Below are 72,089 nucleotides of genomic sequence, written 5' to 3'. Positions count from 1 at the left end.
TCGATAAGACGCTCTATCCAGTAGACCGAGGTCTTATAAATGTGAAAGGTTTATAAAGTAGCCCCTGAAACGCTTCGTGACTGTAATCCTATTACCCGTTTTTACAGCTCCAACTCTTAAATTACAACTCATTTCACCAAATGTCGTGACATTAAACTTTCTTCACAAACCCAAGCCATTCATTTACGTCAATTACGTGCACCCTGATGACATTCCACGGAAACCAAGGCGTGTTTCATTTCCAGTATAACGTGGACTTTACCGTAGGAATATGAAGTAGCTGTAAGGACCACGTACATGTCTCAGCACTTTGCACCTAGTGTTCTTCAGTAGACATACTTATACAAATCAAGGCGATGAGAAAGTTCCCCTCAGAAGAATCAATTCATCTTATCGAAGACTGAACCAACTGTATACAAAATATGCACAACACATACTGAGGGCGAACAGCTATGTCCCCAGTGCTATCATTTGAATGTGAAGTTAATACTTTAAACTGAAATTGCAAATACTCTATCGATTTCTTCTTTCGAAATGTGAAGGCAGGATGAAACATTTAAGTTGTTTTCAGGTTTTGAAACCGGAGAATCGCAGACAAATTACCTTCTGAGACTCTATCATGTATAGGTAAGACGAGATCAATGACAGTCATTTACCAATCGTGTTAACATTGAACAAAGTAGGTTTCAATAAGACGTCTTGCTGAGGAGAACCATTTTGATTAAAGCACAGAACAGATAGAGAGTAAACACTAAGTATGATGATGGTAATTACAATTGTTAGATCAATGAATTTATTTGGATGAAGAGTTGCATTGCTGTCTAAGCTGAAAAAATCACTGTGAAATACAAGTAGGCGAATGACTTTAGATACATTTCAAGATAGTTATTGATAGGTGCCTGAAAGGTAAATGCTTTGAAACAGAAAGACGATTACGTTTAGACACAATCCACGACGAAAATGATATGGATAATAGAAGTTCTGTACCAATATACGAAAGGCTATAAATGGGTAGATTATGAAACATATTATATGTATGTATGCTTGTATGTATATAAGAACGTATGTTTGTTGTTAACGCCGCACTCAGCAATAGTCCAGCTTTATGACGGCGGTTAGTAAATAATTGTGTCTTAACCAAACAATCAAGTGATTAAACTCTTGAGTATCGATCCATGCATTTGGTTAGTTGGTTGGTTTGTTGTTTAACGCCGCACTCAGCAAAATTCAAGCTATATGACGGCGATCTGTAAATAATTGAGTCTGGACCAGACAATCCAGTGATTAATATCATGAGCATCGATCCACGCCATTGGGATCGATGACATGCATCAAGCAAGTCAGCGAGCCTGACTACCCGATCACCTTAGTCGCCTTTTACGACAAGCAAATTAAAGTTGCCTTTTACGGTAAGCATGGGTTGCTGAAGATCTATTCTACCCCGGATCTTCCCATGCGTTTGGAAAGCCTGACCACCCGATCCTGTTTGTCGCCTTACGACACCTGTGTATTGTATTTAAATTGAGCTGTATTTTGCAAATAAAGCCTAAATGACTGGAGAACAAGTAAATACAAACATTAACGATATATTGCGACACATGCCTGCCCACACAGAGGTTCAGTGCAGCGTGCTCATGTAATGTTGTAAACATCTTCGACTTTGGGTCGATTGGAGTGCTCTTCCCACAATATGCGGTCACACAATGATCACATGCACGGAGCTGAAGTGAAGTACAAAGTTCTGAATTGATGGCATTTTACTGAGATAGGAGTAATTAACATCCAACTGATTCAATGTATTTGTCCAAATGATAAAAGTAGGTGTCGCTGTGCATTCTTACTGTCCTTGACGCACCGTTTTGCATAAAAGCATGATTAGTAGTATTCAATTTTCATCTATTAATGAACATCATAATGATTTACCTGTTGATTTGTTTAAAAAAAGCTAAAACATACAAGTAGAAATCCTCAAATGGTAAATGGCTTAAGAATACACTGAGGATGAAATTGATATTGGTGACACTTTAAAATACAAAGATTCTGATACATACATATACATAATATATTGTTTATTATTTCGTATCCTCCAGATACTGATCTGTCTCTCATCTGGATGGCGGTATTGATAGTGTATATCTAATTAATGCATGTCTATGTATTTGTCAGTTTTACAGTGATATGCCTTTAAGGTGTCACATATTCCAGACTGTCTGGCTTTCAAACCTTAAAGCAATAGGCAAAATCCATGATAGAAACTAAAAATTATAAACCACTGTAGGGCGTGTTTGTTCTCATGTTTTCTCAAAGAGAGAATCAAAGGTTTACGTGGGTTTCTTATATTTCAAACAAAATACGTAAAGCAAATTGTTATGAAATATGTCTTTTGGAAGAACAATATGACATTGATATAATTAGAATAATCATTTTAATCAACTGTATCAAACAAGGTAGTGGTTCGAGGTGACAAATTGAAACGCAAAGGTTTACCTAGAAATTGGTACGTAGAGAACTAAATCGTGAAATCAAAAAAAGACCACACAAGATCAATGAATAATCAATCTATTATGTGGAAACACACAATGTTAGATTTACAGTCACTTAAGGCAACACAGTGTGTCCAAAAAGTGGCAGCAGCAATAAGTAGCAGGCCGTGTAAGTAATGTGAGTGCACTCACGAATGTTCAGATGTTTTTGTCACGTCTCCGTTCTCGAATCTGAGATAGTGTTGGAAGCTGGCAGGAATTCGGCTTTTACAACGAGGTATGCAAACCGCACCTGGCCTGAAACCGCCCTCTTATCACTCTTGTACAAGTACTGCGAACCTTCCAGAAACTCTCTCCTTCCTAACTTCTCGAAAAATCACTGCCTCCAGTCACTCCTCACTGCTTTCATTGGCGGGCACAATCAGCGATGACTGTCTTGACGCCGAACACTCTTCCATCAGCTAAATTATTTTGTTTTTCGACATTCTATTGCTTCTTAACTAACACGTAATTTATACCGTAAGAATATAAGTAGGAAGTTTAGTGCTTTTCCGGTAATCAAGAATCTTGAACCATCGTAAAGTCTGTCGTAAACCTTTCTTTAAAATTCTCTACAATAACTTTTGGCATTTCCAAAGAGACACACAAATTGTATATGTCACTACATTCGGAGACAGAGGGCAAACTACAAGATACTTGCAATAGCTATCCGTGTCCACACTGGCGGCAGCGTTTTATCAGGTGTGTAACGAAGGTGTTACGCACAGAGAAATAGCGTGCTGTGTTCATAAACAAGGACGGAAACTTTAATTTCCACTCTCTAACGCCGACAACGCTCGACGTTTTACTAGCTCTTCAATCTTTTGCTGCCTCTAGCAACACAATTTACAACAGTCTCCACTGACATATAGCATAAGTCAGAACATTGCTATGAAGTCTAACATGTAACAAGACCGAACTAGGTAATAACTGTGTGTTCTCCTTATCACCATCACAACCATGTATGTCATTGTACCACATTGAACTCTTTTTATTCAAAGGAGACCATTGCCAATCCTAGCATGTTTGATTTGTTTCCCTAAAGCCTGATTTGTCCGCCAGCTCAAAAGAGAAGAAATAATATCCCACAAAATATATTCTGAAAAAAATGACTATGGAAATGTTAAAATAACTGACATTGCTTTAATATACTCCTTTCTTAACCTCGAACAACCACAAGTACATAGTTATGGTTCAATTACACCAAAAATGGGCATATTTGTTCTATGAATTCAATGGCCAAATCTGTAACCGAAGATGAATTTTTCAACAGATATGACATCATGTTACCACAATCACTTTGTAGCTGTTGATGATTTCCCTCACTAGACATACAATGTCTCAGTTTCACACTTGACACGTATTACAATGTCAAGACATAAGTTGGAGATGGGCATCAGCGTGGATCTGGTCAACCACAAAGTAGGCTTCAGGTATAGTCATAGCAATATCAACTACCTTAAATCATTGCCACGGTAACCGGATCATCTTTTGGTGGCAAGATCAGCTACTTTTATTACAATGATGCTTAATCTCGGAACTTAGGCGACAATATGAACATTTGTATATTAAAACTTTACAAATAACATGTTAGATATAGCACTACTTCGAAAAAAAACAATTTTGGGAGAATGTCAATATTAGTGCTATTATCAAAACATTTTACCTTTGTACATGGAAGATTCGTCAGGGAGACGACCCGGTATGGATGTCCCTCATGGGTACAATGCTCGAAGCCCATTTCTGACGTCTTGCTGCCGTAATACTGGCTTAAGACAAAACCCAGTCACTAATACGACAATATGAAAACTGGAAAATAAACTTGTGCTGAAGGGGAGTCTCCCTTTAAACAGCATGCAACCGTTCATCAATATTTTTTGTTGACTTTCGTGCAAAAACATTGATCACTGCACTATACACAGTGTTGTTCTACTGCTGAGAATTCGTACCGTTTACCCGTTAAATGATATGAATGTGCACATTGTCCGTGTCCAATGGATGGAAGAAAATTGAGAGATTATGGCCTCCCCCGAGTACAGGCCGAGTGGTCGACTTTAATTAATTATTACCTCAGTTTCATGATTGGTGAATTGATGGTAATTTGCTGCTCCATACTTCTGTCTTTTGGTCGATAGTCTGCAAGGCGTCTCCATGAATGAAACCATCTTAGCGTGGTTATCACATCATCAACACAGCAGATGACACGCGCTTGTCATAAGAGGCGACTGACTGGATCGGATGATCAGAGTCGCGGACTTGCAAGTGGTTGATGGATGTCATCGTATACCAATTGCGTACATCGATGCCCATACTGTCAATCACTGGCTTGTTCAGACAAACAACGACTGTAGCTGACATGTGGTCGTGAATACTACAGCTTACAGTAGTTATAGTTTTCCCAGTTGAATTCGATCAGTCTATAATGTCGCCACCTGCAAAAGGTGAAGCACCGCCTTCTGTGTATTTTCAAAAATGAAAAATCATTAATAAAATCCTCCCCAGAATAACATTATCAGAAAGTGATATCCTCATATTGAAACGTATTCTGGTGAGTCAGTTTGGTTTAACGCCGCTTTTAAGAGTATTTCAGTTAGACTGAGTGATGTAGCTCATACAACTTTACCACTTAAATGAACCCCAAGAGTACGGTATAATGCACGACAAACTTAGTAAGATCATTATCAGGGACGGGCATAGGTTTCTGGCACGCCTAAGGGACGCAACACCGGACAACGAACTGTTGTGCATCAGACGACTGGACCACCGATGCTATGATTGGTTTGTTGGTTTGTTGTTTTACGCCGCACTAAGTATGAAACAAAAAGTTCGGTGTATATGAAGATAAGAGAGTGATGCTTAACGTTTTCTAAGGTTTCTTTTGGTTGGTTTGTTGTTTAAAGCCGCACTCAGCAATATTCCAGCTATATGACGGCGGTCTGTAAAATAATCGAGTCTGGACCAGACAATCCAGTGATTAATATCATGAGCATCGAATCACGCAATTGGGATCGATGACATGCATCAACCAAGTCAGCGAGCCTGACCACCCGATCCCGTTAGTTGCCTTTTACGACAAGCATAGTCATCTTTACGGCAAGCATGGGTTGCTGAAGACCTCTTCTACCCCGAAAGTTTTCTAAGGTGTGTATAGGATGGTTAATATAAAGGCATAGATGTTTGATCCTTAAATTAAAAAAATTAAATTGAGTCTATGTATGCCGGATTGACATGTTCACAAATACTTCACCATCGGGATACTGGGTTCGTTTAGATCCTCAGCAACATCTGCTGGCCGTAAGTGGCGACCAAATGGATCGGGTGGTCAGATTCCATGACGTGTTTCATAACTTGTCATCGTACACCTACGGCGTGGATAGGTGTTCACAATATCGATCACTGGATTGTCTGGTCCCATTGAAATCCCATACCTCTGCTTAACAAGAACACCCCACATTACACTGATTCCGCGCCTACAAGTCTTTGTGTTATCCCTTTAATGCTGAATGACAGGCAGGGTAACAACAAGTACCATCTCTTAAAGTATTCTGGTTTGGCGCGGCCAGGGGATCGCACCAGCGACTTCCCGCTCTTCGATAAGACGCTCTATCCACTAGACCGAGGTCTTATAAATGTGAAAGGTTTATAAAGTAGCCCCTGAAACGCTTCGTGACTGTAATCCTATTACCCGTTTTTACAGCTCCAACTCTTAAATTACAACTCATTTCACCAAATGCCGTGACATTAAACTTTCTACACAAACCCAAGCCATTCATTTACGTCAATTACGTGCACCCTGATGACATTCCACGGAAACCAAGGCGTGTTTCATTTCCAGTATAACGTGGACTTTACCGTAGGAATATGAAGTAGCATTGGTGTAAGGACTACGTACATGTCTCAGCACTTTGCACTGAGTGTTCTTCAGTAGACATACTTATGCAAATCAAGGCGATGAGAAAGTTCCACTCAGAAAATCAATTCATCTTATCGAAGACTAAACCAACTGTATAGAAAATATGCACAACACATACTGAGGGCGAACAGCTATGTCCCCAGTGCTATCATTTGAATATGAAGTTAATACTTTAAACTGAAATTGCAAATCAAGGCGATGAGAAAGTTCCACTCAGAAAATCAATTCATCTTATCGAAGACTAAACCAACTGTATAGAAAATATGCACAACACATACTGAGGGCGAACAGCTATGTCCCCAGTGCTATCATTTGAATATGAAGTTAATACTTTAAACTGAAATTGCAAATCAAGGCGATGAGAAAGTTCCACTCAGAAAATCAATTCATCTTATCGAAGACTAAACCAACTGTATACAAAATATGCACAACACATACTGAGGGCGAACAGCTATGTCCCCAGTGCTATCATTTGAATGTGAAGTTAATACTTTAAACTGAAGTTGCAAATACTCTATCGATTTGTTCCTTCGAAATGTGAAGGCAGGATGTAACATTTTAGTTGTTTTCAGGTTTTGAAACAGGAAAATCGCAGACAAATTACCTTCTGAGACTCTATCATGTATATGTAAGACGAGATCAATGACAGTCATTTAGAAATCGTGTTAACATTGGACAAGGTTGGTTTCAATAAGACGTCTTGCTGAGGAGAACCAGTTTGATTAAAGCACAGAACAGATAGAGAGTAGACACTAAGTATGGTGATGGTAATTACAATTGTTAGATCAATGAATTGATTTGGATGATGAGTTGCATTGCTGTCTAAGCTGAAATAATCACTGTGAAATACAAGTAGGCGAATGACTTGAGATACATTTCAAGATAGTTATTGATAGGTGCCTGAAAGGTAAATGCTTTGAAACAGTAAGACGATAACGTTTAGACACAATCCACGACGAAAATGATATGGATAATATAAGTTATGTACAAATATACGAAAGTCCATCAATGGGTAGATTATTAAACATATTGTATGTATGTTTGCTTGTATGTATATGTGAACGTATGTTTGTTGTTGACGATTCTGATACATGAGTATACATAATATATTGTTTATTGTTTATCATTTCGTATCCTCCATAAACTGATCTGTCTCTCGTCTGGATGGCGGTATTGATTGCGTATTTATAATAATGCATGTCTATGTATTTGTCTGCTTTACAGTGATATGCCTTTAAGGTGTGACATATTCCAAATTGAAATCCTACAAAGATTCCTCATTATTAAAGACCAGTCAGAACTTTTTAATTAGAATATATAATCACTGTCTGGCTTTCAAACCTCAAAGCAAGAGACAAAATCCATGATAGAAACTAAAAATTATAAACTACTGTAGGGCGTGTTTGTTCTCATGTTTTCTCAAAGAGTGAATCAAAGATTTACGTGGGTTTCTTATATTTCAAACAAAATACGTAAAGCAAATTGTTATGAAATATGCCTATTGGAAGAACAATATGACATTGATATTATTAGAATAATCATATTGATAAACCGTATCAAACAAGGCAGTGGTCTGAGGTGACGAATTGAAACGCAAAGGTTAACCCAGAAATTGGTACGTAGAGAACTAAATTGTGAAATCAGAAAATGACCACACAAGATCAATGAATAATCAATCTATTATGTGGAAACACACAATGTTAGATTTACAGTCACTTAAGGCAACACTGTGTGTCCAAAAAGTGGCAGCAGCAATAAGTAGCAGGCCGTGTAAGTAATGTGAGTGCACTCACGAATGTTCAGATGTTTTTGTCACGTCTCTGTTCTCGAATCTGAGATAGTGTTGGAAGCTTGCAGGAGTTCGGTGTTTACAATGAGGTATGCAAACCGCACCTGGCCTCAAACCGCCCTCTTATCACTCTTGTACAAGTACTGCGAACCTTCCAGAAACTCTCTCCTGCCTAACTTCTCGTAAAATCACTGCCTCCAGTCACTACTCACTGCTTTCATAGGTGGGCTCTATCAGCGATGACTGTCTTGACGCCGAACACTATTCCATCAGCTAAATTATTTTGTTTTTCGAAATTTTATTGCATCTTAACTAACACATACAGTAATTTATACAGTAAGAATAAAAGTAGGTAGTTTAGTGCTTTTCCGGTAATCAAGAATATTGAACCATCGTAAAGTCTGTCGTAAACCTTTCTTTAAAATTAAACAACTTAATTAAATAACTTTTGGCATTCCCAAAGAGACACAAAATGTTAGGTATCACTACATTTGGAGACAGAGGGCAAACTACAAGATTCTTGTTATAGCCGTGTCCACACTGGCGGCAGCGTTTTATCAGGCGTGTAACGAAGGTGTCACGCACAGAGAAATACGCGCTGTGTTCATAAACAAGGACGGAAACTTTAATTTCCACTTGCTAACGCCGACAACGCTCGATATTTTACTAGCGCTTCAATCTTTTGCTGCCTCTAGCAACACAATTTACAACAGTCTCCACTGACATATAGCATAAGTCAGAACATTGCTATGAAGTTTAACATGCAACAAGACAAAACTAGGTAATAACTATGACAAACAATGTCTCAGTTTCACACTTGTCACTTATTACAATGTCAAGACATAAGTTGGGAGACGGGCATCAGCGTGGATCTGGTCAACCACAAAGTAGGTTTCAGGAATAGTCATTGCAATATCAACTAGCTTAAATCACAGCCGCGGTAACCGGATCACCCGTTAGGTGGCAAGGTCAGCTCCCTTTATTATGGACCCGTGAAGATTCCGCGGTAGAATAGGTCTTCAGCAACCCATACTTGCCGTTAAAGGTGACTATGCTTGTCTTAAAAGGCGACTAACGGGATCGGGTGGTCAGGCTCGCTGACTTGGTTGATACATGTCATCGATCCCAATTGCATGGATCGATACTCATATCAATCACTGGATTGTCTGGTCCAGACTCGATTATTTACAGACCGCCGTCATATAACTGTATATGAAAACTTTACAAATTACATGTTCGATATAGCACTACTTCGAAAAAAAACGAATTTCGGGATAATATTAGTGCTATTATCAAAACATTTTACCTTTGTACAAGGAAGATTCGTCAGGGAGACGACCCGGTATGGATACCCCTCATGGGTACAATGCTCGAAGCCCATTTCTGGAGTCTTGCTGCCGTAGTACTGGTTTAAGACAAAACCCAGTCACTGATACGACAATATGAAAACTGGAAAATAAACTTGTGCTGAAGGGGAGTCTCCCTTTAAACAGCATGCAACCGTTCATCAATATTTTTTTGTTGACTGGTCCTTTCGTGCAAAAACATTGATGACTTCTCTATACACAGTGTTGTCCTAGTGCTGAGAAGTCGTACCGTTTACCTGTTAAATGATATGAATGCGCACATTGTCCGTGTCCAATGGATGGAAGAAAATTGAGAGATTATGGCCTCCCCCGAGTACAAGTCGAGTGGTCGACTTTGATTAATTATTACCTCAGTTTCATGATTGGTGAATTGATGGTAATTTGCTGCTCCATACGTCTGTGTTTTGGTCGATGGTCTGCAAGGCGTCTCCATAAATGAAACCATCTTAGCGTGGTTATCACATCATCAACACTTCAGATGACACGCGCTTGTCATAAGAGGCGACTGACTGGATCGGGTGATCAGACTCGCGGACTTGCAAGTGGTTGATGGATGTCATCGTATACCAATTGCGTACATCGATGCCCATACTGTCAATCACTGAATTGGCTTGTTCAGACAAACAACGACTGCAGCTGACATGTGGTCGTGAATACCACAGCTTACAGTAGTTATAGTTTTCCGAATTGAATTCGATCAGTCCATTTATCGCAACCTGCAAAAGGTGAAGCACCGCCTTCTGTGTATTTTCAAAAATGAAAAATCATTAATAAAATCGTACCCAGAATAACATTATCAGAAAGTGATATACTCATATTGAAATGTATTCTAGTGAGTCAGTTTGGTATAACGCCGCTTTTTAAGAGTATTTCAGTTATATCACGGCGTTTCAGCTTAATGTGGGAGGAAAGGACTAAGTGATGTAGCTCATACAAGTTTACCTCTTTAATGAACCACAAGAGTATAGTATAACGCACGACAAACCTAGTAAGATCATAATCAGGGTCGAGCATAGGTTTCTGGCACGCCTAAGGAACGCAACACCGGACAACGAACTGTTGTGCATCAGACGACTGGACCACAGACGCTATGATTGGTTGGTTAGTTTGTTGTTTTACGCCGCACTCAGTATAAAACAAAAAGTTCGGTGTATATGAAGATAAAGGAGTGATGCTTAATGTTTTCTAAGGTAAGTATGGGATGGTTAATATAAAGGCATAGATGTTTGATACTTAAATGAAATAAATTAAGTGGCGTCTATGTATGCCGGATTGACATGTTCACTAATAATTCTTCCTCTCACGGGGACCCCATCGGGTAACTGGGTTCGATCAGATCCTCAGCAACTTATGCTGGCTGTAAGAGGCGACCAAATGGATCGGATGGTCACATTCCATGACGTGTTTCATTACTTGTCATCGTACACCTACGGCGTGGATAGGTGTTCACAATATCGATCACTGGATTGTCTGGTCCCATTGAAATCCCATACCTCTGCTTAACAAGAACACCCCACATTATACTGACTCCGCGCCTACCAGTCTTTGTTTTATCCCTTAAATGCTGAATGACAGGCAGTGTAACAACAAGTACCATCTCTTAAAGTATTCTGGTTTGGCGCGGCCAGGGGATCGCACCAGCGACTTCTCGCTCTTCGATAAGACGCTCTATCCACTAGACCGAGGTCTTATAAATGTGAAAGGTTTATAAAGTAGCCCCTGAAACGCTTTGTGACTGTAATCCTAATACCCGTTTTTACAGCTCCAACTCTTATATTACAACTCGTTTCACTAAATGCCGTGACATTAAACTTTCTTCACAAACCCAAGCCATTCATTTACGTCAATTACGTGCACCCTGATGACATTCCACGGAAACCAAGGCGTGTTTCATTACCAGTATAACGTGGACTTTACCGTAGGAATATGAAGTAGCATGGGTGTAAGGACCACGTACATGTCTCAGCACTTTGCACTGAGTGTTCTTCAGTAGACATTCTTATGCAAATCAAGGCGATGAGAAAGTTCCACTCAGAAGAATCAATTCATCTTATCGAAGACTAAACCAACAGTATACAAAATATGCACAACACATACTGAGGGCGAATAGCTTTGTCCCCAGTGCTATCATTTGGATGTGAAGTTAAAACTTTAAACTGAAATTGCAAATACTCTATCGATTTGTTCCTTCGAAATGCGAAGGCAGGATGTGACATTTTAGTTGTTTTTAAGTTTTGAAACCGGAGAATCACAGACAAATTACCTTCTGAGACTCTATCATGTATATGTAAGACGAGATCAATGACAGTCATTTAGAAATCGTGTTAATTGAGGCGAAAGTAGGTTATGAGATTCTTTGCGTTTAAATAAGACGTTTTGATTAAAGCACAGACCAGATGAAGTGTAGATACAATGTATTATGATGGTAATTACAGGTGTTGTATCACATGGATTTGATTTGGGTGACGAGCATTGCTGTCGTAATCACCAAATAATATCAGTAGGCGAATGGCTTTGGATACATTCCAAGATAGTTATTGACAGATGCCTGAAAGGTAAATGCTTTGAAACAGTTAGACTATTACGTTTAGACATAGTTTTATTGTGACGTTTAGGCGAAGTTGGAAAATCATAAAAACAGTGTTAAACCATCTTTTTGAAACAGTATATTCTCTTTCTCTGTCCACTGTCATGTAAGGTCGTGGCAACATTGTTGGAAGTGTCCTGTGTTTATTGAGTTTTTAGTTTCTGGTTATACCGACGTCTGAATTGCCTTGGAAAATAAAGGTGTATCCCCTGATCTGGATTTAAGATGAAACGACACATCAGACACGTCATTCTTAAAATTCCTTCCTGAATATTCATGAGGGAATCGAACACGAGGCCTATCTGACAGGAACCCGGAAATAAATCGTTCAAAATACGGCGCGCCCGCAATGCATGCATAAGTCATATCATATATAAACATATCCTAATGGATGACGAGCATTGCTGTCGTAAACACCATGTAATATCAGTATGCGAATGGCTTTGGATACATTCCAAGATAGTTATTGACAGCTGCCTGAAAGGTAAATGCTTTGAAACCGTAAGACGATTACGTTTAGACATAATCCACGACGAAAAAAATACGATTAATTTGAGCCGTTTACTGTATACGAAAGTCAATAATTGAGAACATGTGAAACATGTTATATGTATGTATATGGGTACGTGTTTGGGATACAAATTCCAATTCAAATATAATGACATATACCCAATCCCGTTTGTCGCTTCTTACGACAAGTTGTAAACAAACTTAAACATCTTATGCAGCCTGAAATGAGAAATACAATAAGTCATTGCTGTATACAAATATACATTACTGACAAAATACTAAAGTGAATTAAAAGCTAATTTATAAAACAAGATCAGTATATACAGAACAACTCTCTTCTACCATATAGTTGGTTGCTTGGTTTGTTGTGTAACGTCGCACTCAGCAATATTCCAGCTATATGACGGCGGTCTGTAAATAATCGAGTCTGGACCAGACAATCCAGTGATTAATATCATGAACATCGATCCACGCAATTGGGATCGATGACATCTATCAACCAAGTCAGCGAGCCTGACCACCCGATCCCGTTAGTCGCCTTTTACGACAAGCATAGTCGCCTTTTACGGCAAGTATGGGTTGCTGAAGACCTATTCTACCCCGGAATCTTCACGGGTCTTCTACCATATAGTCATTTATATTATACAGTCATTTATATTTAACTGTATAGAACAGTGTGCGTGTGTGTGTGCGTGTGTTGTCGGTACAAATTAAATGGAAATAAAATGGTCGAACCCCTTGATGCCTACGCACATCTAAACTTTATTTATATGTAAGTAAATAGTGTCGGAAGAGACAGTCTGCGGTAACTACTTAAAGCCTACAGGAGTACTATGTATAATTTGAGCGTCTGTCTTGCATCCCCTCTAGAAATAAAATGGTCGAACCCCTTGATGCCTACGCAAATCTAAACGACAAGGACAGAGAATAAACAGACCACAAGAAACCGTTCAAGAACTGTATGAACAACAAACTTGAAAAGAGTTTACTCCCTCATCGCTATTGTGCATTTATATGTAAGAAAATAGTGTCGGAAGAGACAGTCTGCGGTAACAAATTAAAGCCTATAGGAGGTCTCTATATAATTTGAGCGTCTGTCTTGCATCCCCTCTAGATGTAGATACTGGATACATCCTTCACCTCCTACGAACGTGTATAAGTTGACAGTGTCTGACGTTTATAGACGAGGAAAGCTGGGGGTTGCAGCCAAGACATTCGGATTGTATGTTTCCTGTTGTTGAACCAATGCAAGTAATGCTTGAATTCAGGACCGCCTCCGTGGTCTAGTGGTTGAGCGTCCGCCCGAAGAGCGGAAGGTCCGGGGTTCGATCCCCGGCCGCGTCTTACCAAAAGACGTTAAAAGATTGTACTTGTTGTTACCCTGTCTGGCGCTCGGCATTAAGGGGCTAAAAACAAGGACTGGTCGGCTCGGAGTCAGTATACTGTGTCTGAGTGGAGTATTCATGTTAAACTGCGGCCTGGTATCTCAGTGAGCTAGCACTATAAATCGGCATCAGTCCGGACTAGTACAAGCAGCCACACAAACACACACACGTTCATGCACGTCGCTATATAAGTGCAATAATCTTGGACGCGACGTTAAGCCCAAATTCACCTCACCTCACCTTAATTTCAGTGCTAATCTTATTGCACTAATTTTACGACAATCGACCTTGCTAATTTCGTAATACTGTCATCAATTTGTTTGTTTATTATTCAACGCCTCGCTCAGCAATATTCCAGCTATGTGACGGCGGTCTGTAAATAATCGAATGTGGACCAGACAATCCAGTGATTAATATCATTGATTTACACATCGTCAAATATCTATAACATTGCTGACGGCGGTGTTAAATAAAAAAACAGAGCACTGAGAAATTTATTCTAGTTGTCAATCACTTAAAAACTCCCATACAGTTTCTAATCAGAATCAAAGCGGCGTTAAACCCAAATCACTCACCCAATCTTTCTTATCAGAAAACCTAAATTATTTTATAGAAACAAATCAACCAAGTCAGCGAGCCTGACCACCCGATCCCGTCAGTCGCCTTTTACGACAAGCATAGTCACCCTTTACGGCAAGCATGGGTTGCTGAAGACCTATTCTACCCCGGTATCTTCACGGGTCTTATTATTGATAAGGGAATCGAACACGAGGCCTACCTGACAGGAACTCGGAAATAATTAAATCGTTCAAAATATGGTGCACTCGCAATGCATGCATGCATGCATGAGTCGTATCATATATACATATGCTAAAGTACGGAAGCCTTTTAGGGCCATTTTGGTTTTTTTGGTTTTTGATACTATCTTGAATTTCAAGATACAGAAGTTGAAATTTCAAGATAAGTTGAAAATTCAAGATAATAATAAATTTCAAGATAATAAGTTGAAATTTCAACTTAATATCTTGAAATTTCAACTTCTGTATCTTGAAATTGCAACTTAATATCTTGAAATTTCAACTTTTGTATCTTGAAATTTCGACTTAGCCTAAAAGGCTTCCGTACTAAGGTGTATTGTATGCTTTTTTCTTAAAAATTAAAATCAAATGCAACTTTACACTGTACGAGTGGATCTACTGGCTAACACCAAGATCCAAGGAAAGGAGTCGGCCCCCCATACTTGGCACAACCCTCGAGGCGTGAAGATCAAGGGCTAGACAGACCATTCCCTGCAGGTGAGAGAACACACCAGGAAAGAAGAAAGAGGCCATTGACGTCTCCCCTTTACAACCCATTGTCAGGCCATGCATCTTCATTGTAATCTCTTGACAGTTCTGTTTCATTATTGACAGTTCTTCCAGAGTTTCCTTATTATCTACCTACACTATCGACACATCTTGGTTCCTTTCCTAAGGTCAGTCCTTTGATTTGTCAGCGGTGATTTTGTTATGAACATATTTAACCCTTTACCCTTTCCTGATTTACCTTCATCTGGCCACACGATGCCAACTTTCAACGGGGTAATGTTGGAGAGTCAGTCTGTAAACAGAACACCCGCCTCTAGTCCAATGAATGAAAGTGACCTGCAGGAGAAACCTTAATACAGCATGATGTGTTCAGTTTGATAAAGTGATTTTGTACCACATTAATCGACTGCACCCGTGACGATTTCGGGGTAGAATAGGTCTTCAGCAACCTTTGCTTGCCGTAAAAGGTGACTATGCCTGTCGTAAAAGGCGACTAACGGGATCGGTGACTTGGTTGATGCATGTCATCGTATCCTAATTGCGTGGATCGATTCTCATGATATCAATCACTGGATTGTCTGATCCAGACTTGATTATTTACAGACCATATTCATCCTGACTTTGTAGTTATACTTTACAGTTTTAAGGTGTGTTATACAAGTAGCAACTGATAATTTTTTCAACTTGTTTAAATGGGCCCTCAACGTTGACAATAAGAGCAGCTCCTGTCCAAAGTTAATTGATGAATCCAACAAGATTAAGGGGAATAATGCTGTCATTGTCTTTTACTCTGCTCATGGCACGCTCAACATGGATACGGAGGGAGGCAATCATTTCTGTATGTCCTCGCTCTTACTAAACTGACGGCGAGAATGTAAGAGTGGTGAGATGTTAAGACCAACATTGATTTCACTCAACTTCTTGCCTGTAGTTAATCCCTTGTCGACCGCCTCCGTGGTCTTGTGGTAGAGCGTCCGCCCGGAGAGCGGAAGGTCCAGGGTTCGATCCCGGGCCGCGTCATACAAAAAGACGTTAAAAGATTGTACTTGTTGTTACCCTGTCTGGCGCTCGGCATTAAGGGGCTAAAACAAGGACTGGTCGGCTCGGAGTCAGTATACTGTGTCTGAGTGGGGTATTCATGTTAAACTGCGGCATGGTATCTCAGTGAGCTAGCACTATAAATCGGCATCAGTCCGGACTAGTACAAGCAGCCACACACACACATACACGTGCATGCACGTCGCTATATAAGTGCAATAATCTTGGACGCGACGTTAAACCCAATTTCACCTCACCTCACCTAATCCCTTGTCAGCCATGACACTATCACCGGGCTCTAGTAGTCGAATATAACGCTAAACTGAACAAGTTCAACATCAGACATACAACCAGTATATGAACAAGATACAAATGTGTAACTGAATTTAAATTTACAATACAATAAATGATTACTCTTGAAGGCAAGTTAATTTGAAACATGAAGGCATATATCTATCAACTAAAACCCCAGGGGGACATGGGGGCATGCTACCAAGCACAATGTACAAATAAATGGCCATGTGAATTTTTTTTTCTACTACAGTACTAATAAGGTTGTTAAAACGGACAGATAAATCTAGTTCTAGGAGATCAGCACTACATAAAGCCATTTTTAAAAAAACATCTATGAACAGCATTGACCTCGGTCTTCCAGCAGGAGAGAAAATTTCACTTTGAACATAGTGTGCACTTTGCATGTTTGAGGCACTAGGCTGAATGCAAGAGAAAAAAGCTCAAAAAGGAGCATGTGTTCGAAAACCAGTGTAAAATCATATCAGAATCAAGAAGTGCTAAAACTCCAAATTTTTACAAATAAATGCTATGTTTCAGGTTTACATTTGTGTCAAGTCTTTGGAAGGCATTTTCAAGAGATACACATAAGGAAGAGAATTTATGGATGTCAACTTCCCTACATTTGTTTTATTAAGTTCACAACATTCCTTTTCTCTCTGGACCCGTGAAGATTCCGGGGTAGAATAGGTCTTCAGCAACCCATGCTTCCCGTAAAAGGCGACTATGCTTGTCGTAAAAGGCGACTAACGGGATCGGGTGGTCAGGCTCGCTGACTTGAAAGTCATCGATCCCAATTGCGTGGATCGATGCTCATGATATCAATCACTGGACTGTCTGGTCTAGACTCGATTATTTACAGACCGCCGTCATATAGCTGGAATATTGCGGAGTGCGGCGTAAAAAACAAACAAACTTTATACTAAGTGTAGACCCGATCAGTTTTTATTTGTTTGTAATGAAATTAAGTAAATATTATTATATTGATATGTTTAATATAATTTTCCCATAAAACCAAAAACATCTAAACAGAACTATTGTTTCAATTTACTGTCAATAAATTAATGAACCAAATCAGCGAAATTGACCACCTGATCCCGTTAGTCGCTTCGCACGACAAGCGCCTTTTACGGCAAGTCAACTGCACCTACTCATGTTTAGCGGGGTCTATTCCATGCTCATACAGAATTATGGCCAAGCGATAATTAGAATGGCAAAAGTTGCCAACGTAATGCCGACGTTTATATTCTAATCATGAAGCAATTTCACAACGATTTGGATTACGTTTCCAAGTCCTGATTTAACTCAGAAGTTTCCGATCAATGTACAAGTATAGACATATCAGCTTTGACGTGTATGTCAAACGTTGTATGTAAGGTTTCTCTTATTGAGCGATGTGTATATCAAATGTACGAAATAAGCACGGCCAAACTAAACTTAACCAAACTGAACATGCGATTAAATCATTTACAGACTCAATCGAATGCAACAAATGCGAACCATAGCCCCGACACACACACACACACACACACACACACACACACACACACACACACACTGTAGAACCAGCCTGACAACTGTGAAGTGGATGCTTTGTTTGCGAAAAGCACAAGCAAGCTTTTCAGTGAGCCCAAAAATGTTGAAGTGAACATTCATCATGCATACACATTATCAGAATGCAAAACCTGACAGCATAAGGTGAGGTGAAAGGGGTTTTTTTTACGTCGCATCCAGGATTATTGCTATCATATAGCGACGTGCATGCACGTGTGTGTGTGTGGCTGCTTGTACTAGTCCGGACTCATGCCGATTTATAGTGCTAGCCCACTGAGATACCATGCCGCAGTTTAACATGAATACTCCACTCAGACAACAGTATACTGACTCCGAGACGACCAGTCCTTATTTTAGCCCGTTAATGCCGAACGCCAGACAGGGCAACAACGTGTACCATAGGTTAACGTCTTTTGGTATGACGCGCCCGAGGATCGGACCCGGACCTTCCCTCTCCGGGCGGACGCCACTAGACCACGGAGGCGGTCACTGCCAACATAAACAACGGGAGTGATGGGTGAGGATCCACCGTCATATACCGAGGACTGTTCCCGTGTTGCCGCCACATATCTGATAACGGGTATATCGCGTGTCAAATCCCCCCATGGCGACTGGTATCTGCGAATACTGCATCTCAATGATCGTTTCCTCAGCGCCAGCTGTGGTGGGACACAAGTGGACAAAGAGCAACCAGCAGATTGCGGGAAGTATGTATAAGGGCCTACAGACCTTAAACCTTTCATTCAGCAACATGAACCGGGTAACCTTTCGAGCATAATAACGGGAGACCACTGTACCAGACACAATACCGTTCAATACGTACAGAACGTGTAACCTATGCCAGCACGCATTCCAGTGATGTCGCTAATTGACCATCTCTTGGATGACGCTACTACGCCATCATGTGATGTAAATCTAGCTGCGGGTCAGTGTAAGTAAACCATTACGATTTGTCTTCTTCGTCCTGTCACCACGATAATGATAGTTGGTGTGTGATCACGAGTTATAAAGTGATGAACGTAAATGAGTGTTTTGCTCCAACATGAAGCAGAGAAGACGTCACACAAGTGCAAAACCCGCCACGAGAAGACCCAACAGCTATACCAGTCATTAAGGAACTGATAACGTTATAAGGTCATCCTGTCATCTTTGATGTGAAACAATAGTACATCACCTGTTAAAGTTACTAAGTCATCATATAATGGAAGTCAATTCTTAATACATTTCCGTCTCGCCACGATAATAATCCTGAATCCATCAGTCGTCTTCGTGGGATTCTCCAAAGTGGTAAACGTCTGACATATGACATATAGTATGGCTTCCATTCAACATTTAAGCTAATGTCCATTGTGATATATTTAAAATTAATGCTGATGAAGATGACAAAGGACCATTCATCGACTTGTTGGTTTATTTCCACAGACATTCATGTCATATAAATGTCAACGTAAGTGAATAACTCATCTTGATTATCTGCCAAAATACATACCAATGGGCGTAAATAGTAAAACAGCTGTGAAAATTACACGAATGAATCACTAAACATCATTGATGACACCATGTGTTCGCGAAAGGAGGTAAGAATAATTTATCCTGCTCTAGATCTATAGGTAGCAAAGGTCTCCATAATCAGCCCTCTTGCTTTACAGACTCAGATTCTTTATTTCTCCATAGACGACCGACGGTGGTACAAAGCATATATACGGTACAGAAATAAATAGAATATGTACATCAAGAAGGCTGTGTGCAAAGTGGTAATTACAAATAATACATTATGATAGACGTTTAAGCTCGTTTAGTTTTGTTGAAAATAGATTTTTTGATGAAAACACATTTAACCAAATTAGAAATGGAATAAGTGAAAGTATTTTGTTATCAAAAGCTTGACATCGAAATATATAATGGAATTCATCAGCTATTGCCGGGGGGTTACAAAGTGAACATAGACGTTGTTCTCTGGGTACATTACCCCAGCGGCCAGTCTCGACTGGTAAATTGTGGTTAATAGTGTGGAATGTTAAGAGCAGTTAATAATCAGATTTATGTAGATAGAGATAGTTTTCAAATAATTGCATTTCTTTCAGATATTAATAATATATAGGAACCTTTTGAACTCGACAATATTGATAACTGTGGTTACTAGTGCGGTAAAAAACAGATTTAGGTATATAGAGATAGTTTTCAAATAATGGCATTTCTTTTAGATATTAATTATAGGAACCTTTTGAACTCGACAATATTGAACTTCTCCAGGATTGTAGAAAATGAACGGTCAATATTCTTGTTGTAATTACATGGCATATTATATACTTTGTTCGAGCCACAGGAGCTTAATAAACATTCTTATTATATAACCAAGGGTGAATACAGGGGTTTACGTTAGCATCCATCTTAATGAAGCCCCTTATGAACTCGAATTCCATCGGCTATCACAATAATCCACTAACAGGCCCTAGTCTTTTCTTTAATTACATTACACTTGCCAACCTGCAGTTCCGAGGTTATCAAAGTCCTGCATTTTTAGATCTGTTCGGTCGTAAGCTGAAGTTTCTTTTTGAGGGACATGATTTATGGTATTTCGTGGCACTGACATGGCGCGGGAAAAACACTTTCCTTGACACATCCGTAATTATTGTGGTATTGAAAGCAGCAGAGGATTTCGAGGACACGAATACGACAGAAAAACGGTATTGTAACTCTGGTTGGAATACAAATGACAGGAAGTTTTAGTTCAAAGACATTACAGCCTGCGACAGAAGTGATGCAGGTTTGTAACTTTGCCTTTGGCAACCAGCTCACTCGTGGAGCAAGACGTATTGCGGATTTTACTCTTTCAGTTCAACACCTTGAATATATAACCTTTTATTCCTCCAAAGAAGAGTACAAAAAAGACGAAAATAATGATGAACATTTATCAGAACAACATATTATTTTGCATTAAATATGCAGAATGGTAATGCTGATATATTGAGAGTTATTTGAACACCATTGTAAACATTGGCTTTACATATTTAACACACACTCTTGCAAAGTCTTTTGCATCTTTATCACATATTCTGTAATCTGTTCTGCAAGACAACATATATTCAGTGAGCTTTGCAGAGTCCATACCATGCAGGTAGCAGCTAAAGTCAACATCACCGATATTGATCAACTTCATCCAGAGCTGATCCCGAATGTCACACGTACATTCACACTCAACAACTGCATGTGTCACTGGATCACGATACACAAAACAACATTTGTGGCACAGTCCTGTATCACACATGTCCTTTGCGGTGGCACATGTCCTTATCACAAAGTTAGAGTTCAGTCTCAGAGTTGGGTCGTCTAAGGAGATCTGCCAGGCTGGATGGACATCTTATAGTCGATGGATTTGACTAAACGTCTGGAGTTCTGGATCAGCAGCAACGCTCTGCCTTCAGGCTGAGCCATGGTGAGATTTTAGAGCTTTACTCACTAATCGTTTCCACCTCTGTTTCCCTTTGAAGATACCATAACGCAGGAACGACAGCAGAGGATCCATGAGATTGTATTTGGATAACAATCTGATGGCGTCCTGATGATGAGGTTGTCAGTTGGTGAGGCAGGAACTTCGGGTTCATGTTGATGATGCGCTCCAGGAAATACAACTTTCTTTGATCTATACGGTATTCGATGGGTAGAACACCAAGAAGACTCAAGCAGACAACAGTACGGGTCAGTCGCGGCACGTCTTGGATAGATTTTATGACATATCTGAACGACCTCTCAAGCACCAGCAGCTCTACCTTTGATAGATTTGATCCATACAGAGTCCTTGGGAGGTACATATTATTTACCACAATCAAGCTAGTTATAGGATTCAGGAACCTAGGATGACAACCTCGTGAAATCAGCGTTCTTACCTCAGGTTGACTGAAGCTTGAGTAACCTGTTCAAGGGATGACATGTTGCCAGAGAGTACCAAACCAACATGACTGATGGTGTTCGTCAATGGAATGGGTTCACTGTACAGCTTCAGTTCAGATCTGTGTTGAGTCCCCTTGCGGCAAGGGAATGATACAATCTCACTTTTGGAAGATGACAATATGTATCGCCAGTCACAGCTGTAGTCCTCAGCTGTTTTCAACATTAATTTCAATGCTGACACTCTTGATGAAACAAGGGCTACATCATTGGCTTCCGTCGGAGAACAGGTATTCAAATCCATAACCACAGCACGAAGTCACGATTTCGACAGTTTCTGGAGGAGGGCGTCAATGTACAAGAGGTACAAATTCCCCGACAACACACCACCTTGTCTTATTCTCTGTTTCATGGATACGGGTCTAGAGCACATTGAGTCTACACACACAACCATCTATGTGTACATGTTGTCAAGCACTAGCCATAGAGACCCTTTGATTCCGAACTCGAATATTTTGTACTAAAGAGATCCATGCCACACTGTGTCAAATACTTTACACGTTTCTAAGAAGGGGACATGGACATCTTCATTGAATTGATACCTATTCGGCAGATTGAAGGAAAAGGTTACTTTTTATTCTTTGCCAACGATAAGATATCAGATTCTTTAATAATGTTGAATGTCACTTCAGTCCAATGTCCGAGAGAAAATAGTGTCACCTAGTTGTATCTTGATACGAGTAGAACAGCTTGTATTTGGTACCCCCTTATTATGTTTCTAGGTTTGTCAGCACCATACTCATGCTTGTGGGTCTAAATAAAGCGACAAAACCTTTTCCATATCCAATAGAAATCTCTGCATAAAGCAGAGTCGATTGTACAATTCCGACTATATCATGAGCATGTGTTTATGAATCACTATCAGATAGTTCTGATACCTGGTGTTCGCAAAAAGGTGATCCTAATCTGGTGGCCCCCGTCACAAACACATGCAAAGGCAGGTCAATTGTTCACATGAAAAAACATGTGAACATATTTACAAGTCAAAATAGGGAATTGCATCGGACATCATTTTTGTCACTGATGCATCAAATTTTGAAATGTCCTCCAGATGTCTACCATTAACTTTTTGAAAGCTTTACTGAGGCCCTGAATGGTGTAACTTTCATGAAAGAACTTCTGAGCAAGAGTCCTGCATCACTTCGGGCTATCCTCCTACCTTAAACTTCAACGCCGTGATAAAACTGGAATACTGTTCACAGCTGCATTACACCCAACTAACCTACTCACAAGATCAATTATAACCTGGAATCTTCACAGTACAATTTTTTCCGCTATGAGCCATATACAATGTACGTGTAATGATTTCAGATTACAGACTGTGCGATGCTTCCTGACGTTTCATCTGTGACGACAATAGCTGTCTCGTCGTTATATCAAGTATATCGCTAACAAGAATACAGCATGACGAGCTGCACTCTTTGCACTTGTACAATGTACCATCGTGTTTTCGAAAACATTGACGATTGTGTACTGCCATATCATTATATTTTTTTATATACTGTTCAAGATATTTTTTATTCGAAAACTTTCGAGTGTCCAGCTATCAATTGCAGTGAAAAGGACGATTCTCAATTCAATTTTCTTGTTTATTCCAGATGACTCTTCTCAATTCCTTTCCCATCGCATTCATATGTACACATTTCATCACTACACGCAATCAATAGGTCATTATCCAACGAGGCGTTTTTCTTGACAAATCACCAGCATTTCGTGTGCATTTTCTTTCTGATATTACATCCCTCTTGACGGCTGACATTAGAACTGTCAGAACTGTCTATCAAAAGTCAAATTGCGAGGCAACACGACGAATCTACATGTAACGTTCTTCCCTGTTTCCTGGCAATTTAGAGGATAGACGTGGGTTCATTAGATCAATCATTGTTCAAACTTGAGGTTGTCAAGGTTCTACACACATGTTCAGTCACACGGTGCACTCCTTTTAATATTGTTTAAGGGCTTTGCATGGATATTTGTGTGACGCTTAGAGAATCATATTTGATGCCATACAATGAACAGATTACTTGAAACATCTCCATCTGCCTAACCATATGCTCCTTTTGGAAAAGTCCTGTCAATAATCATAAGATCTTCTGCTGACAGGAGAGGCCATTGTACGATTCCGACTATATCATAAGCATGTCTGCATCGAACCGTTGTTTGACAGCAATTTACAGGTAAAATGTCTGTATTCATGGTACAACGAATATACAAGATAAAGTCAACGGATTATAAACAACATTAACTTTGAAATAATCTAAGAGGTCGAAGAATAATACTTAACATTCCGTTAGATTGGTTGGTTGGTTGGTTTGTTGTTAACGCCGCACTCAGCAATATTCCAGCTATATGACGGCGGTCTGTAAATAATCGAGTCTGGACCAGAGAATCCAGTGATTAATATCATGAGCATCGATCCACGCAATTGGGATCAATGACATGCATCAACCAAGTCAGCGAGCCTGACAACCCGATCCCGTTAGTCGCCTTTTACGACAAGCATAGTCACCTTTTACGGCAAGCATGGGTCCCTGAAGGCCTATTCTACCCTGGAATCTTCACGGGTCTCATTCCGTTAGAGAGAAAACATAAACCATGGGTACTCCGTTCTTTCGGTTACAACACAGCATGACTAGATTCCAGATGTCCCCAGAGCATTCATATATTACATTAAACTAACTTACCAAGCAAAAGAAAGTATACACTTGAAAATTAGATTTGACCCTGTCAAAGGGTCAAAAACTAGTCTAGTCACGGTCTAGTGACCGCAGCGTTCCCTCGCTTTAATTGTTGGCTTCCGTCACCATCATCATTGTCCAGTGTTTTTGCATTCCTTGTGAGAATTAACGACCCATAATTTTGATTTTCTAGTGATTTGATGGCACACTTTTATCATAGACTTATTTGAGTGAGTGAGTTTGGTTTGACGCCGCTTTTAGCAACATTCCAGCAATATCACGGCGGGGGATAGCACCCATTGTACCCTCTTATATGATATCTGGTATTTCGTATATGTTTGCTTCTTTATTCATGAGTTAAAAATGTTTTTATGACTTTAAATTTTCGCGCTGTTTGTACTCATAGATATGTCTCATGTATAGATGATCGTTTTTACACTCTTAATAGGTGTACATATCTGGTTGTAAATCATTAGTGGTATCGTTGGATAGCTTATGTTCAGCGCTATATTTTGGTACTTACACCACCCATATTGGTTTTGTAGTTAGCATGAGTATTCCCTATGTTAAGAAACACACTTAGGCTAAAGTCTCAAGACTATTATATTTCCCTAGCTGACCTCTCCGACGTCCGCACCCTCGTATAAAACACTCGTCAAAATCATGTGTCTTGACCTCCAGGTTTCATTGGCTGTCTATGCTTCTTGTCAATAACTTGTTAAAGTGTTGTTTTAGCTGCGCGTTCGGTTCCAAATTCAATTTAGCGCTGTTAAATCTACAGGTAACCTAGCTCTAAATTGAAAACACAATATGTTCATCTCCTAATTAAATCAACTGGGTACGAAACCTAAAGTATAGTTTACATCTTGTTAGTGAAAGTCCAGAAATGTGCAACAATTGTTATGGTGCTTCTCTGATGAACACAGTAAACGCAACATTCGACGCAATACAAACTCTTGATTTGGATCAAAGTCAATCAATTCTACCTCATCGAGGTCAGTCGAGTTTATTCCACAGCTGAAATACAATGGGGTGTTTAGATACTGCGAATTTCATGCTGGTTCTTATAGTCTGATCACGTAGCAATTTCAATGTGATTTAGATTACATTTCCAAGCCCTCAAATGTGATCAAACTACGAAGATGTGTTCGTCAATTGACACTTCCTGATATATACAACGTATTTCAACATTCTATGCAAATGCATATGAACTTCCAAATTTATAATTAGGTTGAAAGTAATTTATATGTATAACTTATTTCAACATACTATGTGTAAATACATATAAACGTAAACGTGTGTGTCAAAAGTGTTAGTTTTTTTCGTATCTGTGAGTGAATATGGTTTTACGCCACTTATAATATATCACGGTGTATGAACCGAGCGTGTGTGTTCCTATATTTGTACATTGTACTTGAATACATGCCTATGTCTTGTTTGTTTGTTTGTTTATTTGTTTATTGTTTAACTCATTTGTTTATTGTTTAACGCCGAACTTAACAATATTCCAGCGGTTGGAAATTAAAAGGATCTGACACAGACACACAAAAATTGATATAAGCAACGTCCCACGACGCCGATGGCATTCAGTCAGCTAAGTCACAGGGCCTGAACACCCGTGAAGATCCGGGGTAGACCATGTCTTCAGCAACCCATGCTTGCTGTAACAGGCGACTATGTTTGTCGTAAGAGGCGACAAAACAGATCGGGTGGTCAGGCTCGCTGTCTTGGTTGATGAATGTCATTGATCCCAATTGCGTGGATTGATGCTCATGATGTCAATCACTGGATTGTCTGGTCGAGACTCGATTTTTTTCAGACCGCCGTCATATAGCTGGAATATTGCTGAGTGAGGCGTTAAACAACAAACCAACCAACCAACCAAATTTTGAAACACAAACCAATTGCATGTATATCTTCATAAATGATTCAGCCTGTGTTTATAATAACGACGACCTTACATGTACATGTAGGTTAAGTTCCAGTGCATTCCAAAGTAGGCTTTTCGGGGAATGTCAGAAACCCCTACAGAGAATGTCAAACAATAATACCAGGGAATATGAACTGACAACGGTACTGACTCGTCGGATAATGTAAGTCTGGTTTAACACATTTCTGCCACAGTAATAATCCTGAATCTGTCAGTGGTGTTCGTGGGTTTCCAGGAGTGGTAAACGTATACGACATGCGTTATTATGGCTTTCCTGTGCATTACCTTCTAATAATTATGAAAGGATTTTGTCGCTTTCATTTATTCCATATTTCGTGATATATTTAAAGTACATTTCAAGACGACTTTAAACCCAACGCAATCACTCTTTGCATGTCTCTTGCACTATTTTAAAAACAAAACATTCGTCGACGTGTCGGTTTACTTCCACTGACATTCTTGATATATATTTCCCGTGTTTTTAGTCACTCATTGTCAATCATCACAAAAGAAGTAATAACATAATCACCTTACATGCTTCATGTTTCAAAGCCTCTTATTAACTCCCATTTCGTCAGCTATTACAATAATTAACTTACTTTTTCCACATGCCCCAGCCTTTCTTTCAGTTTCATTACACTTGCCAACCTTCAGCTGCTAGTTATCAAAGCTTTGCGTTCTGTTTGGTCCTATGTTGAAGTTTCTCTTTGACGGATAAACTTTATGTTGTAGCGATTTACTGCTTGATTCAGGCGCTTGAAGTTTCATAATAACGAATGCTTTTCTTTGAGATCAACACCTTGAAATAACTTTAATATTAAGAAAAAAGGTCACCGCTTATGTTTTGCCAAATACGATCGCACCCTTTTATAGCACTGAATGCCAACGATACATTCTGACATGAACATTGATGTACCGGAGAAGGACGTTAACTGAATATCTTGTCATCCTAATACAAGCACAACAGCTGGATATAAAAAATGTCGATGTGACTTATTTCGCTATTTTGTGTGGTAATGCTGTGTCAGTCGAGGAATATAAACAGCATTCAATGGCTTATGAAATCAGTTAATAACATTTTTCATACGCTTCAAAAGAAAATTATCTTCATCTATAAGGACATGTATTGATCAAACCCTTTTTACAGAAGATTATCAATATTGATGTTGGTCTCCAGTTATCATGCAAATGAAACCTGTAATATACGGAATACCTAAACATCGCTGATTTCCATTCCAGTGATGGTGTGTTCTTATAGAAGAGAGCCAAGTTAAGATAGTCATAATTATCTGAGATTCATGGCAACGTCTTGCATCCCCAAAAGTCTTGTTACATGGAGAAATGGGTCAAGACAAAGAAAGCTAAAAAAAACCATAAGTGGCTTCATGCTATTTTTCATGTTCTAGTCAACGGTGTATTTCAGCAGTACACAGAAACTATAACGCAGACTTTTTTTTTCCACGTGAAATCTTCCGGATGTTCATGTTTCCGGAATAATGAATTACTCTAATATAATACAATCACATTATTTTCATCTGAAAAAGCAGATTTTAACCGCCACCTCAGATACTTAATTATGACGCCATTATAACATCTTTTGTTAAAACAAAATTACATCTTCTCGTAAACAAGGGAGCAAAGGTGGTCAAGTCGTCTGAGGCGCCGCAAGTCACTGAGCATACTTGTCTCCGTTGGGCTCGCCAGAAATCATGATTGTTGGTTCGAATCCCGGTTTGCCCCGACTATGTTTCTCGGTTTGTCAGCTAATTACCAGTTTTCGTACATGTAGGTGTCCCCAAAGTAGTAAACTTTGGGAATTCCTACATTATTAAGCTGACACATCGTGGTATAATTGGAATACTGTTGAAAGAGGCGTTAAACCAAACTCATTCACTCACTTATATACTTAGACAAGGCTAGTTGACACAGAAGGCTCATTTGGCTCAGTAATCCAAACCAGTCCCCATATATTCGTTTGACAATGTCATGATCATAATTATCTCAATGGCCAAAGGCGATTTAATTTGATATAGTTGAAAAGAACTCATCTATATGTTTTTAGCTTGAGGAAAGACGAATCTCTCTGTTGTTAGGAACAACGACAAAAAACATAATCTCAAACTCAGTCTTCTTTTTTGAGAATTAGACAATTTTGTACTTGCAAAATGGTCCACAAAGATTGCTCCTAATAACCCCGAAACTACTCATGGTATCAACTTGATGTTGTTTGTGCTTATCAATATAAGACCATTTTTTGGAGAAACCAAAAGCCCATGCCACTTCGTGGTCAAGAACACCTGCCCACTATTTAAAGTCGTCTATCAAGCAATGCTACAGATGGAGTAATTATGTCCACACAAAAACTAAGGACGAGGATGAATAGCTCCTAACAAGTCAAACTGAGTCAAGTTTTTTCTGTCACTTTTTATTTTCGGAACCTGTTAAAATTTCAGATTGATCAATGGTTTGTGAAAAGAGATTGAATAATTGATTAATCATGACTGCAATCTTGACACGGAAGCATATCCTTCCTCAGTACTCTTCATGAAAACGGCGAAAATCACTTTTTCAAATTGTATTTCACTGAAACACAATCGACAATTGAAAACTGGACTGATTGGTTTTCATCTTCTGTAATCTTTCCGACCTTTCGGTACAGATGCGTCAGGTGCGTCTTATGCGTCAAATTTGGAAATGTCAACCACATGCCTAAAATGTTTGGGAAGCCTTACTGGCGCCATGGATGTTATAACCTTGATCAAACAACTTCTGAACAAGAGTCGTATGACGCTCTTTGAAATTTTGGTAGAAAGAGCATGCTCGGTTGTATCCTCAAAAGTTGTGAAATGAAAACACCAAAGGCTGGAGCTGCTGGAATATTGTTTGACATAAAAGGGAAAGAAGAAGTCATCCCTCTTGTCATACAGTCTTGTGGAAAATATTTTGTCACGCTTTGTCTTAACCCTAAATTTTACATAGATGTTAAAAAGGAGGAAGTCCAGCATTTCACATATTGTTTTCTCAGTAAACTTCAGATGGTATGTGCTTTCATTTTTGACAAATTGCCTCGAACCTCTGAAGACAGATACAGTATGTAACTGTTTCTCTGATCACCCCGTTTTGTAACAAAAGCCTTGGATCATGGAAAGAAATCTTTCTTAACGGAGATCGTTTGAAAAGAACCATTTTAAAACATGTTAAATACTCTTACAAAGTACATATTTACATCAAACTAAAGGGTCATACATGTAGGTGATTTCATTATTATCTAAAAAGCAACGCACAGCCGCCCTGATTCCACAACCCGCGCGTATGAATACCGAAATCCCAGATGGAAAACAGAGCTGTAGATGTGGCGTCATAGCAGGGAGACGTCCGCCATTTTGTTTCGTTTACATTGCATTAATCTACATGTCATTTTCAGTTATTTTTGGCGTACTGAAGACGCAAAATTGGGAATTATGTGGGTGTGCACTCTGTCTATGAGAGATCCACACACACTAAACGAACTTGGTTACGAAAATAAATTTAGTTTCCATTGTTACATATAATCCATGGTTGACTACCCTCATACAATGATTACGAAGGACCATGCACATTGATCAAAGTACATGATAAGGTTATATATTTGGCACACTTAATTATAAGGTGCACATAAATTAACATATTCAGTTCATGGTCTTGCGTATACGTACTTGAAACCCTTGTCTGCTTCATCAGGAAAAGTCTCTCTTTTTTTATTCACAAAACATTCAAGATGAATTGTTTACATTTTGTTAAGGTGCCAAACCTCTCCTTACATGAATCGCGATTGTCATCTAAGTTTTCACTCTTAGTCTGATTTGCTCACCCCTGAAACCAGAATACTATTCAACACAAATCTCAAGAGCATTTAGAAAAGGGTGCGATTTCAAGTAAAATTACTGAACAAATATCGAACAAAGGTAAATATATAACGGAACGTTCTGCGTACACCATTAGTGTTCATAACAGTTGAATCATACTAATTATATGAATCCCGCGTACCACATCGCCGAGGACCGAAAACCCTCTAAATAGACCCCTGATTCCCGCGTACCAATAGGGGGTTGGCAGCCTCATTTTGGAATGTCTTTAATAAACGAGACTTGAAGTTGAGAATGCCCTGAAATGATTTGAGTCTTCATTTTCAACGAGAATAAAAAACGTTTAACCACTCACAACTACGAACATTATAAACACATGAAAGCAGGATAGATGATATAAATGTCTTAGACATGAAAAATAAAAAAATATTAAGTACATGTATATGCCTTGGGAATGATTTTACAACAAATGTCAATGTGAAAAAAGTATTTGTGTGTCAGTTTTATTGGATATATGTTCATTATCGATTTTTGATACTTAGAGGCGGATCCAGTTTTACTCAAACGAACTGTTTTAACCCTCGGTGGGGAGGGAAGTGTACATTTTGAAAGAAATTATAACGTGACAGACGATGTTTTGTCACATTGTCAGTTTTAGTTCATTTATTTGACGAGTCTCTGCCTAATACTGGTATATGATGGTCCATGTTACAATGATGAATGTGTTTTGACAAGACGAGTCACTGTGCATGTAATAAGCTAAATGCCTGCCACTAATATGTCTCTATTGATCAATGAAGTATTATGAAGTATTATTATAACTGTTTACACGACAGTATGAACTGAAACAACCGTCAGTAGACAATACAGTTTTAACGCATAACGTTCATTTGTGTGGAGAACAAATTTAGCTTAAATAGCCCCATGCTAATTGTTTTTTAGCATACAGACAACACAGTTAACAATGTTTGAACAATGGTAGGCTTCAGTCTACACCCGGCACATTTTACACAAGAATAGCTGTCTCACGAATTATTTTTTGATTGTCAAACATCCATTTTACTTAGAAATTCGAGGATAGCGTTTTTTTACTAACCACTGGCTAATATCGATATGGACGAATATGTGTTAGATCATTGAAACTTCAAGGTTTTCATCGACGGCAATGTCAGGTGATACCACGGCGAATGCTAGGGATCTACCAGACATTATACAGATGCAAGTTAACTCTCCACTATGACAACTCATGATTTAATCCCATATTCATAGTTAACCGTTAATCTCCTTAAAGCTTGACAAGTGGATAGTGGTGTAAAAGTTTGAAAATCAAATGTTATGACAGAATTGATCCTGGTTCTTTTCACAGATTGTAAAAAAAAATCAAAGTGTGAACTTTTAAGAATCGACATAGTATTATCTCGACTTGTCTCAAAAACTTTCTGCGATTGTAAAGACAGTCAGCTGGTAGTTGTTGGCTCCGATTATGTTTCTTGGTTTGTCAGAAGCATGCCCATGCTCGTGGGCATGAATACTTTTCAAAGCAGCAAGCATGGGTTGCTGAAGACCAATTCTAACCCTAAATCTTCATTGGACAATTTATGCGATGAGGCAGTTACATGCATGTGTGACTTTTTGAAATTCTGACAGCGCAATGCTTCCTGGCGTTTCTTCTGTGACGCCATTAGCAGTTTCCAGATGACAAAGCTGAATTATATTCAAATCGCATGCATTTTTGCAATATTTCAACTTTACAAACAATCAATAGCAAAGAGGTCATTATCTGAGAAAGTTGTAACTGGACAAATCATCAGCATTTCATTCGATTTTTCGTTCTGATATTACAACTGGCTGACAGTAAAACTGTCATAAAAGCAGCCAAGCCAATATGTTGCATGCGCTTAGAAAGTCAATTGCTACATGTGGGTAACACTACGATTCTACAGACAGTTCTTCCCTGTTTCCTGTCAATTTAGAGGGATAGACAAGCGTTGATTAGATCAATCATCGTTCAAACATGAGGTTGTCAAGGGTGAGTTCTACAAACATGTTCATTCACATCACATCGTGAACGTCGTATAATTTTTTTTGAGGGTTGTGGACGGACATTTGGGTGACGTTACGAGAAATAAATAATGCCAATAGACACTTAAGTACAAATACCCCAATCTGCCTAAATACGGGCTTATTTTAAAAATAAAACAACAAAAAACCGTTTCATAATCATTAGAAATTTATGCTAGAAGCAGCGTCAATGGTACGATTCCTAATATATCACAAGCATGTGTTTATAAAACACCTTCTTTTACGTCTGTCTATGTTCATGATACAAAGATGTACAAGAAAAGTCAACGGATATTAAAACTTTGATTAAAACTGAATAAATGTAAGGGTCGAAAAATAAAAGAAAGTACACCGTTAGAAAATAACATCAGTACTTTCGGTTACATGGCTCGGTTATCCATGTCCATACAATCTTTGACATTTCACATGCCAGAAGAGTTTAACCATTCCCAACTCATCACTAGATTCCAGATGCCCCAAAGAACATTAAGATAATGCATTGAACTAAACTGCCGGACGAAAGAAAGTATACTCTTAGCCATAACAAACGTTAGTAAGCTGGAAACAGTCGCCGAAACACTGCAAACTTAAGGTCCAAAACTGTGATCCCCGTTTCAAATACATCACCATCGAATAACTAGGTCTTTTTGTTTAATTTTTTAGCCACCATCAAACATTGGTGTTTGTTTCTTTTCCGCAACAGTTCAATTTTTCGCGTGGACTCAGTCAGGCAGGAAACATACGGGGAGACAAGCAAACTTTTAGTTGCATTCTGCCGGGTCGTTCTTTTGACGAATCATTGCCATTCATAGAGCATGTGATAGACAAAAAAAGATCTGGCAACGTCTTCTATCTTCTGGTTGGAATATTCCTGCTGGCACGTAATTTTATGCTCAGTAGGATCAGACACGATCTCCCATTTACTTACTGATCATCACATTAACACCATACTCCTATGGGGATTCTTCACTTTGAGAAAGCATAAAATTTATTTCCAGTATACATTGCGACATTGAGGAACCGGCACTTTCATTAGGATTAATCGATTTCAAGACGCCTAAATACTCAATGGCGTGGACTCCTTTGACATATATGATTTTTTTGGCGGAGACGATTTTACTGTTTTGGAAAATTTAGGATTTAGTACAAATGTTGACTGTAGAAAGACACTTGATATTTTTTTCGTGTCGAGTTTCCAAGGGATTTGTCAATTAGGCGTCTTATTAAACACATTCTGCTGGTTAGTTGACATGCCCACGTGAGATCTGACCATACAAAGTAATGCTTCTTCAGAGATTCAGGTTAGCCACATAACCCTCTCCATAATCCGTATAGATGCGGTGGGGTAGCCTTGGGGTTAAAGCGTTCGCTTGTCTAGCCGAGGACCTGGGTTCGATTCCTCACATGGGTACAATTCCTTTTCTGGTGTTCCCTGCCATGATATTACTTGAATATTGCTAAATGCGGCATAAAACATACTCAATCAACCACGGTCATAAGAAAGCATGCCTTACATCCTGCGCGACAAAATGACCTTACCGAGTATTATTCAAAGCCTCAAAAAGGGTCTCACTGCCTATTTTTGATAATAAAATCCCAGAAACATCCATTTCATAATGAAATACAGGAGATTTGTGTCTTCTCGCAGACCTATTGGCGTGATGTATGAAAAGTAAACGTATTTGTATATTTGAAAGGAAGAATACCTTTACAGTATTCAAATTATATTCCACATGCACCCATCAACTTATAAGCTTAGGTCCCAGCATGGTCTAGGAATAAGAAGAGAAAATGACGGCGAACACTGAGTGATAATGAGCCTAAATTGTGAATGGACACATTCATCTTGTCAAAAGTTGCAAAAACCTTTCAGTTAGGTCCCATGATGGTTAAACAGTTTTGAAATGGAATACCTTCAGTACATATGCACATCGTATACAATTTGTCGTCCAAAATGTATTTGTCACTAGATTTATCTGTTATAAATGTACACATGTTAATGTACACAATACCAACGATATACGAAAACTAAAGCATAGTTTACATCAAGTTTGTATATTCAGCAATATACCACAATTGTTAAGCTGCTTTCCTTATAAAAACAGAAAATTAAATCATTCGAAGCAATGCCAACTATTAACAAGTCTTGATTCGGTTCAAAGTCAATCAATTCTACATCACCGAAGATAGTCGAGTTTATCCACAGCTGAAATACGATCATGTGCCTGGGATGTTTAGATACTGCTTATTTCATGCTGGTGAACGTTCTTTCAGTCTGATAACGTAGCAATTTCAATGTGATTTAGATTACATTTCCAAGCCTTAAAACAGGATTTAACCAGGCAGATACTTTTGTTAATTGAAACTTCCTGAATCATCTTATAATTTGGTTTCAAGTAATTGTAACATGCAATGAATTTACTTTGTAAATCGCAAAGAACGAGGGGTGGTTTATGTCACATTGAGATTTCTGGAGATTCAAACATACGCTCGCAACGATACTATTATAGAAAGGGTAGTACCTTGTCCCCTTAGATGTAGCTGGGCAACGCAGATAAACGCAATGACCGAAACATCGCATCTAAAAGTAGGCTAGAAATGAAAATCAGTAATAGGAGAAAAGTCACTTATTTAGTGAGCGGTATCATAAGGTGACTAGCTAGTTGTGGTATTTATCCTGTGTTTAATATTTCAATAAAATGTAGAATAGAGTGTATATGTGCCATGAAGTGTTACGAAACTTGTCGCTTTATCCTACAGGGCGATCAATAATATTTTGGATTTGAACATCAGGATGTCGGGCTTTTCAGGGAAGAATCATCTTCCCTCACTTATGCCCGCATGGTAGCAAGATAGTTTCCTTTATATTGATCACTTTCAAAATAATGAATGAGTAAGCTTGGTTCACACTACATTCAACAGTATTCCAGTTATGTCAGCTTTATGTGGGAGGAAAGTGATGCAGGTCTCAGACGTTTCCCACTTTGGGGGAATCCACGAGCACGGGTACGGTGTTGGCCACTTTCAAAACATGCTTCTGATGATAAAACAGAAACTTTCGTGGCCTAATATTAATTTGAAATGGTCTCGTGACCCGTGAAGATTCCGGGGTAGAATAGGTCTTCAGCAACCCATACTTGCCGAAAAAGGCGACTATGCTTGTCGTAAAAGGCGACTTACGGGATCGGGTGGTCAGGCTCGCTGACTTGGTGGATACTTGTCATCGGTCCCAATTGCGTGGATCGATGCTCTTGATGTCAATCCCTGGATTGTCTGGTCCAGACTCGATTTTTTTACCGCCGTCATATAGCTGGAATATTGCTGAGTGGGGCGTTAAACAACAAACAAACAAACAAATTTTAATAAACACTAATCAATTACATGCATGTCTTTGCGAATGATTAAGACGTCGACTGTGTTTATATTGATCTAGGTTTAGTTCCAGTACATTCCAAAGAAGGATTCTCATTGGTGAGAAATGCCAACAGAGAATGTCAAACAATAATACCAGGGAATATGAAGTGACAACTTTACCGGATAGTTATCGTATAATGTAAGTTTGATTTAATACATTTCTGCTTCGGTAATGATCCTGAATCTGTGGACCTTGTTCGAGGGTTTCCAAGAATGGTAAACGTCTAAGACATACGTTATTATGGCTTTCCCGTGCTTTTTTCTGATATGTTTTGAAAGGCTTTTGTTGCTTTCATTTATTCAAAATTTACCCATCGTGATATATTAAATGTACATTTCAAGACGACTATAAACCCAACTGAATCACTTTTTGCATTTGTCTTGTACTATATTTGAAAGAAAGCATACGTCGACGTGTCAGTTTACTATCATTGACATTCATGGTATATACGAAAGTGGTTTAAGTCACTATAAGCCATCACATGAGTAATCTCCATCATCAGCCTACGTGTTTCACATATCAAAGCCTGCTAGTGACACCCATTTCGTCAGCTATTGCAATAATTAACTTACTTCTTTCACATGCCCCAGCCTTTCTTTCAGTTTCGTTACACTTGCCAACCTTCAGCTGCCAGTTATCAAAACTTTTTAAGTTTCTCTTTGATGAACATGCTTTATGTTGCAGCGATTTACTGAATGGCTCAGACGCTTGGAGTTTCCAAATAACGAATGCTTTTCTTTTGAGACCACCAGCTTGAATTAACTTTACTTAGAAAGAATCAAGAAAAAGGTCACCGCTCATGTTTTGCCAAATAAAATCGCACCTTTTATCGCACTGAATGCCAACGAGACATTCTGACATGAACATTGATGTACAAGAGAACGTTAACTGAATATCTTGTCAACCTAATACAAGCAGAACAGCTGGATATCAATAATGTTGATGTGACTTATTTCGCTATTTTGTGTGGTGATAGTGTATGTGTCAAGGAATATTAAGTGTATTCAGTGGCTTATGAAATCAGTTAATAACATATTTCATACGCTTCAAAAGAGAATTGTCTTCATGAATAAGGATGTGTATTGATCAAACGCTTTTCAATCAATCTCGATGTTGGTCCCCAGTTATCATGCAAATAAACCTGTAATATACTGAATACCCAAACACCGCTGATTTCAATTCCAGTGGTAGTGTGGTCTTATATAAGAGAGCCCAGTTAAGATAGTCATAATTATCTCAGATCCATGACAAAGAAAGCTGAAACCATAATTGGCTTCATGTTATTTTTCATGTTCGAGACAACGTTGTATTTCAGCAGTACACAGGAACTATAATGCAGGCTTTACTTTTCCATGTGGAATCTTCCGGATTTTCATATTTCCGGATTAATGATTTACTGTCATACAATAACACTATAAAATCACTGAAAACGAGTTTTAGCACCATTCTATGTTTTTTTTTATGTCCATAAACGACAAATATTCACCTTATTCTTTCAGTATATCATTAAGTTTTCATTATCTCCATCCGTCTTGGTTCTATGGGTTAGACCATTTAATTAAAAAGGTAACAGGCAGGGGGCTAGCTGTGAATTCAACTGTAACTTTTGGAGGTTATTGGACTTAGGGATGTCGGGAGGAAAGCTGTCTGACTGATGGCACGTCTGACAATTTGAAGTAATTACCTTTAAACCTTTAAAAGCGGCGCTTAACCACTCACTCACACACTTAAAGAAAAGGACAAAGAGAACAACCTCAACATCGAATGGTTTCAATGAGTTGATTAGATGCATTTCCATCGGTTCAAAATAATTCAGCTTTACTTGTTATATAACTGAAATGTATCGATTTTTCCTTTGTGTAATGATCTGAGATTACATGGAGAGCCATCCTTCCTGTCTCCCTGGAGTTTAATCTGTTGAGGCATTAGCTAGCTGCAGGATAGTTTTTGAAAATAATAATAAATAGGAGCAATTTGCTTTCCCAAATTAACACTGTTTCAAAAACATTGATGATGATGATGATGATGATGATGATGATGATGTGCTGCCTTATTATATAGTATCATCTGAATACAATTTAAGGTACAATTGAGGCTACCAGATTAAACTAAATAAAACTACCATTACCAGTGCTCTGCTGCATCAACGACGATTTCAGTTATTTGATTATATTGTCCTCCAGTTGGGATTCCGGGTTGGAAATGGTCCCCAGCATATGTGCTTCACGTAAGGGGCGAGCAAATGGATCAAGTGGTCTGACAAGGTGACTTGGTTGATTGCGTGTCTTCGTGTCCCGGCGGATTGACTGGTCCAGACTAGAGACTCGCTTCACAGGCCGCCATCATATAGCTGGACTATTAATGACCGCGGCGTTAAACTCACTCAGCAACAAACACACACGCTTATAATTTCAAAACATTTCAAAACTGCACGGAATCAATAGTAAAGAAGTCAATTTCAGAGGATACGTTTTTGTTGGCAAAATATCATTTTGTGTATTTTTTTATGGTTCCGATATTACAGCCCTCTTTGCTTTGGGCATTAAACTTTCAGAAAAAATATGACTATTTTGTGTGTGATCACAGAAGCAGGAAGTTAATTAAGTATTTGCCAATGTTTTCAAATGGAAATTGCTTTGAGACACGGCCCGCTTCCTGTCAATTTAGACACACAGACAGGACATTATTTTGATTTGTTATGAATCAATATTCAAATTCTGATTCAACCTTTAACATGGCTCTCATATTAAAATTGTAATGTTCACCAATATCACATGGTCAACCATTTATGAATGTATCATTATCTACTATAATTGTATGGCTGACTAACATTGACAATTTGAACCCATGTTGTGGAAGCCGGGAAACATCATCAAATCTTAATGGCAACGTTAGGCAAACGTTTATCGCGTAATTAAAAAGACATTGCATCGTTAGAATTTGTCTTCAGCAGCACATGCTTGTCGTAAGAGGCCATTAACGGGATCAGGCTCGCTGACTTGTTTGATGCATGTCATAGTATCCCTATTGCGTGGATCGATGCTCTTGATGCCAATCACTGTATTGTCTGGTTCAGACTCGATAATTTACAGACCGCCGTCATATAGCTGAAATATTTCTGAGTGCGGATTAAACAAAACCAACAAAAACATCGTACGTGTTTTATTCATTTTCTCTCTTAAAATGCCAATGAGTAATATACATAAAACCTGCTGGAAAGTCGGAATTGTCTATCCCTTGTGAGTGAATGCTGTTAGTCTCTCGCCTTTATTAACACCACTTATTTACTCGGGACAGATAATCCGTACCTCCTAGTAGCTCGTTAGTTATTCTCACAGTGTAATATGGCCCCGTTCGGTTCCAGGTTACAATTGGCGCCTTATGTCAGTCGTAAGAGGCGACAAAATAGATCTGGTGGTCAATTTTGGTGACTAAGTTTTGTTTGTTTGTTTGTTGTTTATCTTCGCACTCAGCAATATTCCAGCTATATGATGGCTGTCTGTAAATAATCGAGTCTTGACCAGACAATCCAGTGATACGATGATATGCATCAAACCAAATGAGCGAGCCTCACCACTAGATCTCGTTAGTCGCCTCTTACGACAAGCACAGTCGCCTTTTACGGCAAACATTGGTGACTGAAGACCGATTCTATCCCGGATCTTCACGGGTAGTGTCTTAGTTGATACCCTGGGCATTGGTGGCGATCTGCAACAATCGAGTCTGGACCAGACAAAAGAGGTATTGATATTGTGACTTGTAGGTATATTTACATCGGTATCTGTGATACTGCTCCATGGACTTTGATACTAACATTATCAGATGATTCATGTCATTAATACTTTTTCGTAATATGAAATACATGTGGAATTTCAAATATATGTCATCTATTCAATAACAGTTGTTAGTCATGTGATATTCACTTTCAGGGCTGTACTGATATATAACGTTTCTCCATTTCGGTCATCTAAAACTATGGCCCAAGGTGCTTATGATGATAGGGGTACTGGCATTCACAATGACACAAGGATACGGATATATTGTAAATAATGTTTTCTAAACATGATGATGATATTTGCAATCAATACTGAGAGAAGAAATATATTTAAATGTAATGTAGATTTCAGGAGCATACTGCATGATATCAGTAACCTCATGTTGATCATGTCAATAGTTCCTGGTAAACCTGCTGGACCAGCTAGTCCCAATCTGAACAACATTTTGACTAAACATGTGTGCTGTCACTGAGACATGTACAAACTTTCTTGAATTATGTACTCAACACGATGGATATTGTATATTAAATTAATAATAAAAAAACAATTTGTCTATTCATTCTGGTTGGTTGGTTGGTGTATTGTTTAACGCCACACTCAGCAATATTCCAGCTAAATGACGGCGGTCTAGATCTGTAAATAATCGAGTATGGACTAGACAATCCAGTGATTGACATCATGAGCATAAATCCACGCAATTGGGATCGATGACATGCATCAACCCTGTCAGCGAGCCTGACCACCCGATCCCGTTAGTCGCCTTTTACGGCAAGCATGGGTTGCTGATGACCTATTATACCCCGGATCTTCACTTTACCGTTTTATGCTGTGGTATACAAGTAGCAACTGATAATATTTTCACCTTGTTTAAATGGGCCCACGACGTTGACAATAAGAGCAGCTTCTGTCCAAAGTTAATTGATGAATCCAACAAGATTAAGGGGAATAATGCTGTCAAATATATCATTGTCTTTTACTCTGTCCATGGCACGCTCAACATGGATAGATTGTAGAAAATGAACGGTCATTGTTCTTGTTGTAATTACATGGCATATTATATACTTTGGTCAAGCCACAGGAGCTTAATTAACATTCTTATTATATAACCAAGGGTGAATACTGGGGTTAACGTTACCATCCATCTTAATGAACTAATATATATTAGAGTCGAAAATATCGAAGCCCCTTATTAACTCGAATTCCATCGGCTATCACAATAATCAACTCACAGACCCTAGTCTTTTCTTTAATTACATTACACTTGTCAACCTGCAGTTGCGAGGTTATCAAAGTCTTGCATTTTTAGATCTGTTCGGTCGTAAGCTGAAGTTTCTTTTTGAGGGACATGATTTATGGCGTTTCGTGGCACTGACATGGCGCGGGAAAAACACTTCCCTTGACACACCCGTAATTATTGTGGTATTGAAAGAAGCAGAGGTTTTCGAGGACACGAATACGACAGAAAAACGGTATTGTAACTCTGGTTGGAATACAAATGACAGGAAGTTTTAGTTCAAAGACATTACAGCCTGCGACAGAAGTGATGCAGGTTTGTAACTTTGCCGTTGTCAGCCAGCTCACTCGTGGAGCAAGACGTATTGCGGATTTTACTTTCAGTTCAACAGGCTTGATTGAAGGAAAAGGTTACTTTTTATTCTTTGCCAACGATAAGATATCAGATTCTTTAATAATGTCAAATGCCACTTCAGTCCAATGTCCGAGAAAAAATAGTGTCACCAAGTTACATCTTGATACGAGTAGTAACAGCTAGTATTTGGTACCCCCTTATTATGTTTCTAGGTTTGTCAGCACACAGTAGTACTCGTGCTTGTGGGTCTAAATAAAGCGACAAAACCTTTTCCATATCCAATAGAAATCTCTGCATAAAGCAGAGTCGATTGTACAATTCCGACTATATCATGAGCACGTGTTTATGAATCACTATCGAATAGTACTGATACCAGGTGTTCGCAAAAATGTGAGCGTATCCTGTCCCATCGTTGGCATCCGTCACAAACACATGCAAAAGCAAGTCAATTGTTCACATGAAAAAACATGTGAACATATGGTACAAGTCAAAATAGGGAATTGCATCGGACATCATTTTTGTCACTGATGTATCAAATTTGGAAATGTCCTCCACATGTCTACCATTAACTTTTTGAAAGCTTTTCTGAGGCCTTGAATGTTGTATGTTGTGTAACCTTGATGAAAGAACTTCTGAGCAAGAGTACTGCATCACTTCAGGCTATCCTCCTACTTTAAACTTCGACGCCGTGATAGAACTGGAATACTGTTCACAGCTGCATTACACCCAACTCACTTACTCACTAGTCGCCTCTTACGACAAGCATGTGTTGCTGAAGACCAATTATAACCTGGAATCTTCACTGGACAATTTTTTTTCCGTTTTGAGCCATATATAATGTACGTGTAATGATTTCAGATTACAGACTGCGCGATGCTTCCTGGCGTTTCATCTGTGACGACAATAGCTGTCTCGTCATTATATATAGTATATCGCTAATTAACAAGAATACAGCATGACGAGCTCTTTGCACTTACAATGTACCATCGTATTTTCGAAAACATTGACGATTGTGTACTGCCATATCATTATATTTTTTTATATACTGTTCAAGATATTTTTTATTTGAAAACTTTCGAGTGTCCAGCTACCAATTGCAGTGATAAGGACGATTCTCAATTCAATTTTCTTGATCATTCCAGATAACTCATCCCAATTCCTTTCCCATCGCATGCATATGTACACATGTACAATGTTTCAACACTACACGCAATCAATAGGTCATTATCAGAGGAGGCGTTTTTCTTGACAAATCATCAGCATTTCGTGTGCATTTTCTTTCTGATATTACATCCCTCTTGACGGCTGACATTAGAACTGTCAGAAAATAGCACGACCTTTCTGTGTATGGTTAAAGAAGCAGGAAGCCGAGCAAACATGTTGCTTGTTATCAAAAGTCAAATTGCGAGGCAACACGACGATTCTACATGTAACGTTCTTCCCTGTTTCCTGGCAATTTAGAGGATAGACGTGGGTTGATTAGATCAATCATTGTTCAAACTTGAGGTTGTCAAGGTTCTACACACATGTTCAGTCACATGGTGCACTCCTTATAATATTGGTTAAGGGCTTTGCATGGATATTTGTGTGACGCTTAGAGAATCATATTTGATGCGATACAATGAACAGATTACTTGAAACATCACCATCTGCCTAACTTTATGCTCCTTTTGGAAAAGTCCTGTCAATAATCATAAGATCCTCTGCTGACAGGAGAGGCCATTGTACGATTCCGACTATATCATAAGCATGGCTGCATCGAACCGTTGTTTGACAGCAATTTACAGGTAAAATGTCTGTATTCATGGTACAACGAATATACAAGATAAAGTCAACGGATTATAAACAACATTCACTTTTGAAATAATCTAAGAGGTCGAAGAATAATACTTAACATTCCGTTAGATTGGTTGGTTGGTTGGTTTATTGTTAACGCCGCACTCAGCAATATTCCAGCTATATTACGGCGGTCTGTTAATAATCGAGTCTTGACCAGATAATCCAGTGATCAATATCATGAGCATCGATCCACGCAATTGGGATCAATGACATGCATCAACCAAGTCAGCGAGCCTGACCACCCGATCCCGTTAGTCGCCTTTTACGGCAAGCATGGGTCGCTGAACATAAACCATGGGTACTCCGTTCTTTCGGTTACAACACAGCATGACTAGATTCCAGATGTCCCCAGAGCATTCATATATTACATTAAACTAACTTACCAAGCAAAAGAAAGTATACACTTGAAAATTAGATTTAACCCTGTCATCGGGTCAAAAACCAGTCTAGCGTTCCCTCGCTTTAATTGTCGGCTTCTGTCACCATCATCATTGTCCAGTGTTTTTGCATTCCTTATGAGAATTAACGACTCCTATATTTGATTTTATAGTGATTTGATGGCACACTTTTATCATAGACTTATTTGAGTGAGTGAGTTTGGTTTTACGCCGCTTTTAGCAACATTCCAGCAATATCACGGCCGGGGATACCAGAAATGGGCTTCACCCATTGTACCCTCTTATTTGATATATGGTATTTCGTATATGTTTGCTTCTTTATTCATGAGTTAAAAATGTTTTTATGACTTTAAATTTTCGAGCTTTTTGTACTCATAGATATTTTTCATGTATACATGATCGTTTTTACACTCTTAATAGGTGTACATATCTGGTTGTAAATCATTAGTGGTATCGGTGGATAGCTTATGTTCAGCGCTATATTTTGGTACTTACACCACCCGTATTGGTTTTTTGTAGTTAGCATGAGTATTCCCTATGTTAAGAAGCTCTACATTGAAAACACAATATGTTCATCTCCTAATTAAATCAACTGGGTACATATAGTTTACATCTTGTTAGTGAAAGTCCAGAAATGTGCAACAATTGTTAAGGTGCTTCACTGATGAACACAGTAAACGCAACATTCGACGCAATACAAACTCTTGATTTGGATCAAAGTCAATCAATTCTTCCTCATCGAGGTCAGTCGAGTTTATTCCACAGCTGAAATACAATCATGTGCCTGGGGTGTTCAGATACTGCGAATTTCATGCTGGTTCTTATAGTCTGATCACGTAGCAATTTCAATGTGATTTAGATTACATTTCCAAGCCCTCAAATGTGATGTGTTCGTCAATTGAAACTTCCTGATATATACAACGTATTTCAACATTCTATGCAAATGCATATAACCTTCCAAATTTATAATTTGGTTGAAAGTAATTTATATGTACTTATTTCAACATACTATGTGTAAATACATATAAACGTAAACGTGGGTGTCAAAAGTGTTTGTTTTTTTCGTATCTGTGAGTGAGTATGGTTTTACGCCGATTATCATATATCACGGTGTATGAACCAAGCGTGTGACTTCCTATATTTGTACATTGTACTTGAATACATGCCTATGTCTTGTTTTTTTTGTTTATTTGTTTATTGTTTAACGCCGAACTTAACAATATTCCAGCGGTTGGAAATTAAACGGATCTGACACAGACACACAAAGATTGATATAAGAAACGTCCCACGACGCCGATGGCATTCAGTCAGCTAAGTCACAGGGCCTGAACACCCGTGAAGATCCGGGGTAGATCATGTCTTCAGCAACCCATGCTTGCTGTAACAGGCGACTATGCTTGTCGTAAGAGGCGAATAAACAGATAGAGTGGTCAGGATCGCTGTCTTGGTTGGTGAATGTCATCGATCCCAATTGCGTGGATTGATGCTCATGATGTCAATCACTGGAATGTCTGGTCGAGACTCGATTATTTACAGACCGCCGTCATATAGCTGGAATATTGCTGAGTGCGGCGTTAAACAACAAACCAACCAACCAACCAAATCATTAAACACAAACCAATTGCATGTATATCTTCATAAATGATTCAGCCTGTGTTTATAATAACGACGACCTTACATGTACATGTAGGTTAAGTTCCAGTGCATTCCAAAGTAGGCTTTCCGGGGAATGTCAGAAACCCCTACAGAGAATGTCAAACAATAATACCAGGGAATATGAACTGACAACGTTACTGACTCGTCGGATAATGTAAGTCTGGTTTAACACATTTCTGCCACAGTAATGATCCAGAATCTGTCAGTCGTGTTCGTTGGTTTCCAGGAGTGTTAAACGTCTACGACATGCGTTATTATGGCTTTCCCATGCATTACCTTCTAATAATTTTGAAAGGATTTTGTCGCTTTCATTTATTCCATATTTCGTGATATATTTAAAGTACATTTCAAGACGACTTTAAACCAAACTGAATCGCTCTTTACATGTCTCTTGCCCTATTTTTGAAACAAAACATTCTTCGACGTGTCGGTTTACTTCCACTGACATTCTTGATATATATTTCCCGTGTTTTTAGTCCCTCATTGTCAATCATCACAAAAGAAGTATCCAAAATCACCTTACATGCTCCATGCTCCATGTTTCAAAGCCTCTTATTAACTCCCATTTCGTCAGCTTTTACAATAATTATCTTACTTTTTTCCATGCCCCAGCCTTTCTTTCAGTTTCATTACACTTGCCAACCATTACACAGCTGCCAGTTATCAAAGCTTTGCGTACTGTTTGGTCCTATGTTGAAGTTTCTCTTTGATGGATAAACTTTATGTTGTAGCGATTTACTGCTTGGTTCAGGCGCTTGAAGTTTCCAAATAACGAATGTTTTTCTTTGAGACCAACACCTTGAAATAACTTTAATTAGAAAGAATCAAGAAAAAGGTCACCGCTCATGGTTAGCCAAATACGATCGCACCCTTTTATAGCACTGAATGCCAACGAGACATTCTGACATGAACATTGATGTACAAGTGAACGTTAACTGAATATCTTGTCATCCTAATACAAGCAGAACAGCTGGATATAAAAAAATGTTGATGTGACTTATTTCGCTATTTTGTGTGGTAATGGTGTGTCAGTCGAGGAATATAAACTGCATTCAATGGCTTATGAAATCAGTTAATAACATATTTCATACGCTTCAAAAGAAAATTATCTTCATGAATAAGGACGTGTATTGATCAAACGCTTTTCACAGCAGAATATCAATATCGATGTTGGTCTCCAGTTATCATGCAAATGAAACCTGTAATATACTGAATACCTAAACACCGCTGATCTCCATTCCAGTGATGGTGTGTTGTGATATAAGAGACCCCAGTTAAGATAGTCATAATTATCTGAGATCCATGGCAACGTCTTGCTTCCCAAAAAGTTTTGTTACATGGAGAAATGGGTCAAGACAAAGAAAGCTAAAAAAACATAATTGGCTTCATGTTATTTTCCATGTTCAAGACAATGTTGTATTTCAGCAGGAAATCTTCCGGATGTTCATGTTTCCGGAACAATGAATTACTCTAATAGTGAGTGAGTGTGTGAGTTGGGTTTAACGCCGCTTTTAACAGTATTCCAGTTATATCACGGCGTGTCAGCTTAATGTAGGAGGAAAGCCCGAAGTGATGCAGGTCTCAGACCTTTACCACTTCGGTGAAACCCACGAGCACGGGTATGGTGCTGACAAACCTAGAAACATAATTGGGGCGAACCGGGATTCGAACCCACAATCATAGGTTTCTGGCGTGCCCAAGGGACGCAACTCTGCACAGCGAATCGCGGCGCCTTAGACGACTGGGCCACCCGTGCCCCCAATTACTCTAATATAATACAATCACATTATAATCATCTGAAAAAGCAGATTTTAACCTCAGATATTTAATTATGACGCCAATATTACATCTTTTGTTATAACAAAATTACATCTGCTCGTAAACAAGGGAGCAAAGGTGGCCAAGTCGTCTGAGGCGCCGCAATTCGCTGAGCAAAGTTGTCTCCGTTGGGCTCGCCAGAAACCTATGATCGTTTGTTCGAATCCCGGTTCGCCCCGACTTTGTTTCTAGGTTTGTCAACTAATTACCAGTTTTCGTGTCCCCAAAGTGGTAAACTTTGGGCTTTCCTCCATTATTAAGCTGACACATCGTGGTATAATTGGAATACTGTTGAAAGAGGCGTTAAACCAAACTCATTCACTCACTCATATACTTAGACAGGGTTAATTGACACAGAAGGCTCAGTTTGCTCAGTAATCCAAACCAGTCCCCATATATTCGGTTGACAAGGTCATGATCATAATTATCTCAATGGCCAAAGGCGATTGAGGTTGATTGCGTTGAAAAGAACTCATCTATATGTTTTAAGCTTGAGGAAAGACGAATCTCTCTAGTGTTAGGGACAACGACAAAAAACATAATCTCAATCTCAGTCTTCCTTTTTGGAGAAGTGGTCCACAAAGATTGCTCTTAATAACCCGAAATTACAACTTGCTGTTGTTTGTGCTTATAAATATAAGACCATTTCTTTGAGATACCAAAAGCCCACTTCGTTGTCAAAAACACCTGCACACTATTTCAAGTCGTTTCATAGGCATTACTTAGAAGTTGACGGATGACAAGATAGACACAATTTTATGGATAACAACTTCTTTAATACTGTGAGAAGCGACGTTTCGGTATAGATCCTTATACCGTTGTCAAGCAAGACTGTCCATAAAATTGTGTCTATCTTCTCTATTTAAAGTCGTCTATCAAGCAATGCTACAGATGGAGTAAATATGTGAAAATCCTACGGACGAAGATGAATAGCTCGTAAAAAGTCAAACTGAGTCAAGTTATTTCTGACACTTTTTTATTTTCGTAACTTGTTAAAATTTCAGATTGATCAATAGTTTGTGAAAAGAGATTGAATAATTGATTAATCATGACTGCAATCTTGACACGAAAGCATATCCTTCCTCAGTATTCTTCTTAAAAACGGCGAACATCACGTTTTCAAATTGTATTTCACTGAAACACTATCGACAATTGAAAACTGGACTGATTGGTTTTCATCTTCTGTAATCTTACCGACCTTTCGGTACAGATGCGTCAGGTGCGTCTTATGCGTCAAATTTGGAAATGTCAACTACATGCCTGCCATAAAATGTTTGGTAAAAGCCTTACTGGCGCAATGGATGTTATAACCTTGATCAAACAATTTCTGAACAGGAGTCGCATGACGCTCTTTGAAATATTGGTAGAAAGAGCATGCTCGGTTGTATCCTCAAAAGTTGTGAAATGAAAACACCAAAGGCTGGATCTGCTGGAATATTATTTGACATAAAAGGGAAAGTAGAAGTTATCCCTCTTGTCATACAGTCTTGTGGAAAATATATTGTCACGCTTTGTCTTACCGCTAGATTTTACATAGATGTTATCAAGGAGGAAGTCCAGCATTTCACATATTTTTTTCTCAGTATACTTCAGATGGAATGTGCCCTCATTTTTGACAAATTGCCTCGAACCTCTGAACATAGATACAGTATGTAACTGCTTCTCTGGACCACGCCGTTTTGTAACAAAAGCCTTGGATCAAGGAAAGAAATCTTTCTTAACGGAGATCGTTTGAAAAGAACCATTTTAAAACATGTCAAATACTCTTACAAAGTACATATTTACATCAAACTATAGGGTCATACATGTAGGTGATTTCATTATTATCTACAAAGCAACGCACAGCCGCCCTGATCCAACAACCCGCGCGTATGAATACTGAAATCCCACCTGGAAAACAGAGCTGTAGATGTGGCGTCATAGCAGTGAGACGTCCGCCATTTTGTTCCGTTTACATTGCATTAATCTACATGGCATTTTCAGTTATTCTCGGCGTACTGAAGACGCAAAATTGGGAATTATGTGGGTGTGCACTCTGTCTATGAGAGATCCACACACACTAAACGAACTTGGTTACGAAAATAAATTTAGTTTCCATTGTAACATATAATCCATGGCTGACTAGCCTCATACAATGATTACGAAGGACCATGCACATTGATCAAAGTACATGATAAAGTTATATATTTGGCACACTTTAGGTGTACATAAATTAACATAATCAGTTCATGGTCTTGCGTTTACGTACTTGAAACCCCTGTCTGCTTCATCAAAAGTCTCTCTTTATTTATTCACAAAACATTCAAGATGAATTGTTTACATTTTGTTAAGATGCCAAACCCCTCCTTACATGAATCGCGATTATCACCTAATTTTTCACTCTTAGACTGATTTGCTCAACCCTGAAACCAGAAGACTATTCAACACAAATCTCAAGAGCATTAAGAAAAGGGTGCTGTTTCAAGTAAAATTACTGAACAAATATCGAACAAAAGTAACTATATAAAGGAACCTTCTGCGGACACCGTTAGTTTTCATAACTGTTAAATCTGCATACCAAATACGATTTTATATGAGTTCACCGTACCACATCGCCGAGGACCGAAAACCCTCTAAATAGACCCCTGATTCCTGCGTAACAATAGGGGGTTGGTAGCCTCATTTTGGAATGTCTTTAATAAACTAGACTTGAAGTTGAGAATGCACAGTATCTGTAAGCCCTGAAATTATATGAGTCTTCATTTTTAACGAGATTAAAAAACCTTTAACCACTCACAACCACGTACATTATAAACACATGAAAGCAGGATAGATGATACAAATGTCTTAGGCATGAAAAATAAAAAAAATTATTAAGTTCATGTATTTGCCTTTGGAATGATTTTACAACAAATGTCAATGTAAAAAAAGTATTTGTGTGTCAGTTTTCTTGGATATATGTTTATTATCGATTTTTGATAATCATCACGTCATCACTCAGTCTTTTTGTGGTGTATGGACATTTGTGTGACGTTACGAGAAATAATTAACGCCAATAGACACTTGAGTACAAATACCCCAATCTTCCTAAATACGGGCTTACCTTGAAAATAAAACAACAAAACCGTTTCATAATCATTAGAAATTTATGCTAGAAGCAGCGTCAATGGTACGATTCCTAATATATCACAAGCATGTGTTTATAAAAACGTTCTTTTACGGCTATCTATGTTCATGATACAAAGATGAACAAGAAAAAGTCAACGGATATAAAAACTTAGATTAAAATTGAATTAATGTAAGGGGTCGAAAATACATCAGTACCGTTAGAAAATAACATCAGTACCTTCGGTTACATGGCTCGGTTAAACATGGGTGTTTGTTTCTTTTGCACAACAGTTCAATTTTTCGTGTGGACTCACTCAGGCAGGAAATATACGGGAAGACAAGCAAACTTTTAGTTTCTTTGTGTCGGGTCGTTCTTTTGACGAATCATTGACATTCATAGAGAATGTGATAGACATAAAACGATCTGGCAACGTCTCCTATATCCTGGTCGGAATTTTCCTGCTGGCACGTAATTTTATACTCAATAGAGTCAGACGCGATCCCCCTTTTACTTACTGATCATCACATCAACACCAGATAAAAACATTCTCACGTCATTTCATACTCCTATGGGGATTCTGCACTTTGAGAAAGCATAACATTTATTTCCAGTAAACATTGTGGCATTCAGGAACGGGCACTTTCATTAGGAGTGATCGATAGCAAGACGCCTAAATACTCAATGGCGTGGACTCCTTTGAAATATATTAGTTTTTTGGCGGAGACGATTTTACTGTTTTGGAAAATTTAGGATTTAGTACAAATGTTGACTGTAGAAAGACACTTGATATTTTTTCGTGTCCTGTTTCCACTGAATTTGTCAATTAGGCGTCTTATTGAACACATTCTGCTGGTTAGTTGACATGTCCACTTGCCACTTCAGATCTGACCATACAAAGTAATGCTTGTTCAGAGATTCAGGTTAGTCACATAACCCTCTCCATAATCATTATAGTTGCGGTGGGGTAGCCTTGGGGTTAAAGCGTTCTATTGTCACGCCGAAGACCCGGGTTCCCCGCCGTGATATTACTTGAATATTGCTAAATGCGGCATAAAACATACTCCATCAACCACAGTCATAAGAAAGCATGCCTTAAATCCTGTGCGACGAAATAACCTTAATGAGTGGTATTCGAAAGCCTCGAAAAGGAGTATAATTTGTACTGACAAGGGTCTCACTGCCTATTTTTGATACATTCCAGAAACATCCATTTCAGAATGAAATACAGGTGATTTGTGTCTTCTCGCAGACCTATTGGCGTAATGTATGAAAAGTAAACGGATTTAGATGTTTGAAAGGAAGAATACCTTTACAGTATTCAAATTATATTCCATATGCACCCATCAACTTATAAGCTTAGGTCCCAGCTTGGTCTAGGAATAAGAAGAGAAAATGGCGACGAACACTGAGTGATAATGAGCGTAAATTGTGAATAGACACATTTATCTTCTCAAAAAGTGCAAAAACCTTTCAGTTAGGTCCCATGACAGTAAAACAGTTTTGAAATGGAATATCTTCAGTACATATGCACCTCGTATTTAATTTGTCATAAAAAATGCATTTGTCACCAGATTTATTTGTTGTAAATGTACACGTTATGTACGCAATACCAACGCTATACAAAAACTAAAGCATAGTTTACATCTAGTTTGTATAAATTCAGCAATATCCCACAATTGTTAAGCTGCTTTCCTTATCAAAACAGTAAAGATAATTCATTCGAAGCAATGCCAACTATTAACAAGTCTTCATTTGTTTCAAAGTCAATCAATTCTACCTCACCGAAGATAGTCGAGTTTATCCACAGCTGAAATGCAATCATGTGCCAGGGATGTTTAGGTACTGCGAATTTCATGCTGGTGAACGATCTTTTAGTCTGATCACGTAGCAGTTTCAATGTGATTTAGATTACATTTCCAAGCCCTTAAACAGGATTTAACCACAAAGATACTTTTGTTAATTGAATCTTCCTGAATCATCGATGTAATTTGGTTAAAAGTAATTGTAACATGCAATTTATTTACTTTGTAAATTGCAAAGAACAAGGAAGAACGAGGGGTGGTTCATGTCACACTGAAAATTTTTTCTATCATGACGTTATTTCTGGAGATTCAAACATACGCTCGCAAAGATACTATTATAGAAAGGGTAGTATGTTGTCCCCTTTGATGAAGCTGGGCAACGCAGATAAACGCAATGACCGACACATCGAATCCAGAAGTAGGCGAGAAATCAAAATCAGTAATGGGAGAAAAGATCCAGATAATGGCCGTCTATAAACCACGCCGCACATTTTCTCGAGGGGTGTAGTGTTTTATTGTACAATAGTCAACTCCCCCTCGTCCTTAATTCTTAAAACAACTTTAACGTGAATGTCGAAAGTAATGTATAATTTCGTATGTGCGGTCGAGTGAATATGGTTTTAGCAAGATTCCATCACTATCACACCAGAAATAGGCTTCACACATTGTACCCATGTGGGGAATCGAAACACGGGCTTTCGGCATGACGAGGAAAAGTTCAAATCTGAACCTAATCAACCCGTGATTGATATCATGAGCAACGTCCCACGACGTCAGGATATGATGGCATTTCCATCAACCAAGTCACCGAGCCTGAACACCCGATCGATTATGTAAATGTTACTGGGGACCTACTTTCCTCATAGCGGATTATATGTATCCACTCTGTTATCACCCCTGTTCATGTTGTTTATTTGGGTTTTTTGTTATTTAGATATTGGGAACAAGTTAGTCAACACAGGACTCCCTCTCCCATTCTCTGTTTGTTTGCGTCAGGCAACAGACACATATTCTGATTCAAATTGTGTGAGTGGCGTTGCTACCGGAAGAACATGCTTACTCATTTTGCGAACACCCGATGTCTAATTTTCAGTGATCCATTCATATAATTTACACCGCCATTTGCCTTTCACTTCTAATGGAACCTGTTTCGGAGACTGTTTATTCTCTGGTTGCCGTTATGTAATGACATGTAATCGGTCTGAATGTGAGTTCAGTTTCATTCTATAAACCACAAGTTTGTCTGACCTTGACTAAAAATATAAATTAGCATTTCGTTATAAACAATTACATCCTGCATACATTGGTAGAATTTCAGTATCGCATGCGCATGTGGTTAAATATTTCATTTTGTTCTCCAATTCATAATGCAATCAAACACAACACAGACCAGGATTCCACCAGAAAAAAAGTATTCGTTGGTTTTAGTGAGCGGTATCAAGGAAGAACGAGGGGTGGTTTATGTCACATAGAGATTACTGGAGATTCAAACATACGCTCGCAACGATACTCTTATAGAAAGGGTAGTACCTTGTCCCCTTAGATGTAGCTGGGCAACGCAGATAAACGCAATGACCGAAACATCGCATCTAAAAGTAGGCTAGAAATGAAAATCAGTAATGGGAGAAAAGTCACTTATTTAGTGAGCGGTATCATAAGGTGACTAGCTAGTTGTGGTATATATCCTGTGTTTAATTTTTCAATAAAATGTAGAATAGAGAGTAGATTAGCCATGAAGCGTTACGAAACAAGTCGCTGCTTTATCGTTCAAGGCGATCAATAATATTTTGGATTTGAACATCAGGATGTTAGGATTTTCAGGGAAGAATCATCTTCCCTCACTTATGCCGCCATGGTAGCAAGACAGTTTCCTTTATATTGATCACTTTCAAAATTATGAATGAGTCAGCTTGGTTAACACCACATTCAACAGTTTTCCAGTTATGTCAGCTTAATGTGGGAGGAAAGTGATGCAGGTCTCAGACGTTTCCCACTTTGGGGGAATCCACGAGCATGGGTATGGTGCTGACCATTTTCAAAACATGCTTCTGATGATAAAACAATAACTTTCGTGGCCTAATATAAATGTGAAATGGTCTCGTTTTAATAAAAAACTGATCAATTACATGCATGTCTTCGCGAATGATTATGACTGTGTTTATATTGATGACAGGCCTAATATGTAGGTTACATTCCAAAGAAGGATTCTCGTTGGTGAGAAATCCCAACAAAGAATGTCAAACAATAATATCAGGAAATATGAACTGACAACTTTCACGCATAGTTATCGTATAATGTAAGTCTGATTTAACACATTTCTGCCACAGTAATAATCCTGAATCTGTCAGTCGTGTTCGTGGGTTTCCAAGAGTGGTAAACGTCTACGACATACGTTATTATGGCTTTCCCGTGGGTTTTTTTCTTATATGTTTTGAAAGGCTTTTGTTGCTTTCATTTATTCAAAATTGACCCATCGTGATATATTAAATTACATTTCAAGACGACTTTAAACCCAACTGAATCACCCTTTGCATTTGTCCTGTACTATATTTGAAAGAAAGCATATGCTTGACGGTGAACCTTTCTTCACAAGGGATACACTTAGGAGGTTCGTCCTCATCTGCCTTAAGCAGATATTCATGTGTAAACCGACTGTGGCCAATACGACATCGTCGTAAAACGACCTCGTCATGTCTTGACTGACAACCCAAGATCCCCAGTATAAGATTTGATGGTTGGTTTGAAATCACTATGCGGGATAAGAAGTAGAGATGACATTTGAGTGAGTGAGTGAGTTGGGTTTAACGCCGCTTTTGACAGTATTCCAGTTATATCACGGCGGTATAACATTTGAAAGAAAGCATACGTCGACGTGTCAGTTTACTATCATTGACATTCATGGTATATACGAAAGTGGTTTTAGTCACTGATTGTAAGCCATCACAGGGGTAATCTCCATCATCAGCCTACGTGTTTGGCATATCAAAGCCTGTTAGTGACACCCATTTCGTCAGCTATTACGATAATTAACTTATTTCTTTCACATGCCCCAGCCTTTCTTTCAGTTTCATTACACTTGCCAACCTTCAGCTGCCAGTTATCAAAACTTTTTAAGTTTCTCTTTGATGAACATGCTTTATGTTGCAGCGATTTACTGACTGGCTCAGACGCTTGGAGTTTCCAAATAACGAATGCTTTTCTTTTGAGACCAACAGCTTGAATTAACTTTAATTAGAAAGAATCAAGAAAAAGGTCACCGTTCATGTTTTGCCAAATAAAATCGCACCTTTTATCGCACTGAATGCCAACGAGACATTCTGACATGAACATTGATGTACAAGAGAAATTTAACTGAATGTCTTGTCATCCTAATACAAGCAGAACGGCTGGATATAAAAAAAAAGTTGATGTGACTTATTTCGCTATTTTGTGTGGTGATAATGTATGTATCAAGGAATATTAAGTGTATTCAGTGGCTTTTGAATTCAGTTAATAACATATTTCATACGCTTCAAAAGAGAATTGTCTTCATGAATAAGGACGTGTATTGACCAAACGCTTTTCAATCAATCTCGATGTTGGTCTCAGGTTATCATGCAAATAAACCTGTAATATACTGAATACCCAAAGACCGCTGATTTCCATTCCAGTGGTAGTGTGGTCTTATATAAGAGAGCCCAGGTAAGATAGTCATAATTATCTCAGATCCATGGCAACGGCTTACTTCCCAAGAAGTCTTGTTAAATGGAGAAATGGGTCAATACAAAGAAAGCTGAAACCATAATTGGCTTCATGTTATTTTTCATGTTTGAGACAACGTTGTATTTCAGCAGTACACAGGAACTATAACGCTGGCTTTAATTTTCAGTGTGGAATCTTCCGGATTTCATATTTCCGGATTAATGATTTACTGTAATACAATAACAGTATAAAATCATCCGAAAACGAGTTTTAGCACCATTCTATGTTTTTCCTTTGTCCATAAACGACAAATATTCACCTTGTTCTTTATGTATATCATTAAGATTTCATTATCTCCATCCGTCCTGGTTCTATGGGTTAGACCATTTAGTTAAAAAGGTAACAGGCAGGGGACTAGCTGTGAATTCAAATGTAACGATAATATTCACCTTGTTCTTTATGTATATCATTAAGATTTCATTATCTCCATCCGTCCTGGTTCTATGGGTTAGACCATTTAATTAAAAAGGTAACAGGCAGGGGACTAGCTGTGAATTCAACTGTAACTTTTGGGGGTTATTGGATGTAGGGATGTCGGGAGGAAAGCTGTCTGACTGATGGCACATCTGACAATTTGAAGTAATTACCTTTAAACCTTTAAAAGCGGCGCTTAACCACTCACTCACACACATAAAGAAAAGGACAAAGAGAACAACCTCATTATCGAATGGTTTCAATGAGTTGATTAGATGCATTTCCATCGGTTCAAAATAATTCAGCTTTACTTGTTATATAACTGAAATGTATCGAATTTTCCTTTGTGTAATGATCTGAGATTACATGGAGAGCCATCCTTCCTGTCTCCCTGGAGTTGAATCTGTTGAGCCATTAGCTAGCTGCAGGATAGTTTCTGAAAATAATAATAAATAGGAGCAATTTGCTTTCCCAAATTAACACTGTTTCAAAAACATTGATGATGATGATGATGATGATGATGTGCTGCCTTATTATATAGTATCATCTGAATACAATTTAAGGTACAATTGAGGCTACCAGATTAAACTAAATAAAACTACCATTACCAGTGCTCTGCTGCATCAACGACGATTTCAGTTATTTGATTATATTGTCCTCCAGTTGGGATTCCGGGTTGGAAATGGTCCCCAGCATATGTGCTTGTCGTAAGGGGCGAGCAAATGGATCAAGTGGTCTGGCAAGGTGACTTGGTTGATTGCGTGTCTTCGTGTCCCGGTGGATTGACATGTCCAGACTCGAGACTCGCTTCACAGGCCGCCATCATATAGCTGGACTATTAATGACCGCGGCGTTAAACTCACTCAGCAACAAACACACACGCTTATAATTTCAAAACATTTCAAAACTGCACATAATCAATAGTAAAGAAGTCAATTTCAGAGGATGCGTTTTTGTTGGCAAAATATCATTTTGTGTATTTTTTTATGGTTCCGATATTACAGCCCTCTTTGCTTTGGGCATTAAACTTTCAGAAAAAATATGACTATTTTGTGTGCGATCACAGAAGCAGGAAGTTAATTAAGTATTTGCCAATGTTTTCAAATGTAAATTGCTTTGATACACGGCCCGCTTCCTGTCAATTTAGACACACAGACAGGACATTATTTTGATTTGTTATGAATCAATATTCAAATTCTGATTCAACCTTTAACATGGCTCTCATATTAAAATTGTAATGTTCACCAATAGCACATGGTCAACCATTTATGAATGTATCATTATCTACTATAATTGTATGGCATGACTAACATTGACAATTTGAACCCATGTTGTCGAAAGCGGGAAACATCCATCAAATCTTAATGGCAACGTTAGGCAAACGTTTATCGCGTAAAAAGACATTGCATCGTCGAATTTGTCTTCAGCAGCACATGCTTGTCGTAAGAGGCCATTAACGGGATCAGGCTCGCTGACTTGTTTGATGCATGTCATAGAATCCCTATTGCGTGGATCGATGCTCTTGATGCCAATCACTGTATTGTCTGGTTCAGACTCGATAATTTACAGACCGCCGTCATATAGCTGAAATATTTCTGAGTGCGAATTTAAACAAAAACAACAAAAATATCGTACGTGTTTTATTCACTTTCTCTCTTAAAATGCTCATGAGTAATATACATAAAACCTGCTGGAAACTCGGAATTGTCTACCCTTGTGAGTGAATGCTGTTAGTCTCTCGCCTTTATTAACACCACTCATTTACTCGGGACAGATAATCCGTACCTCCTAGTGGCGCATTGGTTATTCTCACAGTGTAATATGGCCCCGTTGGGTTCTAGGTCACAATTGGTGCCAATATCAGTCGTAAGAGGCGACAAAATAGATCTGGTGGTCATGTTTCGTGTGAGTTCTACGTTAAACAACAAACAGAACAAACAAAAGAACCCAAGACAGATGCTATTTCAAGAATGGCCAAGATCACAATTATCTATGTTCTAAATTATAATACATCACCAATGATGTTCACTTGCCATACACACCCAGGACTGTCAATAGGGACTCGGGAATATGATCAGGGTTCAAAGAGAATTGTTATTTACATATACATAAACTAACTAATAAAGACTTATTTACGAGATAAGGTATATATCTATCCTGCTATATAGCGATTATTCTTCATCCATCAGCCTGTGAAATGGTATCCTCTCTTTCTTCTTGTGTTGTACGTCAACTTTCAATTACTATTCGACCTGTTACACAAACGAACATGTCACTCTGTTACGTAGGTGTAAGATTCATCAGGATACTGCTGCCAGTCGACACCGTATCTTAGGACATCAAAGCATGACTGTACATATAGAAATGCAAATAACGATATGCGAGCTGTGGTTCTGCCTGTTGACAGCTTGATCTCGGGCTTAGGACTAACATTACGCCATTGATATAACTCACACCCTCATTTACTCTCGTGGCTCCTTAATTTGAGATGTGAGAGAAGACTCGTCCCAGCTGACTCTCCCGAGCACTCTACAGAGTTCAATATGTCTGTGGAGGTCTTGGGTTGCAAGCGTCCTTTCGTCACGCGAAAGTCCAAAGTGTGAAACCGCCTGGCGTATTACGGCTGGAGTATTTCTAAATTTCAACTCTTTTGATTAATGTCCACATGTATTCCCCAGATTCGAGTCTTTTTCACCATGTTGTACTCAACAAATCGATATTTATTGTTATGGCGAACTACTGGATGTTTCCTTAAATCCAGAAAACGAGACGGAGTTTTTCAAGTTGCTACAAATAGGTGCAGATACATCATGTACTAATTTATATTTCTTCCATTCCTTTTTAATGTGATATAATGTATAAATCCATATTGGAATTCAAGCAGTTCTAGCGACACGGGTGACCCAGTCGTCAAAGGCACCGCACTTGCTGTGCGGAGGCTTTTCAGAAACATCGTTAGTCTGCATTACGAAACAAAAACTGAAACAAAAAGACTCGCAGCTGAACCATACTGTCCGTTGTCGACGATGTTGATCCGTCAAAATGACAAACTGGCCGTCTCGTTCGCAGACCTGCTTCAGCGCCGTCTTGGCTGATATCCTATGCAAACACGGTGTGGTGGATGCTGTAGAGGTTGCCGTGGCGGCCCTGTGCCGTAGGTAACAAACCCATATATGTAGCGGTCATGGGCTTATGGTTACACGTGTTATCACTTGGCGTTCGTAATGATTCCAGCGTCGTAACGGTATTGGAGAAACATGAAACACTATGGCTGCGAATTGTTATGCACACATCTTAACATAAAACAGATGAAGCCGTTTCACTTTATTTCTAGTGATCAGGTGGGCAAATCAGTGTGAGGAAATTGGTGAAGGATAACAGATCATCGACAAACATGAAGCTGTAAGTTAAAAGGCGACTACGCTTGTCGTAAGAGGCGACTAACGGGATCGGGTGGTCAGGCTCGGTGTCTTGTTTTATACAGGTCATCGTTTCCCAATTGCGTGGATCGATGCTCATGATGTCAAGTACTGAATTGTCTGGTCCAAACCAGATTATTTACAGACCGCCGTCATGTAGCAGGAATATTGCTGACCGCGACGTTAAACAACAAACAAGCAAAGCAAAAAAGTAAAAGCTGAACGTCATGGACATGTTTTGATTGTGTCAATGCGAGCAGAAATTTCGTTTCATGTGCAAGAAGAAACGGCATGGATTGGAGCACAATTGGGAGATGCCTAAATGTCATATCACCAAATTTCAAAGATGTTATCAATGAGGAAGTCCAGCTTTTCACATACTGATTCCTCAGGAAACTTCAGATGACAACTGCTTTCATTTTTGACAAATTCTCCTGAACGTTTGAGATGTGACTATATGGTCACCAAGTTTAGTGACAAATGAATCAAAGAACGAAGATTTTTTTATTTTGTTTGTTGTGTGGGGTACATTCAAGCAAATCCTTTGAGTTTTGAACAATCCACATAGCATTCATTGCACTTGTCACAAACACTTTCTGTGAACATAGGCACTGCCTTTTATCATAAATATACTATTGATATTGCAGGTAGCTTTGAAACAGAAAATGACAAATGTGCAAATTATACCCTATGAATGTATGAGCTTTGGTGTTGTTCAGATTGCTAGTTACTGACACGATGTGGACGGAAGTTCAGCGTTTCATGTGACGCTACCCGACAGTAAAGTCACATGAGTCACCCACATGTGTCTGCGTATCAAGGCACAGTCAAGTCATTGACTATGTTTGAGTCTCTGAAATGGAAAAACTTTGCGAATTCCCTTTTGATTAGTTAAAATAGTTTTAAATATGATGTAAAGTACCCAGAAAACAACTTCGGTTTTAGGCTCTGGTTGTAAGAAAACATTTGGTTCAATTTTGATTTATGGATGTGTCTGTAGTACAGGAAATTGGTTCATGTACCATAAGTATTATTAGCTGTATAATGATATAATAAACACAATTTTGAGGAGGCAGAACCCAAAAGCAACAGTTTCAGGAATATTCCTGAAACTGTTGCTTTTGGGTTATGCCTCCTCAAAATTGTATTGAAATTCGTTAATATATATATATATATATATATATATATATATATATATATATATATATATATGTGTGTGTGTGTGTGTGTGTGTGTGTGTGTGTGTGTGTGTGTGTGTGTGTATGTATGTATGTATTAACGAATATATGTTGCTGAAGATGTATTCAATTCCTTTAAAAGGGCAATCAGATGTAGAACTACATGTGACAACATTCAAGGCCTCAGTAAAACTTTCCAAAAATTATATGGAAGGAGGACATTTCCAAATTTGAACAATAATGATGTCCCTATACTGACTTGTACCACATGTAACCACTAAATGTACTCGTGGTTTTTAAGGTGAACTATTGATTTGCCTTTGCATGTGTTTGTCACGGGTGCCACCGTTGGGGCAGGATAAGCTAGCCTTTTCGCGGACACCTTGCATCATCTTTATTTGATAGTGATTCATAAACACGGGCTCATGATATAGTCGGAATCTTGCAATAGACTGCTTTCAGCAGATATTTCTTTTATGAAAAGGGTTTCTTCGACTGTATTTTTAATAACAGCGCCAACCAGACGTAGAACAAACCTTACTTTAAATGTAAATGTTTGATATGTTAATATGGTTGTTATGTTCTGCTGTGATTTAACACTGGAAAGATAGTTCAGCTATATCTATAAGAGACGTTTATATAATCTAAATTATTTAATTTTAATGAACAGAGCATTGTGCGTTGTGCAATGCTTGAAGCACTTTACCGTAGACACATATAGGGACACTTACTTTATACATTTTTGGAAAGGTATAATTTATTATTTTTATAAAATAAGGTTGTCAGATATGGATAACCGTGCATCTTTACTTTGACATTCAAAGATCTATGTTAGTGTGGCACATGAATATTTTCATCATTCCCTAAATTTCTAAGCAGTCATATCAATTCGAACCTCTCATCAACAGTCTATACAACATGTATCTCACGTTCACTTATTCTATATACCCGTGAAGTTCCGGGTTAGAACAGGTCTTCAGCCACCCATACTTGACCTCCAGGCGACTAACGGGATCGTGTGAACAGACTTGCTGACTTGGTTAATGCATATCGTCGTATCATCGGACTATACGTTTTGTATTCTATACAGAATGTATTCATAAAGATGTAAGAACAAGGTATAGAAATTACCCTTTTGTGCCCAAACACTTACATAATTTAGTAAGTGAGCACATTTATGAGAGTGATAAGATGTATTCTTTCGAACAGGATTTGACTTTGTTCTTTTCAACACTTCATAACAACATGGAATGTAGAGGTTAGTTTGAAATGAGTAAAGAAAGGCTGATTTTAGAGGTTTTCTATAAGCTTTTATCAAATATTTAAACACGAACACAATATATATTTTCGCTTGAATTTTGGAAATGCGTCCTGATATGTCGGTACCTGATAATGTCGACAAATTACACATATAAGTGTATGAGAGACAAAAGGCTTGTCAAAACCATACAAAATGATTCCAGCGCAAGGGCAATCTGCATACCCTTTGACAACTATATTTTTACAGAGTTCAAATTGGTGGTCTTATTGCTTTAAACTTCCTTTGAACCGTATGCTGAACGGAAGAAGCTCCTACCAATCTCACGGAGTTATTACCTTCTTACCAACCAATGCGTTCGCCACGATCCAATGACAAATAAAAAGGCGACAAAACCCTTTCCATATCCAAAAGAAATCACAGTCAATTGTACGATTCCGACTATATCATGCACATGTGTTTATGAATCACTATTAAATAGTAATGATAACAGGTGAGCGTATCCTGCCCCACCGATGGCACCCGTCAAAAACACATGCAGAGGCAAGTCAATCATTCACTTTAAAAAACACGGGAACATATTTGTACAAGTCAAAATAGTGAATACCATCGGACATCATTTTTGTCACTCATGCGTCATATATGGAAATGTCCTCCACATGTCTGAGTCTTACTGAGACCCTGAATGTTGTAACCTTGATCAAACAACTTCTGAGCAAGATTTGTATGACGGTCTTTGAAACCTTGGTAGAAGAGCATGCTCGATTGTATCTCCAAAGTTGTGAAATGTAAACACCAAAGGCTGGAGCGATTTGAATATTGCTTGACATGAAGGGAAAGTTAACTATTGGAAAGTTGAAGTCATCCCTCTTGTTATACAGTCTTGTGTAGAGTGTTTTGTCACTCTGAATCTTTGTGCAAAGATATAAATATAAAACAGATGAGGCGGTCTCACTGGTCTCCCTTATTTCTAGTTCAGGTGGGTAAACAAGTGGAAGGGAATTGGCTATTTTATTGTTATGGAACGATATCAGATCATAGATATACCTGAAGCTAAAGTAAAACTTCCTGGCCAAATTACCTTGTTTGGGCTTTACCAATCCGAGCAGAAATTCCTATTCATATGCATAAAGAAACAGATCCCAAAGAAGGGAAGCACAATTAGTGCCAATGGGGATGCCTACTACTTTCCTTAATGTCTTAATGTCCCCACATTTTACGTTGATGTTATCGATGAGGACGTCCAGCGTTTCACACAGTGTTTTTTCTCAGTAAACTCTAGAGGGCATTTGCTTTCATTTTTCACAAATAGTCCTGATCCTCTGGATATACATGTTGATACGTAACTGTATCTGTGGTCACCATGTTTGTAACGAAAGTCCCATTGATCAAGGAATTAAGTTTTTCACAGGCAGTAACGATTTATTGAAAATGATACTTCAAACATGCAGCAACTTCATCGTTGAATGATCTAGCACTGGAAATAAAACAAACCAAGAAATTTAAGAGGGAGAGTGAGTGCGTGAGTTGTGTTTAGCGCCGCTTTTAACAGTTTTCCAGTCATATCACTGCGTGTCAGCTTTATGTGGGAGGAAAGTCTAAAGTGATGCAGGTCCTAGACGTTTACCCACCATACCAACGAGCGCGGGTATGGTGCTGAAAAACCTAAAAACATAATCCGGGCGAACCGGGATTCGAACCCACAACCATAGGTTTCTGGCGTAAGCGAATTGCGGCGCCTAAGACGAGTGGGCGACCCGTGCCCCCTTGAGAGAGAGATCATATCCACCATCATCATTACTGTCAAGAATAGAACATGAGTGATGAATGAACACAACAGACACTTAAAAACAGAAGTAGTAAGATATCCTATATTCATTTGCATTACGATAATACGTACTCCTCAAACGAGAAAGCTGGTCCTTAAATAAATTCCTCAATTTCCAGTGACGTTTATTGGTCATTATGTCGTCGCTGCTGCTTTCAAATTTAGATATCGCATCCAAGTTTCATGAAAATGAAGCTCGTTACACATTTCCTATGTCCACCAGTGACTTACACTCGCACCTAAATGGCGTGTTATTATCTATTCGATTGGAGTGAGAAGACTATTAAGCAAGCTGGACGAACCATTATGAGGCCCTGGCTCTAATTATGACAACTGTTGCTCTTTTCAAGATCAAGAAGACATATTTCAAGCGCGTACGTCAGAATCGGAGTGATCTATTCAACTATGCATGTACACGATCCAATGACCGTTGGTTCGAATCCCAGACAATGATTGGTTTGTCGGCCACATGTCCATGCTCATGCGGTTTCCACATAAGGATTTCTCCCACATGAAGCTGACACGCCGTAATATAACTGAAATACCGTTGAACGTTGATATTATATTAATGTACCCGTCTTTTCATATTCTTTTGGTGTTGTTGATTGGACGAAACAAGAAATTTAGAGTATTGACACCCTAACACGAAGAATTGGTGATTTTGTTGATTGTTCTGTACTGCTGGACGGTACAGAAATGAGTGTAAACCAAGCGAAGTGCCATATCAAATCGGCCCAGAGATTTTCAAGGAGAGGCTATCTGAGGGACCACTGCATCGTGTTCACGTGCGGTATGTTGAGAAGATCAGCAACCCTGCAGAGTCCTACGCTTGGATGAAGTCGGCCGGCCTGAAATGTGCAAAAGAAGGTTTTCTGTTTGCTGCTCAGGACCAGTCACTTCCCACGACCCAGAATATGTAGAGGGCGTCATGGAAAATGATAAATGGCCTCTGCTGCAAATTGTCTGTCTGACCCATAAACATGCTTGGGGAATGCAGCTATAATATTCTTGTAAAACACACTTCCTTTGGTGAAGAACGTAGCACCAAGTTCTTACGTTTCTTGCTCCAGTTCATCATTTTATTACTGTCTTTGCCATGTTTGTGGTTTTGACACAGAGGTCCATATATGGTACGACCCAGAATATGTAGAGGGCGTCATGGAAAATGTTAAATACAAAATTCTTTGGAATAGGCCCGTATACAGCCTCAGACGTATCGAAGCCAACAAACCTGATCTTGTTCTTTTCGATAAATCCAATGAAATCATTTTTATCATTGAATTTTCTGTCCCTTTTGACAGTAATGTTATTAACAAGATGGAGGGAAAACATGGCAGATAAGAGGACCTCGCTTTCGAAATGTCACGCTTGCATCCCAAGTACCAAGTTGTCCGACTATCCATGGTTCTCGGTGCCTTAGGTTTGGTACCTCCCAAACTGTTGACTGACATTGTGAGAGTACCCGGGTTTGCTACCAGGAATACAGCACTTTTCACAATCTGGGTAATGCAGAAGGCTTCAGTGTTTGGGAGTCTTCACATTCTGTGGGTGGGTTTGACTCGGCAGCGCTTCCTGGGAGATACCCCTTGCGCTTTCTGGGCTGCGTGTAGAGGAGTTAAGGGCCCTAAGCTGATGTTGAGCCAAACTAGCGGGACTATGCCAGGATCACCCAAACCCTCTTTTCTGCATTTTATATTTTAATCTGTACACAATAATTATAACAATAATATGCACATTCTTCATCTTAAACGTGGCAAGGTAGAAGAGGGAGGATCGGTCGGTTTACTGGGGGGAGAATGTTCGAAATAAAGTCCCATTCGCTGTCTGAGCTGGGTGTAGAGGAGGCAAGGGCCCTGAGCTCATGATCAGCCTGATCAGCCTGGGTGTGTGCCAAGATCACCCAAAGCTTTTTGCTGCATTTGTTTATATTTAATCTGTACATCTACGATCAAATATATGGATTCTTGAATTCTGTTTGTTTACTGTGGGTTATTACTATGAATACTGAGTTAACTGTCTGTCGTGCCTGCATCCCTCTGGAATCGTTGGTTTACATAGTGTAGGATCCTGTAATTATCGCAAGCATATATATGATACTGTACTCAGTGTGAAAGACATACAATGTAGGTGCTGCAAAGGGCCTCTGCTGCAAATTGTCTTTCGACCTATAAACCATGCTTAGTGAGTGCAGCTATATACTCTTGTAAAACACAACTCCTTTGGTGAAGAACGTAACACCAAGTTCTTACGTTTTTTGGTCCTGTTCCAAATGTATATAACTAATGTTTGTGTACTAATTTGTTACCACCCATGACATAAGGGACCTTATGGGTGAAAAATTACATTTTTACTCATTATACTTAATAATAATTACAATATCTTAGGACCACAAAAACACAATTCATAAGCTTCAATTCATATTTATTACAGATATGCATTGCATCAAACATTTGGACTCATTGCTGCGAAGTCCCATTTTCACTGTTTTCAACTGTTTATGTAATGAATGCAGTTGTTAGAAATAATGCATGGTTAATTGGAAGTAGACATGTATGCTGAAATGCTTTAAAATTATTTTTTTATTACATTTCTAACTAACTGGCGAGTGCTATATGTAGGGCATGACATGCTTCTCCTTTTAGGCAATTACTTTGTGTCATCACTAATTTCCCATTCATTTAATTTTTACCGCTTTTTTGCCCTTCAATTCAAATGGAACCTGTGTCGGAGAGGCTGTTCTCGTGTTATATTGAAAACGTATGATAGGGCTGAATGTGTTCCGGTTCTTTCTATCATCCACGGGCTTTCCTTTTGGAAGTGGAATCTATTTTGTCCAGCTTTGAGATTTTATATTTACGTCTCGGTATAAAAAAAGGTAATAGTACATTAGCATTCATCGTATTCAATATTGTTATGCAGACATGAATTTCGATGTTCATTGTCTTGAATAATATTTTAAAATCATTTTAGCCATACCCAACAGCTTTATGGCCGTCCACCTTAAAGTCGTCATGAACTATTTCAGTGATCATGGTGTCTGTATTTGCACTCTTGCAGTAGTGAGGATAACAATGATAAAGGCTAAGCGTCGTCAACATAGAGGAGCATTCCCAAACCAATTACACCTGTCAGATCAGAGTTTATGAGGATATATTGTATTCTTTTGTTTGAGCTAGTATTGAGTTGGTATGGAGACACCAGAAATGGACTATACATGTTGTCCCAATGTGAGGAATCGGCATCGGGTCTTCGGTTTAACGAGAGAACGCTTCAACCAACAGGCTAACCCAAAGCATCCAGTTTTCTAGAATTCTAGCCTCATCTGGGGAGTATCCTGCATGGAACGGTGAAGGATCTCGTCGCATCAATGGCATGATACCGGGCTAGTTTGCAACGAGTTGTGTCATAGTTGCAGTCGAAGTGGTATACATGTATGTGTGATAGTATTTGATGGAGTTCCATCAAGCCTTCCATTGTTGGACCTAAAATAAACGGGCATTGTAAGAAATCATTCTGTTCAGCTAATATAAGATAGCTACGCGAAGAATTGCAAAGAACTATGAAGAACGGAGCGTAGTTTATTTCACGATAAAGCATTGTTATGTCATGACGCCATTTATGGAGATTAGAACATGCTCTCGCAACTTGATGACGTCGTAAATGGGACAAAGTGTCTTGTGAGATGTTCCCAATAGCTGTAGCTTGGCAACGCAGATGAAGGCTAAGGCCTTCGCATTCAAACGATCGCATGTGTGAAGTCTGAGAAATATGACAGTCTGTATTTGTTAGAATAGGTACATGTACATAAAATGGACGTGAAAATTGTAAGACTATCCGGGAAATACCAAAGGTAACCCCCCTGTTCATAAAATGGACATATCTGACACTGAGGTTGGATTGCATTCAGGGAGTCATCATAATTTAAATACTAGTAAATATTTTTGAAGCTTGTCCATTCTATTAACATCGACAAAGAGACTTACAAAAGGTTGATATCTTATAAGAAATAAAACAGATCAACACACACCACCCTATCATATCTGTCACAACACACATCCGCATCAGTACCTGCACGCTCGCACGAACGCACGCACACATACACGCGCGCGCATCCTCCCCCTCCACACACACACACACACCCAAACCACAAATACACATCCTCGCACACCCAGCACCCCACTGATCACCCACCAAACACACCCACACACACATACCCATAATCAACATCCTTCACTACCACCCCCCCCCCCCCCCCCCCCCCCTACACACACACACACACAGACAGACACCATCCCAATGCACCCTACATACCAACCACACACATACCCCTAATCCACGTCCTCCACTACCACCACAACCCACACACAGACACCATCCCAATGCACCCTATGCACCCATCACACACATAAACACACACATACACACATGCACCAAAAGCTTAACTATCATTCAAATGTAAGGATTAAATGCTTCAAACCAAGAATAAATTTGTAATTCATTTCTAAAAGGCCAATCATGACATCATCCCAATGCACCCTACACACCCACCACACACATACCCATAATCCACATCCTCCACTACCAGCACCACCCACCCCACCCTCACCCCCCCCCCCCCCCACACACACACACACACACACACCATCCCAATGCACCCTACACACACACCACACACACAAACACACACACATACCCATAATCCACATCCTCCACTACCACCACCACCCACACACAGACACCATCCCAATGCAGCCTACATACCCACCACACACAAACACACACACATACCCATAATCCACATCCTCCACTACCACCACCACCCACACACAGACACCATCCCAATACACCCTACACACCCACCACACACACATACCCATAATCCACATCCTCCACTACCACAACCCCACACACAGAGACACCATCCCTATGCACCCTACACACCCACCACACACACAAACACACACACACACATACCCATAATCCACATCCTCCACTACTAACACCACTCACACACTATACCAACCCAATGCAGCCTACACACCCACCACACACACACAAACACATACACACATACCCATAATCCACATCCTTCCACTACCTACACCGCCCACACACAGACACCATCCCAATGCACCCTACACACCCACCACACACAAACACATACCCATAATCCACATACTCCACTACCACCACCACCCACACACAGACACCATCCCAATGCAGCCTACATACCCACCACACACAAACACATACCCATAATCCACATCCTCCACTACCACCACCACCCACACACAGACACCATCCCAATGCACCCTATACACCAATCACACACATAAACACACACATACACACATACACACATGCACCAAAAGCTTAATTATTATCATTCAAATGTAAGGACTAAATGCTTCAAACCAACAATAAATTCGTAATTCATTTCTAAAAGGCCAATTTTGTAAGACTGTTTAAGGTAACTTATAAAGATATCCTATTTACGATTTTCCAGGAGGTTTAGTCGTACACTCCATTTATCTATGGTATGTTTGTAGTAATGAATACACTATATAATTTAATAAGATATTCATCTGCATATTTACATGATACGCGGTCGCATGGTATTTCATGTGTTCAAAGTAAATGAACGTAAAATATATATTTTTTTTAATGAATCTTCTCACGCTGTTTCAATACTTCAACAGTGCACATTGCAATCTATTTTCTGTTCAAAGCGGCGTTAAATCCAACCCACTCACTGGTCTTACACACGAGATGGGAAGATACATGGTGCAATAATGTTTATAAGCTAAAACTGGAACGCTCTCGCACTCGCAATCTGTCTCAGTCACAGTCGCACTTGCACTCGCACTTGCATGCTCACTCTCACTCTTACCCATAGTTGTATTTTGACACAAAAATCGAACACGTACACGTACTCTTGTCCGTACCCGCATCCTACACTCAGAAATCTTCGATCGAAGTCGAAATCGCACGCGCACTCTTATTTGCATTCTCATCCTCGACCTCTCGGTATCGTACTCACACACACACTCACACTCACACTCACACACACGCACTCTAACATTCACACACGCACTCTCACTCACACTCTTTCACTCACAGTCACACTCACACACACACTCACACTCACTCTCACTCTCTCACTCACACTTTCACTCACACACACACACTCACGCACACACACTCACTCACACACACACTCTCTCTCACTCATACTCACACTCACACACACACTCACACACACTCTCTCACTCACACACTCACGCACACACACACGCACACTCACTCACACACACACTCTCTCTCTCTCTCACTCATACACACTCACACTCACACACTCTCTCACTCACACTCACACTCTCACACACACTCACGCACACACACACACACTCACTCACACACACACACTCTCTCTCACTCATACACACTCTCACTTACACACTCACACTCTCTCACTCACACTTTAATAAGAGCCAATATATCTTAGATCTCCATTTCCAGTTTACCCTTTAAATGATGAAGCCTGCCATAAAACGGTTAATGCACATGTCTTGTGGGTTTATTCCTGTCTCAGATTAGACAAGAAACTTCATCCTTTGACAAGTCACCGTCATCAGCTTCGGTTTCAGCTTCACTGACTTTTCGTTCCGTCCTCCTACGCATGATAAATATCAGATCTTATTTCCTCCACACGTGAAGCGACCTTAGACGATAAATGTTTTACTATTTTTATCTGGAGCCTGGGGTGTTTAGCGTGCCATGTATATCATAGAAACTGACCCCAGGACAGAGAGACTGGACATTGAAGTCATTCTAGCTTGAAGTGTCGTCTATCACTATGGGTTTTGCGGTCATTTCAGACAATATCAAGAATAATCAGATCCGTTGTCACTCAAGGCACCGCTGGCACCACCGTTTAATTAAGACGCTATGCTGTTGCTGACCAAGTGATGTCCAAAAGTGGATAGATCAGGTCATGGGGCTGAGTGGGTTATAACGTTGCCTTGTTAAGCCGAAAGACTGGTTGGGTTACCAATATGAGTCAAAAGTTGTAGGCTTATCACAAGGTGAATATTGTTTGTTATTACTTGCCCGTGAAGAGATCACCCGTTTAATAAACATACAACTGTATTACACATTGTGTAATACCAAAACGCGTGCTTATGAACTCTCGGAACACGTTTCACGAACAAATATTGAAAGCTCTCAACATCCCTTGGCTTATTCAACGACATTGCGTATGGAGTTGATACATCACTGAGAGGGGCTTATGCACACTCGATGACCCCAGCAACCTTGTTGCTAGGCTGACGTCACATGGCATTGTTTCGCCGATGGATCTTGCAACAAAATACCACAATTTACGTCATCGGGTATTGTGACATGATTGTAAACTTTGAGGTGCAAGGCCCGTTCCACAAGGCGATCGTATTGTAGCGCAACGACAGTCGTTAGTCTAAGTTAAAGTGTGTGAGTTGCGATTAGCCCAACGATAATTTTGTGGAACGGACGCCTGAATTCTAAAGGTGGACCGTTGTATGGTATTAAATTCATACGTTTCAACTTTTGACGTGTTTGAAGTATTATTCTGTTAAACTCAATTGGACTATGCCGTGGATCGTGTAGGTATCAGCCTATTCATACTCAACAGTATAATTCTAAAAACGTTATAAATGGCAAGTAATAAATAAAATACTAAACTCGCTCGTCAGATACCACATCTATTCACTCGTTTCATAAAATTGGTATTACACGGGAGCTCGTTTAGTATTCTATAATGTACTCTGTGTGACCGATGGAGAAGTATATATCGAACATATATGGAACAGAAAATAATCAGTTCGCGACGCCGTTTCGCTGTAGCTATATTATTTGAGATTACTGAGATCAGACATAGATATCTGTTGCCATGACGGCGGGGTATATTTTTCCGGTTGTACACGGCTGTAGTGGGGTAATAAAACGCCATTGACCAATAAGACCCGTGAAGATCCGGGGTAGAATAGATCTTTAGCAACCCATTCTTGCCGTAAAAGGCGACAATGCTTGTCGTAAAAGGCGACTAACGGGATCGTATGGTCAGGCTCGCTGACTTGGTTGATGCATGTCATCGTATCCCAATTGCGTG

The sequence above is a fragment of the Haliotis rufescens genome, unplaced genomic scaffold, assembly GCF_023055435.1.
Source record: "Haliotis rufescens isolate VD_foot unplaced genomic scaffold, xgHalRufe1.0.p SCAF_49, whole genome shotgun sequence".
Lineage (NCBI taxonomy): Eukaryota > Metazoa > Mollusca > Gastropoda > Lepetellida > Haliotidae > Haliotis > Haliotis rufescens.
The sequence above is the reverse complement of the archived record's forward strand: the minus strand, read 5'-3'. Positions refer to the sequence as shown.